This window comes from Kogia breviceps, chromosome 5 (assembly GCF_026419965.1).
Source record: "Kogia breviceps isolate mKogBre1 chromosome 5, mKogBre1 haplotype 1, whole genome shotgun sequence".
NCBI lineage: Eukaryota > Metazoa > Chordata > Mammalia > Artiodactyla > Physeteridae > Kogia > Kogia breviceps.
The window spans coordinates 22,332,898-22,402,807 of NC_081314.1; positions in this window are offsets into that span (position 1 = coordinate 22,332,898).

Consider the following 69,910-nt stretch of genomic DNA (forward strand, 5'->3'; position numbering starts at 1 on the left):
AAGAGATCAAATTCGTACCATGCGGGTAAAGCTTTCCTCCTATGCTGTGCATTCGCAGGCAGCTTCAAGTTGTTGTTTTGTGGTTACACTCTCGTGGAGAGTCCGGCGAAGCTCACTTGAGAAGTTCAAGTGCCAGAGATCATTTCCGGGGCACCTTCAAGACATCAAATTCGTAGCATGCGGGTAAAGCTTTCCTCCTGCACTGTGCATTCGCAGGCAGGTTGAAGGTGATCATTTTGTGGATAGAGTCTCGTGGGGATGCCGGCTAAGCTCACTTGGGAAGAACAAGTGCCAGAGTTCCTTTCCGGGGCACCACCAAGAGATCAAATTCGTAGCATGCGTGTAAAGCTTTCCTCCTAACCTGTGCATTCGAAGGCAGCTTCAAGGCGTTGTTTTGTGGTTACACTCCCGTGGAGAGGCCCGCTAAGCTCACTTGAGAAGTACAAGTGCCAGAGTTACTTTCCGGGGCACCTTCAAGACATCAAATTCGTAGCAGGCGGGTAAGGTTTCCTCCTAAACTGTGCATTCGCAGGCAGGTTCAAGGTGTTCCTTTTGTGGTTAGACTCTCGTGGAAATGCCAGCTAAGCTCACTTGAGAAGTACAAGTGCCAGAGTTCCTTTCCGGGGCACCATCAAGAGATCAAATTCGTAGCATGCGGGTACTGCTTTCCTCCTAAGCTGTGCATTCGCAGCCAGCTTGAAGGTGTTCATTTTTTGGATGGATTCTCGTGGGGATGCCGGCTAAGTTAACTTGGGAACTACAAGTGCCAGAGTTCCTTTCCGGGGCACCATCAAGAGATCAAATTCGTACCATGCGGGTAAAGCTTTCCTCCGAAGCTGTGCATTCGCAGGCAGCTTCAAGTTGTTGTTTTGTGGTTACACTCTCGTGGATAGGCCGGCTAAGCTCACTTGAGAAGTACAAGTGCCAGAGTTCCTTTCCGGGGCACCATCAAGAGATCAAATTCGTAGCATGCGGGTACTGCTTTCCTCCTAAGCTGTGCCTTTGCAGCCAGCTTGAAGGTGTTTATTTTTTGGATAGAGTCTCGTGGGGATGCCGGCTAAGTTAACTTGGGAAGTTCAAGTGCCAGAGTTCCTTTCCGGGGCACCATCAAGAGATCAAATTCGTAGCATGCGGGTACTGCTTTCCTCCTAAGCTGTGCATTCACAAGCAGCTTGAATGTGTTCATTTTGTGGATAGAGACTCGTGGGGATGCCGGCTAAGCTCACTCGGGAAGTACAAGTGCCAGAGTTCCTTTCCGGGGCACCATCAAGAGATCAAATTCGTAGCATGCGGGTAAAGCTTTCCTCGTAAGCTGTGCATTCGCAGGGAGCTTCAAGTTGTTGTTTTGTGGTTACACTCTCGTGGAGAGGCCGGCTAAGCTCACTTGAGAAGTACAAGTGCCAGAGTTCCTTTCCGGGGCACCATCAAGACATCAAATTCGTAGCAGGCGGGTAAGGTTTCCTCCTAAACTGTGCATTCGCAGGCAGGTTCAAGGTGTTCCTTTTGTGGTTAGACTCTCGTGGAAATGCCAGCTAAGCTCACTTGAGAAGTACAAGTGCCAGAGTTCCTTTCCAGGACACCATAAAGAGATCAAATACGTAGCATGAGGGTACTGCTTTCCTCCTAAGCTGTGCATTCACAGGCAGCTTGAAGGTGTTCATTTTGTGCATAGAGTCTCGTGGGGATGCCGGCTAAGCTCCCTCGGGAAGTACAAGTGCCAGAGTTCCTTTCGGGGGCACCATCAAATGATCAAATTCGTAGCATGCGGATACTGCTTTCCTCCTAAGCTGTGCATTCGCAGCCAGCTTGAAGGTGTTCATTTTTTGGATGGAGTCTCGTGGGGATGCCGGCTAAGTTAACTTGGGAAGTACAAGTGTCAGAGTTCTTTTCCGGGGCACCATCAAGAGATCAAATTCGTACCATGCGGGTAAAGCTTTCCTCCGAAGCTGTGCATTCGCAGGCAGCTTCAAGTTGTTGTTTTGTGGTTACACTCTCGTGGAGAGGCCGGCTAAGCTCACTTGAGAAGTACAAGTGCCAGAGTTCCTTTCCGGGGCACCATCAAGAGATCAAATTCGTAGCATGCGGGTACTGCTTTCCTCCTAAGCTGTGCCTTTGCAGCCAGCTTGAAGGTGTTTATTTTTTGGATAGAGTCTCGTGGGGATGCCGGATAAGTTAACTTGGGAAGTTCAAGTGCCAGAGTTCCTTTCCGGGGCACCATCAAGAGATCAAATTCGTAGCATGCGGGTAAAGCTTTCCTCCTATGCTGTGCATTCGCAGGTAGCTTCAAGGTGTTGTTTTGTGGTTACACTCTCGTGGAGAGTCCTGCGAAGCTCACTTGAGAAGTTCAAGTGCCAGGGATCATTTCCGGGGCACCTTCAAGACATCAAATTCGTAGCATGCGGGTAAAGCTTTCCTCCTAACCTGTGCATTCGCAGGCAGCTTCAAGGTGTTGTTTTGTGGTTCCACTCCCGTGGAGAGGCCCGCTAAGCTCACTTGAGAAGTACAAGTGCCAGAGTTACTTTCCGGGGCACCTTCAAGACATCAAATTCGTAGCATGCGGGTAAAGCTTTCCTCCTAACCTGTGCATTCGCAGGCAGCTTCAAGGTGTTGTTTTGTGGTTACACTCCCGTGGAGAGGCCCGCTAAGCTCACTTGAGAAGTACAAGTGCCAGAGTTACTTTCCGGGGCACCTTCAAGACATCAAATTCGTAGCAGGCGGGTAAGGTTTCCTCCTAAACTGTGCATTCGCAGGCAGGTTCAAGGTGTTCCTTTTGTGGTTAGACTCTCGTGGAAATGCCAGCTAAGCTCACTTGAGAAGTACAAGTGCCAGAGTTCCTTTCCAGGGCAGCATAAAGAGATCAAATTCGTAGCATGCGGGTACTGCTTTCCTCCTAAGGTGTGCATTCACAGGCAGCTTGAATGTGTTCATTTTGTGGATACAGACTCGTGGGGATGCCGGCTAAGTTAACTTGGGAACTACAAGTGCCAGAGTTCCTTTCCGGGGCACCATCAAGAGATCAAATTCGTACCATGCGGGTAAAGCTTTCCTCCTAAGCTGTGCATTCGCAGGCAGCTTCAAGTTGTTGTTTTGTGGTTACACTCTCGTGGAGAGGCCGGCTAAGCTCACTTGAGAAGTACAAGTGCCAGAGTTCCTTTCCGGGGCACCATCAAGAGATCAAATTCGTAGCATGCGGGTACTGCTTTCCTCCTAAGCTGTGCCTTTGCAGCCAGCTTGAAGGTGTTTATTTTTTGGATAGAGTCTCGTGGGGATGCCGGCTAAGTTAACTTGGGAAGTTCAAGTGCCAGAGTTCCTTTCCGGGGCACCATCAAGAGATCAAATTCGTAGCATGCGGGTAAAGCTTTCCTCCTATGCTGTGCATTCGCAGGTAGCTTCAAGGTGTTGTTTTGTGGTTACACTCTCGTGGAGAGTCCGGCAAAGCACACTTGAGAAGTTCAAGTGCCAGAGATCATTTCCGGGGCACCTTCAAGACATCAAATTCGTAGCATGCGGGTAAAGCTTTCCTCCTGCACTGTGCATTCGCAGGCAGGTTGAAGGTGATCATTTTGTGGATAGAGTCTCGTGGGGATGCCGGCTAAGCTCACTTGGGAAGAACAAGTGCCAGAGTTCCTTTCCGGGGCACCACCAAGACATCAAATTCGTAGCATGCGTGTAAAGCTTTCCTCCTAACCTGTGCATTCGAAGGCAGCTTCAAGGCGTTGTTTTGTGGTTACACTCCCGTGGAGAGGCCCGCTAAGCTCACTTGAGAAGTACAAGTGCCAGAGTTACTTTCCGGGGCACCTTCAAGACATCAAATTCGTAGCAGGCGGGTAAGGTTTCCTCCTAAACTGTGCATTCGCAGGCAGGTTCAAGGTGTTCCTTTTGTGGTTAGACTCTCGTGGAAATGCCAGCTAAGCTCACTTGAGAAGTACAAGTGCCAGAGTTCCTTTCCGTGGCACCATCAAGAGATCAAATTCGTAGCATGCGGGTACTGCTTTCCTCCTAAGCTGTGCATTCGCAGCCAGCTAGAATGTGTTCATTTTTTGGATGGATTCTCGTGGGGATGCCGGCTAAGTTAACTTGGGAACTACAAGTGCCAGAGTTCCTTTCCGGGGCACCATCAAGAGATCAAATTCGTACCATGCGGGTAAAGCTTTCCTCCTAAGCTGTGCGTTCGCAGGCAGCTTCAAGTTGTTGTTTTGTGGTTACACTCTCGTGGAGAGGCCGGCTAAGCTCACTTGAGAAGTACAAGTGCCAGAGTTCCTTTCCGGGGCACCATCAGGAGATCAAATTCGTAGCATGCGGGTACTGCTTTCCTCCTAAGCTGTGCCTTTGCAGCCAGCTTGAAGGTGTTTATTTTTTGGATAGAGTCTCGTGGGGATGCCAGCTAAGTTAACTTGGGAAGTTCAAGTGCCAGAGTTCCTTTCCGGGGCAGCATAAAGAGATCAAATTTGTAGCATGCGGGTACTGCTTTCCTCCTAAGCTTTGCATTCACAAGCAGCTTGAATGTGTTCATTTTGTGGATAGAGACTCGTGGGGATGCCGGCTAAGCTCACTCGGGAAGTACAAGTGCCAGAGTTCCTTTCCGGGACACCATCAAGAGATCAAATTCGTAGCATGCGGGTAAAGCTTTCCTCCTAAGCTGTGCATTCGCAGGGAGCTTCAAGTTGTTGTTTTGTGGTTACACTCTCGTGGAGAGGCCGGCTAAGCTCACTTGAGAAGTACAAGTGCCAGAGTTCCTTTCCGGGGCACCATCAAGACATCAAATTCGTAGCAGGCGGGTAAGGTTTCCTCCTAAACTGTGCATTCGCAGGCAGGTTCAAGGTGTTCCTTTTGTGGTTAGACTCTCGTGGAAATGCCAGCTAAGCTCACTTGAGAAGTACAAGTGCCAGAGTTCCTTTCCAGGACACCATAAAGAGATCAAATTCGTAGCATGCGGGTACTGCTTTCCTCCTAAGCTGTGCATTCACAGGCAGCTTGAAGGTGTTCATTTTGTGCATAGAGTCTCTTGGGGATGCCGGCTAAGCTCACTCGGGAAGTACAAGTGCCAGAGTTCCTTTCGGGGGCACCATCAAATGATCAAATTCGTAGCATGCGGGTACTGCTTTCCTCCTAAGCTGTGCATTCGCAGCCAGCTTGAAGGTGTTCATTTTGTGGATGGAGTCTCATGGGGATGCCGGCTAAATTAACTTGGGAAGTACAAGTGCCAGAGTTCCTTTCCGGGGCACCATCAAGAGATCAAATTCGTACCATGCGGGTAAAGCTTTCCTCCGAAGCTGTGCATTCGCAGGCAGCTTCAAGTTGTTGTTTTGTGGTTACACTCTCGTGGAGAGGCCGGCTAAGCTCACTTGAGAAGTACAAGTGCCAGAGTTCCTTTCCGGGGCACCATCAAGAGATCAAATTCGTAGCATGCGGGTACTGCTTTCCTCCTAAGCTGTGCCTTTGCAGCCAGCTTGAAGGTGTTTATTTTTTGGATAGAGTCTCGTGGGGATGCCGGCTAAGTTAACTTGGGAAGTTCAAGTGCCAGAGTTCCTTTCCGGGGCACCATCAAGAGATCAAATTCGTAGCATGCGGGTAAAGCTTTCCTCCTATGCTGTGCATTCGCAGGTAGCTTCAAGGTGTTGTTTTGTGGTTACACTCTCGTGGAGAGTCCGGCAAAGCACACTTGAGAAGTTCAAGTGCCAGAGATCATTTCCGGGGCACCTTCAAGACATCAAATTCGTAGCATGCGGGTAAAGCTTTCCTCCTGCACTGTGCATTCGCAGGCAGGTTGAAGGTGATCATTTTGTGGATAGAGTCTCGTGGGGATGCCGGCTAAGCTCACTTGGGAAGAACAAGTGCCAGAGTTCCTTTCCGGGGCACCACCAAGACATCAAATTCGTAGCATGCGTGTAAAGCTTTCCTCCTAACCTGTGCATTCGAAGGCAGCTTCAAGGCGTTGTTTTGTGGTTACACTCCCGTGGAGAGGCCCGCTAAGCTCACTTGAGAAGTACAAGTGCCAGAGTTACTTTCCGGGGCACCTTCAAGACATCAAATTCGTAGCAGGCGGGTAAGGTTTCCTCCTAAACTGTGCATTCGCAGGCAGGTTCAAGGTGTTCCTTTTGTGGTTAGACTCTCGTGGAAATGCCAGCTAAGCTCACTTGAGAAGTACAAGTGCCAGAGTTCCTTTCCGTGGCACCATCAAGAGATCAAATTCGTAGCATGCGGGTACTGCTTTCCTCCTAAGCTGTGCATTCGCAGCCAGCTAGAATGTGTTCATTTTTTGGATGGATTCTCGTGGGGATGCCGGCTAAGTTAACTTGGGAACTACAAGTGCCAGAGTTCCTTTCCGGGGCACCATCAAGAGATCAAATTCGTACCATGCGGGTAAAGCTTTCCTCCTAAGCTGTGCGTTCGCAGGCAGCTTCAAGTTGTTGTTTTGTGGTTACACTCTCGTGGAGAGGCCGGCTAAGCTCACTTGAGAAGTACAAGTGCCAGAGTTCCTTTCCGGGGCACCATCAGGAGATCAAATTCGTAGCATGCGGGTACTGCTTTCCTCCTAAGCTGTGCCTTTGCAGCCAGCTTGAAGGTGTTTATTTTTTGGATAGAGTCTCGTGGGGATGCCAGCTAAGTTAACTTGGGAAGTTCAAGTGCCAGAGTTCCTTTCCGGGGCAGCATAAAGAGATCAAATTTGTAGCATGCGGGTACTGCTTTCCTCCTAAGCTTTGCATTCACAAGCAGCTTGAATGTGTTCATTTTGTGGATAGAGACTCGTGGGGATGCCGGCTAAGCTCACTCGGGAAGTACAAGTGCCAGAGTTCCTTTCCGGGACACCATCAAGAGATCAAATTCGTAGCATGCGGGTAAAGCTTTCCTCCTAAGCTGTGCATTCGCAGGGAGCTTCAAGTTGTTGTTTTGTGGTTACACTCTCGTGGAGAGGCCGGCTAAGCTCACTTGAGAAGTACAAGTGCCAGAGTTCCTTTCCGGGGCACCATCAAGACATCAAATTCGTAGCAGGCGGGTAAGGTTTCCTCCTAAACTGTGCATTCGCAGGCAGGTTCAAGGTGTTCCTTTTGTGGTTAGACTCTCGTGGAAATGCCAGCTAAGCTCACTTGAGAAGTACAAGTGCCAGAGTTCCTTTCCAGGACACCATAAAGAGATCAAATTCGTAGCATGCGGGTACTGCTTTCCTCCTAAGCTGTGCATTCACAGGCAGCTTGAAGGTGTTCATTTTGTGCATAGAGTCTCTTGGGGATGCCGGCTAAGCTCACTCGGGAAGTACAAGTGCCAGAGTTCCTTTCGGGGGCACCATCAAATGATCAAATTCGTAGCATGCGGGTACTGCTTTCCTCCTAAGCTGTGCATTCGCAGCCAGCTTGAAGGTGTTCATTTTGTGGATGGAGTCTCATGGGGATGCCGGCTAAATTAACTTGGGAAGTACAAGTGCCAGAGTTCCTTTCCGGGGCACCATCAAGAGATCAAATTCGTACCATGCGGGTAAAGCTTTCCTCCGAAGCTGTGCATTCGCAGGCAGCTTCAAGTTGTTGTTTTGTGGTTACACTCTCGTGGAGAGGCCGGCTAAGCTCACTTGAGAAGTACAAGTGCCAGAGTTCCTTTCCGGGGCACCATCAAGAGATCAAATTCGTAGCATGCGGGTACTGCTTTCCTCCTAAGCTGTGCCTTTGCAGCCAGCTTGAAGGTGTTTATTTTTTGGATAGAGTCTCGTGGGGATGCCGGCTAAGTTAACTTGGGAAGTTCAAGTGCCAGAGTTCCTTTCCGGGGCACCATCAAGAGATCAAATTCGTAGCATGCGGGTAAAGCTTTCCTCCTATGCTGTGCATTCGCAGGTAGCTTCAAGGTGTTGTTTTGTGGTTACACTCTCGTGGAGAGTCCGGCAAAGCACACTTGAGAAGTTCAAGTGCCAGAGATCATTTCCGGGGCACCTTCAAGACATCAAATTCGTAGCATGCGGGTAAAGCTTTCCTCCTGCACTGTGCATTCGCAGGCAGGTTGAAGGTGATCATTTTGTGGATAGAGTCTCGTGGGGATGCCGGCTAAGCTCACTTGGGAAGAACAAGTGCCAGAGTTCCTTTCCGGGGCACCACCAAGACATCAAATTCGTAGCATGCGTGTAAAGCTTTCCTCCTAACCTGTGCATTCGAAGGCAGCTTCAAGGCGTTGTTTTGTGGTTACACTCCCGTGGAGAGGCCCGCTAAGCTCACTTGAGAAGTACAAGTGCCAGAGTTACTTTCCGGGGCACCTTCAAGACATCAAATTCGTAGCAGGCGGGTAAGGTTTCCTCCTAAACTGTGCATTCGCAGGCAGGTTCAAGGTGTTCCTTTTGTGGTTAGACTCTCGTGGAAATGCCAGCTAAGCTCACTTGAGAAGTACAAGTGCCAGAGTTCCTTTCCGTGGCACCATCAAGAGATCAAATTCGTAGCATGCGGGTACTGCTTTCCTCCTAAGCTGTGCATTCGCAGCCAGCTAGAATGTGTTCATTTTTTGGATGGATTCTCGTGGGGATGCCGGCTAAGTTAACTTGGGAACTACAAGTGCCAGAGTTCCTTTCCGGGGCACCATCAAGAGATCAAATTCGTACCATGCGGGTAAAGCTTTCCTCCGAAGCTGTGCATTCGCAGGCAGCTTCAAGTTGTTGTTTTGTGGTTACACTCTCGTGGAGAGGCCGGCTAAGCTCACTTGAGAAGTACAAGTGCCAGAGTTCCTTTCCGGGGCACCATCAAGAGATCAAATTCGTAGCATGCGGGTACTGCTTTCCTCCTAAGCTGTGCCTTTGCAGCCAGCTTGAAGGTGTTTATTTTTTGGATAGAGTCTCGTGGGGATGCCGGCTAAGTTAACTTGGGAAGTTCAAGTGCCAGAGTTCCTTTCCGGGGCAGCATAAAGAGATCAAATTCGTAGCATGCGGGTACTGCTTTCCTCCTAAGCTGTGCATTCACAAGCAGCTTGAATGTGTTCATTTTGTGGATAGAGACTCGTGGGGATGCCGGCTAAGCTCACTCGGGAAGTACAAGTGCCAGAGTTCCTTTCCGGGGCACCATCAAGAGATCAAATTCGTAGCATGCGTTTAAAGCTTTCCTCGTAAGCTGTGCATTCGCAGGGAGCTTCAAGTTGTTGTTTTGTGGTTACACTCTCGTGGAGAGGCCGGCTAAGCTCACTTGAGAAGTACAAGTGCCAGAGTTCCTTTCCAGGGCACCATCAAGACATCAAATTCGTAGCAGGCGGGTAAGGTTTCCTCCTAAACTGTGCATTCGCAGGCAGGTTCAAGGTGTTCCTTTTGTGGTTAGACTCTCGTGGAAATGCCAGCTAAGCTCACTTGAGAAGTACAAGTGCCAGAGTTCCTTTCCAGGACACCATAAAGAGATCAAATTCGTAGCATGCGGGTACTGCTTTCCTCCTAAGCTGTGCATTCACAGGCAGCTTGAAGGTGCTCATTTTGTGCATAGAGTCTCGTGGGGATGCCGGCTAAGCTCCCTCGGGAAGTACAAGTGCCAGAGTTCCTTTCGGGGGCACCATCAAATGATCAAATTCGTAGCATGCGGATATTGCTTTCCTCCTAAGCTGTGCATTCGCAGCCAGCTTGAAGGTGTTCATTTTTTGGATAGAGTCTCGTGGGGATGCCGGCTAAGTTAACTTGGGAAGTACAAGTGCCAGAGTTCTTTTCCGGGGCACCATCAAGAGATCAAATTCGTACCATGCGGGTAAAGCTTTCCTCCTATGCTGTGCATTCGCAGGCAGCTTCAAGTTGTTGTTTTGTGGTTACACTCTCGTGGAGAGTCCGGCGAAGCTCACTTGAGAAGTTCAAGTGCCAGAGATCATTTCCGGGGCACCTTCAAGACATCAAATTCGTAGCATGCGGGTAAAGCTTTCCTCCTGCACTGTGCATTCGCAGGCAGGTTGAAGGTGATCATTTTGTGGATAGAGTCTCGTGGGGATGCCGGCTAAGCTCACTTGGGAAGAACAAGTGCCAGAGTTCCTTTCCGGGGCACCACCAAGAGATCAAATTCGTAGCATGCGTGTAAAGCTTTCCTCCTAACCTGTGCATTCGAAGGCAGCTTCAAGGCGTTGTTTTGTGGTTACACTCCCGTGGAGAGGCCCGCTAAGCTCACTTGAGAAGTACAAGTGCCAGAGTTACTTTCCGGGGCACCTTCAAGACATCAAATTCGTAGCAGGCGGGTAAGGTTTCCTCCTAAACTGTGCATTCGCAGGCAGGTTCAAGGTGTTCCTTTTGTGGTTAGACTCTCGTGGAAATGCCAGCTAAGCTCACTTGAGAAGTACAAGTGCCAGAGTTCCTTTCCGGGGCACCATCAAGAGATCAAATTCGTAGCATGCGGGTACTGCTTTCCTCCTAAGCTGTGCATTCGCAGCCAGCTAGAATGTGTTCATTTTTTGGATGGATTCTCGTGGGGATGCCGGCTAAGTTAACTTGGGAACTACAAGTGCCAGAGTTCCTTTCCGGGGCACCATCAAGGGATCAAATTCGTACCATGCGGGTAAAGCTTTCCTCCGAAGCTGTGCATTCGCAGGCAGCTTCAAGTTGTTGTTTTGTGGTTACACTCTCGTGGATAGGCCGGCTAAGCTCACTTGAGAAGTACAAGTGCCAGAGTTCCTTTCCGGGGCACCATCAAGAGATCAAATTCGTAGCATGCGGGTACTGCTTTCCTCCTAAGCTGTGCCTTTGCAGCCAGCTTGAAGGTGTTTATTTTTTGGATAGAGTCTCGTGGGGATGCCGGCTAAGTTAACTTGGGAAGTTCAAGTGCCAGAGTTCCTTTCCGGGGCACCATCAAGAGATCAAATTCGTAGCATGCGGGTACTGCTTTCCTCCTAAGCTGTGCATTCACAAGCAGCTTGAATGTGTTCATTTTGTGGATAGAGACTCGTGGGGATGCCGGCTAAGCTCACTCGGGAAGTACAAGTGCCAGAGTTCCTTTCCGGGGCACCATCAAGAGATCAAATTCGTAGCATGCGGGTAAAGATTTCCTCGTAAGCTGTGCATTCGCAGGGAGCTTCAAGTTGTTGTTTTGTGGTTACACTCTCGTGGAGAGGCCGGCTAAGCTCACTTGAGAAGTACAAGTGCCAGAGTTCCTTTCCGGGGCACCATCAAGACATCAAATTCGTAGCAGGCGGGTAAGGTTTCCTCCTAAACTGTGCATTCGCAGGCAGGTTCAAGGTGTTCCTTTTGTGGTTAGACTCTCGTGGAAATGCCAGCTAAGCTCACTTGAGAAGTACAAGTGCCAGAGTTCCTTTCCAGGACACCATAAAGAGATCAAATACGTAGCATGAGGGTACTGCTTTCCTCCTAAGCTGTGCATTCACAGGCAGCTTGAAGGTGTTCATTTTGTGCATAGAGTCTCGTGGGGATGCCGGCTAAGCTCCTTCGGGAAGTACAAGTGCCAGAGTTCCTTTCGGGGGCACCATCAAATGATCAACTTCGTAGCATGCGGATACTGCTTTCCTCCTAAGCTGTGCATTCGCAGCCAGCTTGAAGGTGTTCATTTTTTGGATGGAGTCTCGTGGGGATGCCGGCTAAGTTAACTTGGGAAGTACAAGTGCCAGAGTTCTTTTCCGGGGCACCATCAAGAGATCAAATTCGTACCATGCGGGTAAAGCTTTCCTCCTATGCTGTGCATTCGCAGGCAGCTTCAAGTTGTTGTTTTGTGGTTACACTCTCGTGGAGAGTCCGGCGAAGCTCACTTGAGAAGTTCAAGTGCCAGAGATCATTTCCGGGGCACCTTCAAGACATCAAATTCGTAGCATGCGGGTAAAGCTTTCCTCCTGCACTGTGCATTCGCAGGCAGGTTGAAGGTGATCATTTTGTGGATAGAGTCTCGTGGGGATGCCGGCTAAGCTCACTTGGGAAGAACAAGTGCCAGAGTTCCTTTCCGGGGCACCACCAAGAGATCAAATTCGTAGCATGCGTGTAAAGCTTTCCTCCTAACCTGTGCATTCGAAGGCAGCTTCAAGGCGTTGTTTTGTGGTTACACTCCCGTGGAGAGGCCCGCTAAGCTCACTTGAGAAGTACAAGTGCCAGAGTTACTTTCCGGGGCACCTTCAAGACATCAAATTCGTAGCAGGCGGGTAAGGTTTCCTCCTAAACTGTGCATTCGCAGGCAGGTTCAAGGTGTTCCTTTTGTGGTTAGACTCTCGTGGAAATGCCAGCTAAGCTCACTTGAGAAGTACAAGTGCCAGAGTTCCTTTCCGGGGCACCATCAAGAGATCAAATTCGTAGCATGCGGGTACTGCTTTCCTCCTAAGCTGTGCATTCGCAGCCAGCTTGAAGGTGTTCATTTTTTGGATGGATTCTCGTGGGGATGCCGGCTAAGTTAACTTGGGAACTACAAGTGCCAGAGTTCCTTTCCGGGGCACCATCAAGAGATCAAATTCGTACCATGCGGGTAAAGCTTTCCTCCGAAGCTGTGCATTCGCAGGCAGCTTCAAGTTGTTGTTTTGTGGTTACACTCTCGTGGATAGGCCGGCTAAGCTCACTTGAGAAGTACAAGTGCCAGAGTTCCTTTCCGGGGCACCATCAAGAGATCAAATTCGTAGCATGCGGGTACTGCTTTCCTCCTAAGCTGTGCCTTTGCAGCCAGCTTGAAGGTGTTTATTTTTTGGATAGAGTCTCGTGGGGATGCCGGCTAAGTTAACTTGGGAAGTTCAAGTGCCAGAGTTCCTTTCCGGGGCACCATCAAGAGATCAAATTCGTAGCATGCGGGTACTGCTTTCCTCCTAAGCTGTGCATTCACAAGCAGCTTGAATGTGTTCATTTTGTGGATAGAGACTCGTGGGGATGCCGGCTAAGCTCACTCGGGAAGTACAAGTGCCAGAGTTCCTTTCCGGGGCACCATCAAGAGATCAAATTCGTAGCATGCGGGTAAAGCTTTCCTCGTAAGCTGTGCATTCGCAGGCAGCTTCAAGGTGTTGTTTTGTGGTTACACTCTCGTGGATAGGCCGGCTAAGCTCACTTGAGAAGTACAAGTGCCAGAGTTCCTTTCGGGGGCACCATCAAGTGATCAAATTCGTAGCATGCGGGTACTGCTTTCCTCCTAAGCTGTGCATTCGCAGCCAGCTTGAAGGTGTTCATTTTTTGGATGGATTCTCGTGGGGATGCCGGCTAAGTTAACTTGGGAAGTACAAGTGCCAGAGTTCCTTTCCGGGGCACCATCAAGAGATCAAATTCGTACCATGCGGGTAAAGCTTTCCTCCTAAGCTGTGCATTCGCAGGCAGCTTCAAGTTGTTGTTTTGTGGTTACACTCTCGTGGAGAGGCCGGCTAAGCTCACTTGAGAAGTACAAGTGCCAGAGTTCCTTTCCGGGGCACCATCAGGAGATCAAATTCGTAGCATGCGGGTACTGCTTTCCTCCTAAGCTGTGCCTTTGCAGCCAGCTTGAAGGTGTTTATTTTTTGGATAGAGTCTCGTGGGGATGCCGGCTAAGTTAACTTGGGAAGTTCAAGTGCCAGAGTTCCTTTCCGGGGCAGCATAAAGAGATCAAATTTGTAGCATGCGGGTACTGCTTTCCTCCTAAGCTGTGCATTCACAAGCAGCTTGAATGTGTTCATTTTGTGGATAGAGACTCGTGGGGATGCCGGCTAAGCTCACTCGGGAAGTACAAGTGCCAGAGTTCCTTTCCGGGGCACCATCAAGAGATCAAATTCGTAGCATGCGGGTAAAGCTTTCCTCCTAAGCTGTGCATTCGCAGGGAGCTTCAAGTTGTTGTTTTGTGGTTACACTCTCGTGGAGAGGCCGGCTAAGCTCACTTGAGAAGTACAAGTGCCAGAGATCCTTTCCGGGGCACCATCAAGACATCAAATTCGTAGCAGGCGGGTAAGGTTTCCTCCTAAACTGTGCATTCGCAGGCAGGTTCAAGGTGTTCCTTTTGTGGTTAGACTCTCGTGGAAATGCCAGCTAAGCTCACTTGAGAAGTACAAGTGCCAGAGTTCCTTTCCAGGACACCATAAAGAGATCAAATTCGTAGCATGCGGGTACTGCTTTCCTCCTAAGCTGTGCATTCACAGGCAGCTTGAAGGTGTTCATTTTGTGCATAGAGTCTCTTGGGGATGCCGGCTAAGCTCACTCGGGAAGTACAAGTGCCAGAGTTCCTTTCGGGGGCACCATCAAATGATCAAATTCGTAGCATGCGGGTACTGCTTTCCTCCTAAGTTGTGCATTCGCAGCCAGCTTGAAGGTGTTCATTTTTTGGATGGAGTCTCGTGGGGATGCCGGCTAAATTAACTTGGGAAGTACAAGTGCCAGAGTTCCTTTCCGGGGCACCATCAAGAGATCAAATTCGTACCATGCGGGTAAAGCTTTCCTCCTATGATGTGCATTCGCAGGCAGCTTCAAGTTGTTGTTTTGTGGTTACACTCTCGTGGAGAGGCCGGCTAAGCTCACTTGAGAAGTACAAGTGCCAGAGTTCCTTTCCGGGGCACCATCAAGAGATCAAATTCGTAGCATGCGGGTACTGCTTTCCTCCTAAGCTGTGCCTTTGCAGCCAGCTTGAAGGTGTTTATTTTTTGGATAGAGTCTCGTGGGGATGCCGGCTAAGTTAACTTGGGAAGTTCAAGTGCCAGAGTTCCTTTCCAGGGCACCATCAAGAGATCAAATTCGTAGCATGCGGGTAAAGCTTTCCTCCTATGCTGTGCATTCGCAGGTAGCTTCAAGGTGTTGTTTTGTGGTTACACTCTCGTGGAGAGTCCGGCGAAGCTCACTTGAGAAGTTCAAGTGCCAGAGATCATTTCCGGGGCACCTTCAAGACATCAAATTCGTAGCATGCGGGTAAAGCTTTCCTCCTACACTGTGCATTCGCAGGCAGGTTGAAGGTGATCATTTTGTGGATAGAGTCTCGTGGAGATGCCGGCTAAGCTCACTTGGGAAGAACAAGTGCCAGAGTTCCTTTCCGGGGCACCACCAAGAGATCAAATTCGTAGCATGCGTGTAAAGCTTTCCTCCTAACCTGTGCATTCGAAGGCAGCTTCAAGGCGTTGTTTTGTGGTTACACTCCCGTGGAGAGGCCCGCTAAGCTCACTTGAGAAGTACAAGTGCCAGAGTTACTTTCCGGGGCACCATCAAGACATCAAATTCGTAGCAGGCGGGTAAGGTTTCCTCCTAAACTGTGCATTCGCAGGCAGGTTCAAGGTGTTCCTTTTGTGGTTTGACTCTCGTGGAAATGCCAGCTAAGCTCACTTGAGAAGTACAAGTGCCAGAGTTCCTTTCCGGGGCACCATCAAGAGATCAAATTCGTAGCATGCGGGTACTGCTTTCCTCCTAAGCTGTGCATTCGCAGCCAGCTTGAAGGTGGTCATTTTTTGGATGGATTCTCGTGGGGATGCCGGCTAAGTTAACTTGGGAACTACAAGTGCCAGAGTTCCTTTCCGGGGCACCATCAACATATCAAATTCGTACCATGCGGGTAAAGCTTTCCTCCGAAGCTGTGCATTCGCAGGCAGCTTCAAGTTGTTGTTTTGTGGTTACACTCCCGTGGAGAGGCCCGCTAAGCTCACTTGAGAAGTACAAGTGCCAGAGTTACTTTCCGGGGCACCTTCAAGACATCAAATTCGTAGCAGGCGGGTAAGGTTTCCTCCTAAACTGTGCATTCGCAGGCAGGTTCAAGGTGTTCCTTTTGTGGTTAGACTCTCGTGGAAATGCCAGGTAAGCTCACTTGAGAAGTACAATTGCCAGAGTTCCTTTCCAGGGCAGCATAAAGAGAACAAATTCGTAGCATGCGGGTACTGCTTTCCTCCTAAGCTGTGCATTCACAGGCAGCTTGAATGTGTTCATTTTGTGGATACAGACTCGTGGGGATGCCGGCTAAGCTCACTCGGGAAGTACAAGTGCCAGAGATCCTTTCCGGGGCACCATCAAGAGATCAAATTCGTAGCATGCGGGTAAAGCTTTCCTCCTAACCTGTGTATTCGCAGGGAGCTTCAAGTTGTTGTTTTGTGGTTACACTCTCGTGGAGAGGCCGGCTAAGCTCACTTGAGTAGTACAAGTGCTAGAGTTCCTTTCCGGGGCACCATCAAGACATCAAATTCGTTGAAGGCGGGTAAGGTTTCCTCCTAAACTGTGCATTCGCAGGCAGGTTCAAGGTGTTCCTTTTGTGGATAGACTCTCGTGGAAATGCCAGCTAAGCTCAATTGAGAAGTACAAGTGCCAGAGTTCCTTTCCAGGACACCATAAAGAGATCAAATTCGCAGCATGCGGGTACTGCTTTCCTCCTAAGCTGTGCATTCACAGGCAGCTTGAAGCTGTTCATTTTGTGGATAGAGTCTCGTGGGGATGCCGGCTAAGCTCCCTCGGGAAGTACAAGTGCCAGAGTTCCTTTCGGGGGCACCATCAAGTGATCAAATTCGTAGCATGCGGGTACTGCTTTCCTCCTAAGCTGTGCATTCGCAGCCAGCTTGAAGGTGTTCATTTTTTGGATGGATTCTCGTGGGGATGCCGGCTAAGTTAACTTGGGAAGTACAAGTGCCAGAGTTCCTTTCCGGGGCACCATCAAGAGATCAAATTCGTACCATGCGGGTAAAGCTTTCCTCCTAAGCTGTGCATTCGCAGGCAGCTTCAAGTTGTTGTTTTGTGGTTACAGTCTCGTGGAGAGGCCGGCTAAGCTCACTTGAGAAGTAGAAGTGCCAGAGTTCCTTTCCGGGGCACCATCAGGAGATCAAATTCGTAGCATGCGGGTACTGCTTTCCTCCTAAGCTGTGCCTTTGCAGCCAGCTTGAAGGTGTTTATTTTTTGGATAGAGTTTCGTGGGGATGCCGGCTAAGTTAACTTGGGAAGTTCAAGTGCCAGAGTTCCTTTCCAGGGCAGCATAAAGAGATCAAATTTGTAGCATGCGGGTACTGCTTTCCTCCTAAGCTGTGCATTCACAAGCAGCTTGAATGTGTTCATTTTGTGGATAGAGACTCGTGGGGATGCCGGCTAAGTTAACTTGGGAAGTACAAGTGCCAGAGTTCTTTTCCGGGGCACCATCAAGAGATCAAATTCGTACCATGCGGGTAAAGCTTTCCTCCTATGCTGTGCATTCGCAGGCAGCTTCAAGTTGTTGTTTTGTGGTTACACTCTCGTGGAGAGGCCGGCTAAGCTCACTTGAGAAGTACAAGTGCCAGAGTTCCTTTCCGGGGCACCATCAAGAGATCAAATTCGTAGCATGCGGGTACTGCTTTCCTCCTAAGCTGTGCCTTTGCAGCCAGCTTGAAGGTGTTTATTTTTTGGATAGAGTCTCGTGGGGATGCCGGATAAGTTAACTTGGGAAGTTCAAGTGCCAGAGTTCCTTTCCGGGGCACCATCAAGAGATCAAATTCGTAGCATGCGGGTAAAGCTTTCCTCCTATGCTGTGCATTCGCAGGTAGCTTCAAGGTGTTGTTTTGTGGTTACACTCTCGTGGAGAGTCCTGCGAAGCTCACTTGAGAAGTTCAAGTGCCAGGGATCATTTCCGGGGCACCTTCAAGACATCAAATTCGTAGCATGCGGGTAAAGCTTTCCTCCTAACCTGTGCATTCGCAGGCAGCTTCAAGGTGTTGTTTTGTGGTTACACTCCCGTGGAGAGGCCCGCTAAGCTCACTTGAGAAGTACAAGTGCCAGAGTTACTTTCCGGGGCACCTTCAGGACATCAAATTCGTAGCATGCGGGTAAAGCTTTCCTCCTAACCTGTGCATTCGCAGGCAGCTTCAAGGTGTTGTTTTGTGGTTACACTCGCGTGGAGAGGCCCGCTAAGCTCACTTGAGAAGTACAAGTGCCAGAGTTACTTTCCGTGGCACCTTCAAGACATCAAATTCGTAGCAGGCGGGTAAGGTTTCCTCCTAAACTGTGCATTCGCAGGCAGGTTCAAGGTGTTCCTTTTGTGGTTAGACTCTCGTGGAAATGCCAGCTAAGCTCACTTGAGAAGTACAAGTGCCAGAGTTCCTTTCCAGGGCAGCATAAAGAGAACAAATTCGTAGCATGCGGGTTCTGCTTTCCTCCTAAGCTGTGCATTCACAGGCAGCTTGAATGTGTTCATTTTGTGGATACAGACTCGTGGGCATGCCGGCTAAGCTCACTCGGGAAGTACAAGTGCCAGAGATCCTTTCCGGGGCACCATCAAGAGATCAAATTCGTAGCATGCGGGTAAAGCTTTCCTCCTAACCTGTGTATTCGCAGGGAGCTTCAAGTTGTTGTTTTGTGGTTTCACTCTCGTGGAGAGGCCGGCTAAGCTCACTTGAGTAGTACAAGTGCTAGAGTTCCTTTCCGGGGCACCATCAAGACATCAAATTCGTTGAAGGCGGGTAAGGTTTCCTCCTAAACTGTGCATTCGCAGGCAGGTTCAAGGTGTTCCTTTTGTGGATAGACTCTCGTGGAAATGCCAGCTAAGCTCAATTGAGAAGTACAAGTGCCAGAGTTCCTTTCCAGGACACCATAAAGAGATCAAATTCGCAGCATGCGGGTACTGCTTTCCTCCTAAGCTGTGCATTCACAGGCAGCTTGAAGCTGTTCATTTTGTGGATAGAGTCTCGTGGGGATGCCGGCTAAGCTCACTCGGGAAGTACAAGTGCCAGAGTTCCTTTCGGGGGCACCATCAAGTGATCAAATTCGTAGCATGCGGGTACTGCTTTCCTCCTAAGCTGTGCATTCGCAGCCAGCTTGAAGGTGTTCATTTTTTGGATGGATTCTCGTGGGGATGCCGGCTAAGTTAACTTGGGAAGTACAAGTGCCAGAGTTCCTTTCCGGGGCACCATCAAGAGATCAAATTCGTACCATGCGGGTAAAGCTTTCCTCCTAAGCTGTGCATTCGCAGGCAGCTTCAAGTTGTTGTTTTGTGGTTACAGTCTCGTGGAGAGGCCGGCTAAGCTCACTTGAGAAGTACAAGTGCCAGAGTTCCTTTCCGGGGCACCATCAGGAGATCAAATTCGTAGCATGCGGGTACTGCTTTCCTCCTAAGCTGTGCCTTTGCAGCCAGCTTGAAGGTGTTTATTTTTTGGATAGAGTCTCGTGGGGATGCCGGCTAAGTTAACTTGGGAAGTTCAAGTGCCAGAGTTCCTTTCCGGGGCAGCATAAAGAGATCAAATTTGTAGCATGCGGGTACTGCTTTCCTCCTAAGCTGTGCATTCACAAGCAGCTTGAATGTGTTCATTTTGTGGATAGAGACTCGTGGGGATGCCGGCTAAGCTCACTCGGGAAGTACAAGTGCCAGAGTTCCTTTCCGGGGCACCATCAAGAGATCAAATTCGTAGCATGCGGGTAAAGCTTTCCTCCTAAGCTGTGCATTCGCAGGGAGCTTCAAGTTGTTGTTTTGTGGTTACACTCTCGTGGAGAGGCCGGCTAAGCTCACTTGAGAAGTACAAGTGCCAGAGTTCCTTTCCGGGGCACCATCAAGACATCAAATTCGTAGCAGGCGGGTAAGGTTTCCTCCTAAACTGTGCATTCGCAGGCAGGTTCAAGGTGTTCCTTTTGTGGTTAGACTCTCGTGGAAATGCCAGCTAAGCTCACTTGAGAAGTACAAGTGCCAGAGTTCCTTTCCAGGACACCATAAAGAGATCAAATTCGTAGCATGCGGGTACTGCTTTCCTCCTAAGCTGTGCATTCACAGGCAGCTTGAAGGTGTTCATTTTGTGCATAGAGTCTCGTGGGGATGCCGGCTAAGCTCCCTCGGGAAGTACAAGTGCCAGAGTTCCTTTCGGGGGCACCATCAAATGATCAAATTCGTAGCATGCGGGTACTGCTTTCCTCCTAAGCTGTGCATTCGCAGCCAGCTTGAAGGTGTTCATTTTTTGGATGGAGTCTCGTGGGGATGCCGGCTAAGTTAACTTGGGAAGTACAAGTGCCAGAGTTCTTTTCCGGGGCACCATCAAGAGATCAAATTCGTACCATGCGGGTAAAGCTTTCCTCCTATGCTGTGCATTCGCAGGCAGCTTCAAGTTGTTGTTTTGTGGTTACACTCTCGTGGAGAGGCCGGCTAAGCTCACTTGAGAAGTACAAGTGCCAGAGTTCCTTTCCGGGGCACCATCAAGAGATCAAATTCGTAGCATGCGGGTACTGCTTTCCTCCTAAGCTGTGCCTTTGCAGCCAGCTTGAAGGTGTTTATTTTTTGGATAGAGTCTCGTGGGGATGCCGGATAAGTTAACTTGGGAAGTTCAAGTGCCAGAGTTCCTTTCCGGGGCACCATCAAGAGATCAAATTCGTAGCATGCGGGTAAAGCTTTCCTCCTATGCTGTGCATTCGCAGGTAGCTTCAAGGTGTTGTTTTCTGGTTACACTCTCGTGGAGAGTCCTGCGAAGCTCACTTGAGAAGTTCAAGTGCCAGGGATCATTTCCGGGGCACCTTCAAGACATCAAATTCGTAGCATGCGGGTAAAGCTTTCCTCCTAACCTGTGCATTCGCAGGCAGCTTCAAGGTGTTGTTTTGTGGTTACACTCCCGTGGAGAGGCCCGCTAAGCTCACTTGAGAAGTACAAGTGCCAGAGTTACTTTCCGGGGCACCTTCAGGACATCAAATTCGTAGCATGCGGGTAAAGCTTTCCTCCTAACCTGTGCATTCGAAGGCAGCTTCAAGGCGTTGTTTTGTGGTTACACTCCCGTGGAGAGGCCCGCTAAGCTCACTTGAGAAGTACAAGTGCCAGAGTTACTTTCCGGGGCACCATCAAGACATCAAATTCGTAGCAGGCGGGTAAGGTTTCCTCCTAAACTGTGCATTCGCAGGCAGGTTCAAGGTGTTCCTTTTGTGGTTTGACTCTCGTGGAAATGCCAGCTAAGCTCACTTGAGAAGTACAAGTGCCAGAGTTCCTTTCCGGGGCACCATCAAGAGATCAAATTCGTAGCATGCGGGTACTGCTTTCCTCCTAAGCTGTGCATTCGCAGCCAGCTTGAAGGTGTTCATTTTTTGGATGGATTCTCGTGGGGATGCCGGCTAAGTTAACTTGGGAACTACAAGTGCCAGAGTTCCTTTCCGGGGCACCATCAACATATCAAATTCGTACCATGCGGGTAAAGCTTTCCTCCGAAGCTGTGCATTCGCAGGCAGCTTCAAGTTGTTGTTTTGTGGTTACACTCCCGTGGAGAGGCCCGCTAAGCTCACTTGAGAAGTACAAGTGCCAGAGTTACTTTCCGGGGCACCTCCAAGACATCAAATTCGTAGCAGGCGGGTAAGGTTTCCTCCTAAACTGTGCATTCGCAGGCAGGTTCAAGGTGTTCCTTTTGTGGTTAGACTCTCGTGGAAATGCCAGCTAAGCTCACTTGAGAAGTACAAGTGCCAGAGTTCCTTTCCAGGGCAGCATAAAGAGAACAAATTCGTAGCATGCGGGTACTGCTTTCCTCCTAAGCTGTGCATTCACAGGCAGCTTGAATGTGTTCATTTTGTGGATACAGACTCGTGGGGATGACGGCTAAGCTCACTCGGGAAGTACAAGTGCCAGAGATCCTTTCCGGGGCACCATCAAGAGATCAAATTCGTAGCATGCGGGTAAAGCTTTCCTCCTAACCTGTGTATTCGCAGGGAGCTTCAAGTTGTTGTTTTGTGGTTACACTCTCGTGGAGAGGCCGGCTAAGCTCACTTGAGTAGTACAAGTGCTAGAGTTCCTTTCCGGGGCACCATCAAGACATCAAATTCGTTGAAGGCGGGTAAGGTTTCCTCCTAAACTGTGCATTCGCAGGCAGGTTCAAGGTGTTCCTTTTGTGGATAGACTCTCGTGGAAATGCCAGCTAAGCTCAATTGAGAAGTACAAGTGCCAGAGTTCCTTTCCAGGACACCATAAAGAGATCAAATTCGCAGCATGCGGGTACTGCTTTCCTCCTAAGCTGTGCATTCACAGGCAGCTTGAAGCTGTTCATTTTGTGGATAGAGTCTCGTGGGGAGGCCGGCTAAGCTCACTCGGGAAGTACAAGTGCCAGAGTTCCTTTCGGGGGCACCATCAAGTGATCAAATTCGTAGCATGCGGGTACTGCTTTCCTCCTAAGCTGTGCATTCGCAGCCAGCTTGAAGGTGTTCATTTTTTGGATGGATTCTCGTGGGGATGCCGGCTAAGTTAACTTGGGAAGTACAAGTGCCAGAGTTCCTTTCCGGGGCACCATCAAGAGATCAAATTCGTACCATGCGGGTAAAGCTTTCCTCCTAAGCTGTGCATTCGCAGGGAGCTTCAAGTTGTTGTTTTGTGGTTACACTCTCGTGGAGAGGCCGGCTAAGCTCACTTGAGAAGTACAAGTGCCAGAGTTCCTTTCCGGGGCACCATCAAGACATCAAATTCGTAGCAGGCGGGTAAGGTTTCCTCCTAAACTGTGCATTCGCAGGCAGGTTCAAGGTGTTCCTTTTGTGGTTAGACTCTCGTGGAAATGCCAGCTAAGCTCACTTGAGAAGTACAAGTGCCAGAGTTCCTTTCCAGGACACCATAAAGAGATCAAATTCGTAGCATGCGGGTACTGCTTTCCTCCTAAGCTGTGCATTCACAGGCAGCTTGAAGGTGTTCATTTTGTGCATAGAGTCTCGTGGGGATGCCGGCTAAGTTCCCTCGGGAAGTACAAGTGCCAGAGTTCCTTTCGGGGGCACCATCAAATGATCAAATTCGTAGCATGCGGATACTGCTTTTCTCCTAAGCTGTGCATTCGCAGCCAGCTTGAAGGTGTTCATTTTTTGGATGGAGTCTCGTGGGGATGCCGGCTAAGTTAACTTGGGAAGTACAAGTGCCAGAGTTCTTTTCCGGGGCACCAACAAGAGATCAAATTCGTACCATGCGGGTAAAGCTTTCCTCCTATGCTGTGCATTCGCAGGCAGCTTCAAGTTGTTGTTTTGTGGTTACACTCTCGTGGAGAGGCCGGCTAAGCTCACTTGAGAAGTACAAGTGCCAGAGTTCCTTTCCGGGGCACCATCAAGAGATCAAATTCGTAGCATGCGGGTACTGCTTTCCTCCTAAGCTGTGCCTTTGCAGCCAGGTTGAAGGTGTTTATTTTTTGGATAGAGTCTCGTGGGGATGCCGGATAAGTTAACTTGGGAAGTTCAAGTGCCAGAGTTCCTTTCCGGGGCACCATCAAGAGATCAAATTCGTAGCATGCGGGTAAAGCTTTCCTCCTATGCTGTGCATTCGCAGGTAGCTTCAAGGTGTTGTTTTGTGGTTACACTCTCGTGGAGAGTCCTGCGAAGCTCACTTGAGAAGTTCAAGTGCCAGGGATCATTTCCGGGGCACCTTCAAGACATCAAATTCGTAGCATGCGGGTAAAGCTTTCCTCCTAACCTGTGCATTCGCAGGCAGCTTCAAGGTGTTGTTTTGTGGTTACACTCCCGTGGAGAGGCCCGCTAAGCTCACTTGAGAAGTACAAGTGCCAGAGTTACTTTCCGGGGCACCTTCAGGACATCAAATTCGTAGCATGCGGGTAAAGCTTTCCTCCTAACCTGTGCATTCGCAGGCAGCTTCAAGGTGTTGTTTTGTGGTTACACTCGCGTGGAGAGGCCCGCTAAGCTCACTTGAGAAGTACAAGTGCCAGAGTTACTTTCCGTGGCACCTTCAAGACATCAAATTCGTAGCAGGCGGGTAAGGTTTCCTCCTAAACTGTGCATTCGCAGGCAGGTTCAAGGTGTTCCTTTTGTGGTTAGACTCTCGTGGAAATGCCAGCTAAGCTCACTTGAGAAGTACAAGTGCCAGAGTTCCTTTCCAGGGCAGCATAAAGAGAACAAATTCGTAGCATGCGGGTACTGCTTTCCTCCTAAGCTGTGCATTCACAGGCAGCTTGAATGTGTTCATTTTGTGGATACAGACTCGTGGGGATGCCGGCTAAGCTCACTCGGGAAGTACAAGTGCCAGAGATCCTTTCCGGGGCACCATCAAGAGATCAAATTCGTAGCATGCGGGTAAAGCTTTCCTCCTAACCTGTGTATTCGCAGGGAGCTTCAAGTTGTTGTTTTGTGGTTACACTCTCGTTGAGAGGCCGGCTAAGCTCACTTGAGTAGTACAAGTGCTAGAGTTCCTTTCCGGGGCACCATCAAGACATCAAATTCGTTGAAGGCGGGTAAGGTTTCCTCCTAAACTGTGCATTCGCAGGCAGGTTCAAGGTGTTCCTTTTGTGGATAGACTCTCGTGGAAATGCCAGCTAAGCTCACTTGAGAAGTACAAGTGCCAGAGTTCCTTTCCAGGACACCATAAAGAGATCAAATTCGTAGCATGCGGGTACTGCTTTCCTCCTAAGCTGTGCATTCACAGGCAGCTTGAAGCTGTTCATTTTGTGGATAGAGTCTCGTGGGGATGCCGGCTAAGCTCACTCGGGAAGTACAAGTGCCAGAGTTCCTTTCGGGGGCACCATCAAGTGATCAAATTCGTAGCATGCGGGTACTGCTTTCCTCCTAAGCTGTGCATTCGCAGCCAGCTTGAAGGTGTTCATTTTTTGGATGGATTCTCGTGGGGATGCCGGCTAAGTTAACTTGGGAAGTACAAGTGCCAGAGTTCCTTTCCGGGGCACCATCAAGAGATCAAATTCGTACCATGCGGGTAAAGCTTTCCTCCTAAGCTGTGCATTCGCAGGCAGCTTCAAGTTGTTGTTTTGTGGTTACACTCTCGTGGAGAGGCCGGCTAAGCTCACTTGAGAAGTACAAGTGCCAGAGTTCCTTTCCGGGGCACCATCAGGAGATCAAATTCGTAGCATGCGGGTACTGCTTTCCTCCTAAGCTGTGCCTTTGCAGCCAGCTTGAAGGTGTTTATTTTTTGGATAGAGTCTCGTGGGGATGCCGGCTAAGTTAACTTGGGAAGTTCAAGTGCCAGAGTTCCTTTCCGGGGCAGCATAAAGAGATCAAATTTGTAGCATGCGGGTACTGCTTTCCTCCTAAGCTGTGCATTCACAAGCAGCTTGAATGTGTTGATTTTGTGGATAGAGACTCGTGGGGATGCCGGCTAAGCTCACTCGGGAAGTACAAGTGCCAGAGTTCCTTTCCGGGGCACCATCAAGAGATCAAATTCGTAGCATGCGGGTAAAGCTTTCCTCCTAAGCTGTGCATTCGCAGGGAGCTTCAAGTTGTTGTTTTGTGGTTACACTCTCGTGGAGAGGCCGGCTAAGCTCACTTGAGAAGTACAAGTGCCAGAGTTCCTTTCCGGGGCACCATCAAGACATCAAATTCGTAGCAGGCGGGTAAGGTTTCCTCCTAAACTGTGCATTCGCAGGCAGGTTCAAGGTGTTCCTTTTGTGGTTAGACTCTCGTGGAAATGCCAGCTAAGCTCACTTGAGAAGTACAAGTGCCAGAGTTCCTTTCCAGGACACCATAAAGAGATCAAATTCGTAGCATGCGGGTACTGCTTTCCTCCTAAGCTGTGCATTCACAGGCAGCTTGAAGGTGTTCATTTTGTGCATAGAGTCTCTTGGGGATGCCGGCTAAGCTCACTCGGGAAGTACAAGTGCCAGAGTTCCTTTCGGGGGCACCATCAAATGATCAAATTCGTAGCATGCGGGTACTGCTTTCCTCCTAAGTTGTGCATTCGCAGCCAGCTTGAAGGTGTTCATTTTTTGGATGGAGTCTCGTGGGGATGCCAGCTAAATTAACTTGGGAAGTACAAGTGCCAGAGTTCCTTTCCGGGGCACCATCAAGAGATCAAATTCGTACCATGCGGGTAAAGCTTTCCTCCTATGATGTGCATTCGCAGGCAGCCTCAAGTTGTTGTTTTGTGGTTACACTCTCGTGGAGAGGCCGGCTAAGCTCACTTGAGAAGTACAAGTGCCAGAGTTCCTTTCCGGGGCACCATCAAGAGATCAAATTCGTAGCATGCGGGTACTGCTTTCCTCCTAAGCTGTGCCTTTGCAGCCAGCTTGAAGGTGTTTATTTTTTGGATAGAGTCTCGTGGGGATGCCGGCTAAGTTAACTTGGGAAGTTCAAGTGCCAGAGTTCCTTTCCGGGGCACCATCAAGAGATCAAATTCGTAGCATGCGGGTAAAGCTTTCCTCCTATGCTGTGCATTCGCAGGTAGCTTCAAGGTGTTGTTTTGTGGTTACACTCTCGTGGAGAGTCCGGCGAAGCTCACTTGAGAAGTTCAAGTGCCAGAGATCATTTCCGGGGCACCTTCAAGACATCAAATTCGTAGCATGCGGGTAAAGCTTTCCTCCTACACTGTGCATTCGCAGGCAGGTTGAAGGTGATCATTTTGTGGATAGAGTCTCGTGGGGATGCCGGCTAAGCTCACTTGGGAAGAACAAGTGCCAGAGTTCCTTTCTGGGGCACCATCAAGACATCAAATTCGTAGCAGGCGGGTAAGGTTTCCTCCTAAACTGTGCATTCGCAGGCAGGTTCAAGGTGTTCCTTTTGTGGTTAGACTCTCGTGGAAATGCCAGCTAAGCTCACTTGAGAAGTACAAGTGCCAGAGTTCCTTTCCGGGGCACCATCAAGAGATCAAATTCGTAGCATGCGGGTACTGCTTTCCTCCTAAGCTGTGCATTCGCAGCCAGCTTGAAGGTGTTCATTTTTTGGATGGATTCTCGTGGGGATGCCGGCTAAGTTAACTTGGGAACTACAAGTGCCAGAGTTCCTTTCCGGGGCACCATCAACATATCAAATTCGTACCATGCGGGTAAAGCTTTCCTCCGAATCTGTGCATTTGCAGGCAGCTTCAAGTTGTTGTTTTGTGGTTACACTCTCGTGGAGAGGCCGGCTAAGCTCACTTGAGAAGTACAAGTGCCAGAGTTCCTTTCCGGGGCACCATCAAGAGATCAAATTCGTAGCATGCGGGTACTGCTTTCCTCCTAAGCTGTGCCTTTGCAGCCAGCTTGAAGGTGTTTATTTTTTGGATAGAGTCTCGTGGGGATGCCGGCTAAGTTAACTTGGGAAGTTCAAGTGCCAGAGTTCCTTTCCGGGGCAGCATAAAGAGATCAAATTCGTAGCATGCGGGTACTGCTTTCCTCCTAAGCTGTGCATTCACAAGCAGCTTGAATGTGTTCATTTTGTGGATAGAGACTCGTGGGGATGCCGGCTAAGCTCACTCGGGAAGTACAAGTGCCAGAGTTCCTTTCCGGGGCACCATCAAGAGATCAAATTCGTAGCATGCGGGTAAAGCTTTCCTCGTAAGCTGTGCATTCGCAGGGAGCTTCAAGTTGTTGTTTTGTGGTTACACTCTCATGGAGAGGCCGGCTAAGCTCACTTGAGAAGTACAAGTGCCAGAGTTCCTTTCCGGGGCACCATCAAGACATCAAATTCGTAGCAGGCGGGTAAGGTTTCCTCCTAAACTGTGCATTCGCAGGCAGGTTCAAGGTGTTCCTTTTGTGGTTAGACTCTCGTGGAAATGCCAGCTAAGCTCACTTGAGAAGTACAAGTGCCAGAGTTCCTTTCCAGGACACCATAAAGAGATCAAATTCGTAGCATGCGGGTACTGCTTTCCTCCTAAGCTGTGCATTCACAGGCAGCTTGAAGCTGTTCATTTTGTGCATAGAGTCTCGTGGGGATGCCGGCTAAGCTCACTCGGGAAGTACAAGTGCCAGAGTTCCTTTCGGGGGCACCATCAAATGATCAAATTCGTAGCATGCGGATACTGCTTTTCTCCTAAGCTGTGCATTCGCAGCCAGCTTGAAGGTGTTCATTTTTTGGATGGAGTCTCGTGGGGATGCCGGCTAAGTTAACTTGGGAAGTACAAGTGCCAGAGTTCTTTTCCGGGGCACCATCAAGAGATCAAATTCGTACCATGCGGGTAAAGCTTTCCTCCTATGCTGTGCATTCGCAGGCAGCTTCAAGTTGTTGTTTTGTGGTTACACTCTCGTGGAGAGGCCGGCTAAGCTCACTTGAGAAGTACAAGTGCCAGAGTTCCTTTCCGGGGCACCATCAAGAGATCAAATTCGTAGCATGCGGGTACTGCTTTCCTCCTAAGCTGTGCCTTTGCAGCCAGGTTGAAGGTGTTTATTTTTTGGATAGAGTCTCGTGGGGATGCCGGATAAGTTAACTTGGGAAGTTCAAGTGCCAGAGTTCCTTTCCGGGGCACCATCAAGAGATCAAATTCGTAGCATGCGGGTAAAGCTTTCCTCCTATGCTGTGCATTCGCAGGTAGCTTCAAGGTGTTGTTTTGTGGTTACACTCTCGTGGAGAGTCCTGCGAAGCTCACTTGAGAAGTTCAAGTGCCAGGGATCATTTCCGGGGCACCTTCAAGACATCAAATTCGTAGCATGCGGGTAAAGCTTTCCTCCAAACCTGTGCATTCGCAAGCAGCTTCAAGGTGTTGTTTTGTGGTTACACTCCCGTGGAGAGGCCCGCTAAGCTCACTTGAGAAGTACAAGTGCCAGAGTTACTTTCCGGGGCACCTTCAAGACATCAAATTCGTAGCATGCGGGTAAAGATTTCCTCCTAACCTGTGCATTCGCAGGCAGCTTCAAGGTGTTGTTTTGTGGTTACACTCGCGTGGAGAGGCCCGCTAAGCTCACTTGAGAAGTACAAGTGCCAGAGTTACTTTCCGGGGCACCTTCAAGACATCAAATTCGTAGCAGGCGGGTAAGGTTTCCTCCTAAACTGTGCATTCGCAGGCAGGTTCAAGGTGTTCCTTTTGTGGTTAGACTCTCGTGGAAATGCCAGCTAAGCTCACTTGAGAAGTACAAGTGCCAGAGTTCCTTTCCAGGGCAGCATAAAGAGAACAAATTCGTAGCATGCGGGTACTGCTTTCCTCCTAAGCTGTGCATTCACAGGCAGCTTGAATGTGTTCATTTTGTGGATACAGACTCGTGGGGATGCCGGCTAAGCTCACTCGGGAAGTACAAGTGCCAGAGTTCCTTTCCGGGGCACCATCAACATATCAAATTCGTACCATGCGGGTAAAGCTTTCCTCCGAAGCTGTGCATTCGCAGGCAGCTTCAAGTTGTTGTTTTGTGGTTACACTCTCGTGGAGAGGCCGGCTAAGCTCACTTGAGAAGTACAAGTGCCAGAGTTCCTTTCCGGGGCACCATCAAGAGATCAAATTCGTAGCATGCGGGTACTGCTTTCCTCCTAAGCTGTGCCTTTGCAGCCAGCTTGAAGGTGTTTATTTTTTGGATAGAGTCTCGTGGGGATGCCGGCTAAGTTAACTTGGGAAGTTCAAGTGCCAGAGTTCCTTTCCGGGGCAGCATAAAGAGATCAAATTCGTAGCATGCGGGTACTGCTTTCCTCCTAAGCTGTGCATTCACAAGCAGCTTGAATGTGTTCATTTTGTGGATAGAGACTCGTGGGGATGCCGGCTAAGCTCACTCGGGAAGTACAAGTGCCAGAGTTCCTTTCCGGGGCACCATCAAGTGATCAAATTCGTAGCATGCGGGTAAAGCTTTCCTCCTAAGCTGTGTATTCGCAGGGAGCTTCAAGTTGTTGTTTTGTGGTTACACTCTCGTGGAGAGGCCGGCTAAGCTCACTTGAGAAGTACAAGTGCCAGAGTTCCTTTCCGGGGCACCATCAAGACATCAAATTCGTAGCAGGCGGGTAAGGTTTCCTCCTAAACTGTGCATTCGCAGGCAGGTTCAAGGTGTTCCTTTTGTGGTTAGACTCTCGTGGAAATGCCAGCTAAGCTCACTTGAGAAGTACAAGTGCCAGAGTTCCTTTCCAGGACACCATAAAGAGATCAAATTCGTAGCATGCGGGTACTGCTTTCCTCCTAAGCTGTGCATTCACAGGCAGCTTGAAGGTGTTCATTTTGTGCATAGAGTCTCGTGGGGATGCCGGCTAAGCTCCTTCGGGAAGTACAAGTGCCAGAGTTCCTTTCGGGGGCAGCATCAAATGATCAAATTCGTAGCATGCGGATACTGCTTTCCTCCTAAGCTGTGCATTCGCAGCCAGCTTGAAGGTGTTCATTTTTTGGATGGAGTCTCGTGGGGATGCCGGCTAAGTTAACTTGGGAAGTACAAGTGCCAGAGTTCTTTTCCGGGGCACCATCAATAGATCAAATTCGTACCATGCGGGTAAAGCTTTCCTCCTATGCTGTGCATTCGCAGGCAGCTTCAAGTTGTTGTTTTGTGGTTACACTCTCGTGGAGAGGCCGGCTAAGCTCACTTGAGAAGTACAAGTGCCAGAGTTCCTTTCCGGGGCACCATCAAGAGATCAAATTCGTAGCATGCGGGTACTGCTTTCCTCCTAAGCTGTGCCTTTGCAGCCAGGTTGAAGGTGTTTATTTTTTGGATAGAGTCTCGTGGGGATGCCGGATAAGTTAACTTGGGAAGTTCAAGTGCCAGAGTTCCTTTCCGGGGCACCATCAAGAGATCAAATTCGTAGCATGCGGGTAAAGCTTTCCTCCTATGCTGTGCATTCGCAGGTAGCTTCAAGGTGTTGTTTTGTGGTTACACTCTCGTGGAGAGTCCTGCGAAGCTCACTTGAGAAGTTCAAGTGCCAGGGATCATTTCCGGGGCACCTTCAAGACATCAAATTCGTAGCATGCGGGTAAAGCTTTCCTCCTAACCTGTGCATTCGCAGGCAGCTTCAAGGTGTTGTTTTGTGGTTACACTCCCGTGGAGAGGCCCGCTAAGCTCACTTGAGAAGTACAAGTGCCAGAGTTACTTTCCGGGGCACCTTCAAGACATCAAATTCGTAGCATGCGGGTAAAGCTTTCCTCCTAACCTGTGCATTCGCAGGCAGCTTCAAGGTGTTGTTTTGTGGTTACACTCGCGTGGAGAGGCCCGCTAAGCTCACTTGAGAAGTACAAGTGCCAGAGTTACTTTCCGGGGCACCTTCAAGACATCAAATTCGTAGCAGGCGGGTAAGGTTTCCTCCTAAACTGTGCATTCGCAGGCAGGTTCAAGGTGTTCCTTTTGTGGTTAGACTCTCGTGGAAATGCCAGCTAAGCTCACTTGAGAAGTACAAGTGCCAGAGTTCCTTTCCAGGGCAGCATAAAGAGAACAAATTCGTAGCATGCGGGTACTGCTTTCCTCCTAAGCTGTGCATTCACAGGCAGCTTGAATGTGTTCATTTTGTGGATACAGACTCGTGGGGATGCCGGCTAAGCTCACTCGGGAAGTACAAGTGCCAGAGATCCTTTCCGGGGCACCATCAAGAGATCAAATTCGTAGCATGCGGGTAAAGCTTTCCTCCTAACCTGTGTATTCGCAGGGAGCTTCAAGTTGTTGTTTTGTGGTTACACTCTCGTGGAGAGGCCGGCTAAGCTCACTTGAGTAGTACAAGTGCTAGAGTTCCTTTCCGGGGCACCATCAAGACATCAAATTCGTTGAAGGCGGGTAAGGTTTCCTCCTAAACTGTGCATTCGCACGCAGGTTCAAGGTGTTCCTTTTGTGGATAGACTCTCGTGGAAATGCCAGCTAAGCTCACTTGAGAAGTACAAGTGCCAGAGGTCCTTTCCAGGACACCATAAAGAGATCAAATTCGTAGCATGCGGGTACTGCTTTCCTCCTAAGCTGTGCATTCACAGGCAGCTTGAAGCTGTTCATTTTGTGGATAGAGTCTCGTGGGGATGCCGGCTAAGCTCACTCGGGAAATACAAGTGCCAGAGTTCCTTTCGGGGGCACCATCAAGTGATCAAATTCGTAGCATGTGGGTACTGCTTTCCTCCTAAGCTGTGCATTCGCAGCCAGCTTGAAGGTGTTCATTTTGTGGATAGAGACTCGTGGGGATGCCGGCTAAGCTCACTCGGGAAGTACAAGTGCCAGAGTTCCTTTCCGGGGCACCATCAAGACATCAAATTCGTAGCATGCGGGTAAAGCTTTCCTCCTAAGCTGTGCATTCGCAGGGAGCTTCAAGTTGTTGTTTTGTGGTTACACTCTCGTGGAGAGGCCGGCTAAGCTCACTTGAGAAGTACAAGTGCCAGAGTTCCTTTCCGGGGCACCATCAAGACATCAAATTCGTAGCAGGCGGGTAAGGTTTCCTCCTAAACTGTGCATTCGCAGGCAGGTTCAAGGTGTTCCTTTTGTGGTTAGACTCTCGTGGAAATGCCAGCTAAGCTCACGTGAGAAGTACAAGTGCCAGAGTTCCTTTCCAGGACACCATAAAGAGATCAAATTCGTAGCATGCGGGTACTGCTTTCCTCCTAAGCTGTGCATTCACAGGCAGCTTGAAGGTGTTCATTTTGTGCATAGAGTCTCTTGGGGATGCCGGCTAAGCTCACTCGGGAAGTACAAGTGCCAGAGTTCCTTTCGGGGGCACCATCAAATGATCAAATTCGTAGCATGCGGGTACTGCTTTCCTCCTAAGTTGTGCATTCGCAGCCAGCTTGAAGGTGTTCATTTTTTGGATGGAGTCTCGTGGGGATGCCGGCTAAATTAACTTGGGAAGTTCAAGTGCCAGAGTTCCTTTCCGGGGCACCATCAAGAGATCAAATTCGTAGCATGCGGGTAAAGCTTTCCTCCTATGCTGTGCATTCGCAGGTAGCTTCAAGGTGTTGTTTTGTGGTTACACTCTTGTGGAGAGTCCGGCGAAGCTCACTTGAGAAGTTCAAGTGCCAGAGATCATTTCCGGGGCACCTTCAAGACATCAAATTCGTAGCATGCGGGTAAAGCTTTCCTCCTACACTGTGCATTCGCAGGCAGGTTGAAGGTGATCATTTTGTGGATAGAGTCTCGTGGGGATGCCGGCTAAGCTCACTTGGGAAGAACAAATGCCAGAGTTCCTTTCCGGGGCACCAACAAGAGATCAAATTCGTAGCATGCGTGTAAAGCTTTCCTCCTAACCTGTGCATTCGAAGGCAGCTTCAAGGCGTTGTTTTGTGGTTACAGTCCCGTGGAGAGGCCCGCTAAGCTCACTTGAGAAGTACAAGTGCCAGAGTTACTTTCCGGGGCACCATCAAGACATCAAATTCGTAGCAGGCGGGTAAGGTTTCCTCCTAAACTGTGCATTCGCAGGCAGGTTCAAGGTGTTCCTTTTGTGGTTTGACTCTCGTGGAAATGCCAGCTAAGCTCACTTGAGAAGTACAAGTGCCAGAGTTCCTTTCCGGGGCACCATCAAGAGATCAAATTCGTAGCATGCGGGTACTGCTTTCCTCCTAAGCTGTGCATTCGGAGCCAGCTTGAAGGTGTTCATTTTTTGGATGGATTCTCGTGGGGATGCCGGCTAAGTTAACTTGGGAACTACAAGTGCCAGAGTTCCTTTCCGGGGCACCATCAACATATCAAATTCGTACCATGCGGGTAAAGCTTTCCTCCAAAGCTGTGCATTCGCAGGCAGCTTCAAGTTGTTGTTTTGTGGTTACACTCCCGTGGAGAGGCCCGCTAAGCTCACTTGAGAAGTACAAGTGCCAGAGTTACTTTCCGGGGCACCTTCAAGACATCAAATTCGTAGCAGGCGGGTAAGGTTTCCTCCTAAACTGTGCATTCGCAGGCAGGTTCAAGGTGTTCCTTTTGTGGTTAGACTCTCGTGGAAATGCCAGCTAAGCTCACTTGAGAAGTACAAGTGCCAGAGTTCCTTTCCAGGGCAGCATAAAGAGAACAAATTCGTAGCATGCGGGTACTGCTTTCCTCCTAAGCTGTGCATTCACAGGCAGCTTGAATGTGTTCATTTTGTGGATACAGACTCGTGGGGATGCCGGCTAAGCTCCCTCGGGAAGTACAAGTGCCAGAGATCCTTTCCGGGGCACCATCAAGAGATCAAATTCGTAGCATGCGGGTAAAGCTTTCCTCCTAACCTGTGTATTCGCAGGGAGCTTCAAGTTGTTGTTTTGTGGTTACACTCTCGTGGAGAGGCCGGCTAAGCTCACTTGAGTAGTACAAGTGCTAGAGTTCCTTTCCGGGGCACCATCAAGACATCAAATTCGTTGAAGGCGGGTAAGGTTTCCTCCTAAACTGTGCATTCGCACGCAGGTTCAAGGTGTTCCTTTTGTGGATAGACTCTCGTGGAAATGCCAGCTAAGCTCACTTGAGAAGTACAAGTGCCAGAGTTCCTTTCCAGGACACCATAAAGAGATCAAATTCGCAGCATGCGGGTACTGCTTTCCTCCTAAGCTGTGCATTCACAGGCAGCTTGAAGCTGTTCATTTTGTGGATAGAGTCTCGTGGGGATGCCGGCTAAGCTCACTCGGGAAGTACAAGTGCCAGAGTTCCTTTCGGGGGCACCATCAAGTGATCAAATTCGTAGCATGCGGGTACTGCTTTCCTCCTAAGCTGTGCATTCGCAGCCAGCTTGAAGGTGTTCATTTTTTGGATGGAGTCTCGTGGGGATGCCGGCTAAATTAACTTGGGAAGTACAAGTGCCAGAGTTCCTTTCCGGGGCACCATCAAGAGATCAAATTCGTACCATGCTGGTAAAGCTTTCCTCCTATGATGTGCATTCGCAGGCAGCTTCAAGTTGTTGTTTTGTGGTTACACTCTCGTGGAGAGGCCGGCTAAGCTCACTTGAGAAGTACAAGTGCCAGAGTTCCTTTCCGGGGCACCATCAAGAGATCAAATTCGTAGCATGCGGGTACTGCTTTCCTCCTAAGCTGTGCCTTTGCAGCCAGCTTGAAGGTGTTTATTTTTTGGATAGAGTCTCGTGGGGATGCCGGCTAAGTTAACTTGGGAAGTTCAAGTGCCAGAGTTCCTTTCCGGGGCACCATCAAGAGATCAAATTCGTAGCATGCGGGTAAAGCTTTCCTCCTATGCTGTGCATTCGCAGGTAGCTTCAAGGTGTTGTTTTGTGGTTACACTCTCGTGGAGAGTCCGGCGAAGCTCACTTGAGAAGTTCAAGTGCCAGAGATCATTTCCGGGGCACCTTCAAGACATCAAATTCGTAGCATGCGGGTAAAGCTTTCCTCCTACACTGTGCATTCGCAGGCAGGTTGAAGGTGATCATTTTGTGGATAGAGTCTCGTGGGGATGCCGGCTAAGCTCACTTGGGAAGAACAAGTGCCAGAGTTCCTTTCCGGGGCACCATCAAGAGATCAAATTCGTAGCATGCGGGTACTGCTTTCCTCCTAAGCTGTGCATTCGCAGCCAGCTTGAAGGTGTTCATTTTTTGGATGGATTCTCGTGGGGATGCCGGCTAAGTTAACTTGGGAACTACAAGTGCCAGAGTTCCTTTCCGGGGCACCATCAACATATCAAATTCGTACCATGCGGGTAAAGCTTTCCTCCGAAGCTGTGCATTCGCAGGCAGCTTCAAGTTGTTGTTTTGTGGTTACACTCTCGTGGAGAGGCCGGCTAAGCTCACTTGAGAAGTACAAGTGCCAGAGTTCCTTTCCGGGGCACCATCAAGAGATCAAATTCGTAGCATGCGGGTACTGCTTTCCTCCTAAGCTGTGCCTTTGCAGCCAGCTTGAAGGTGTTTATTTTTTGGATAGAGTCTCGTGGGGATGCCGGCTAAGTTAACTTGGGAAGTTCAAGTGCCAGAGTTCCTTTCCGGGGCACCATCAAGAGATCAAATTCGTAGCATGCGGGTACTGCTTTCCTCCTAAGCTGTGCATTCACAAGCAGCTTGAATGTGTTCATTTTGTGGATAGAGACTCGTGGGGATGCCGGCTAAGCTCACTCGGGAAGTACAAGTGCCAGAGTTCCTTTCCGGGGCACCATCAAGAGATCAAATTCGTAGCATGCGGGTAAAGCTTTCCTCGTAAGCTGTGCATTCGCAGGGAGCTTCAAGTTGTTGTTTTGTGGTTACACTCTCGTGGAGAGGCCGGCTAAGCTCACTTGAGAAGTACAAGTGCCAGAGTTCCTTTCCGGGGCACCATCAAGACATCAAATTCGTAGCAGGCGGGTAAGGTTTCCTCCTAAACTGTGCATTCGCAGGCAGGTTCAAGGTGTTCCTTTTGTGGTTAGACTCTCGTGGAAATGCCAGCTAAGCTCACTTGAGAAGTACAAGTGCCAGAGTTCCTTTCCAGGACACCATAAAGAGATCAAATTCGTAGCATGCGGGTACTGCTTTCCTCCTAAGCTGTGCATTCACAGGCAGCTTGAAGGTGTTCATTTTGTGCATAGAGTCTCGTGGGGATGCCGGCTAAGCTCCTTCGGGAAGTACAAGTGCCAGAGTTCCTTTCGGGGGCACCATCAAATGATCAAATTCGTAGCATGCGGATACTGCTTTTCTCCTAAGCTGTGCATTCGCAGCCAGCTTGAAGGTGTTCATTTTTTGGATGGAGTCTCGTGGGGATGCCGGCTAAGTTAACTTGGGAAGTACAAGTGCCAGAGTTCTTTTCCGGGGCACCATCAAGAGATCAAATTCGTACCATGCGGGTAAAGCTTTCCTCCTATGCTGTGCATTCGCAGGCAGCTTCAAGTTGTTGTTTTGTGGTTACACTCTCGTGGAGAGGCCGGCTAAGCTCACTTGAGAAGTACAAGTGCCAGAGTTCCTTTCCGGGGCACCATCAAGAGATCAAATTCGTAGCATGCGGGTACTGCTTTCCTCCTAAGCTGTGCCTTTGCAGCCAGCTTGAAGGTGTTTATTTTTTGGATAGAGTCTCGTGGGGATGCCGGATAAGTTAACTTGGGAAGTTCAAGTGCCAGAGTTCCTTTCCGGGGCACCATCAAGAGATCAAATTCGTAGCATGCGGGTAAAGCTTTCCTCCTATGCTGTGCATTCGCAGGTAGCTTCAAGGTGTTGTTTTGTGGTTACACTCTCGTGGAGAGTCCTGCGAAGCTCACTTGAGAAGTTCAAGTGCCAGGGATCATTTCCGGGGCACCTTCAAGACATCAAATTCGTAGCATGCGGGTAAAGCTTTCCTCCTAACCTGTGCATTCGCAGGCAGCTTCAAGGTCTTGTTTTGTGGTTACACTCCCGTGGAGAAGCCCGCTAAGCTCACTTGAGAAGTACAAGTGCCAGAGTTACTTTCCGGGGCACCTTCAAGACATCAAATTCGTAGCATGCGGGTAAAGCTTTCCTCCTAACCTGTGCATTCGCAGGCAGCTTCAAGGTGTTGTTTTGTGGTTACACTCGCGTGGAGAGGCCCGCTAAGCTCAATTGAGAAGTACAAGTGCCAGAGTTACTTTCCGGGGCACCTTCAAGACATCAAATTCGTAGCAGGCGGGTAAGGTTTCCTCCTAAACTGTGCATTCGCAGGCAGGTTCAAGTTGTTCCTTTTGTGGTTAGACTCTCGTGGAAATGCCAGCTAAGCTCACTTGAGAAGTACAAGTGCCAGAGTTCCTTTCCAGGGCAGCATAAAGAGAACAAATTCGTAGCATGCGGGTACTGCTTTCCTCCTAAGCTGTGCATTCACAGGTAGCTTGAATGTGTTCATTTTGTGGATACAGACTCGTGGGGATGCCGGCTAAGCTCACTCGGGAAGTACAAGTGCCAGAGTTCCTTTCCGGGGCACCATCAAGAGATCAAATTCGTAGCATGCGGGTACTGCTTTCCTCCTAAGCTGTGCCTTTGCAGCCAGCTTGAAGGTGTTTATTTTTTGGATAGAGTCTCGTGGGGATGCCGGCTAAGTTAACTTGGGAAGTTCAAGTGCCAGAGTTCCTTTCCGGGGCAGCATAAAGAGATCAAATTCGTAGCATGCGGGTACTGCTTTCCTCCTAAGCTGTGCATTCACAAGCAGCTTGAATGTGTTCATTTTGTGGATAGAGACTCGTGGGGATGCCGGCTAAGCTCACTCGGGAAGTACAAGTGCCAGAGTTCCTTTCCGGGGCACCATCAAGAGATCAAATTCGTAGCATGCGGGTAAAGCTTTCCTCGTAAGCTGTGCATTCGCAGGGAGCTTCAAGTTGTTGTTTTGTGGTTACACTCTCGTGGAGAGGCCGGCTAAGCTCACTTGAGAAGTACAAGTGCCAGAGTTCCTTTCCGGGGCACCATCAAGACATCAAATTCGTAGCAGGCGGGTAAGGTTTCCTCCTAAACTGTGCATTCGCAGGCAGTTTCAAGGTGTTCCTTTTGTGGTTAGACTCTCGTGGAAATGCCAGCTAAGCTCACTTGAGAAGTACAAGTGCCAGAGTTCCTTTCCAGGACACCATAAAGAGATCAAATTCGTAGCATGCGGGTACTGCTTTCCTCCTAAGCTGTGCCTTCACAGGCAGCTTGAAGGTGTTCATTTTGTGCATAGAGTCTCGTGGGGATGCCGGCTAAGCTCCTTCGGGAAGTACAAGTGCCAGAGTTCCTTTCGGGGGCACCATCAAATGATCAAATTCGTAGCATGCGGATACTGCTTTCCTCCTAAGCTGTGCATTCGCAGCCAGCTTGAAGGTGTTCATTTTTTGGATGGAGTCTCGTGGGGATGCCGGCTAAGTTAACTTGGGAAGTACAAGTGCCAGAGTTCTTTTCCGGGGCACCATCAAGAGATCAAATTCGTACCATGCGGGTAAAGCTTTCCTCCTATGCTGTGCATTCGCAGGCAGCTTCAAGTTGTTGTTTTGTGGTTACACTCTCGTGGAGAGGCCGGCTAAGCTCACTTGAGAAGTACAAGTGCCAGAGTTCCTTTCCGGGGCACCATCAAGAGATCAAATTCGTAGCATGCGGGTACTGCTTTCCTCCTAAGCTGTGCCTTTGCAGCCAGGTTGAAGGTGTTTATTTTTTGGATAGAGTCTCGTGGGGATGCCGGATAAGTTAACTTGGGAAGTTCAAGTGCCAGAGTTCCTTTCCGGGGCACCATAAAGAGATCAAATTCGTAGCATGCGGGTAAAGCTTTCCTCCTATGCTGTGCATTCGCAGGTAGCTTCAAGGTGTTGTTTTGTGGTTACACTCTCGTGGAGAGTCCTGCGAAGCTCACTTGAGAAGTTGAAGTGCCAGGGATCATTTCCGGGGCACCTTCAAGACATCAAATTCGTAGCATGCGGGTAAAGCTTTCCTCCTAACCTGTGCATTCGCAGGCAGCTTCAAGGTGTTGTTTTGTGGTTACACTCCCGTGGAGAGCCCCGCTAAGCTCACTTGAGAAGTACAAGTGCCAGAGTTCCTTTCCGGGGCACCATCAAGAGATCAAATTCGTACCATGCGGGTAAAGCTTTCCTCCTAAGCTGTGCATTCGCAGGCAGCTTCAAGTTGTTGTTTTGTGGTTACACTCTCGTGGAGAGGCCGGCTAAGCTCACTTGAGAAGTACAAGTGCCAGAGTTCCTTTCCGGGGCACCATCAGGAGATCAAATTCGTAGCATGCGGGTACTGCTTTCCTCCTAAGCTGTGCCTTTGCAGCCAGCTTGAAGGTGTTTATTTTTTGGATAGAGTCTCGTGGGGATGCCGGCTAAGTTAACTTGGGAAGTTCAAGTGCCAGAGTTCCTTTCCGGGGCAGCATAAAGAGATCAAATTTGTAGCATGCGGGTACTGCTTTCCTCCTAAGCTGTGCATTCACAAGCAGCTTGAATGTGTTCATTTTGTGGATAGAGACTCGTGGGGATGCCGGCTAAGCTCACTCGGGAAGTACAAGTGCCAGAGTTCCTTTCCGGGGCACCATCAAGAGATCAAATTCGTAGCATGCGTGTAAAGCTTTCCTCCTAACCTGTGCATTCGAAGGCAGCTTCAAGGCGTTGTTTTGTGGTTACACTCCCGTGGAGAGGCCCGCTAAGCTCACTTGAGAAGTACAAGTGCCAGAGTTACTTTCCGGGGCACCATCAAGACATCAAATTCGTAGCAGGCGGGTAAGGTTTCCTCCTAAACTGTGCATTCGCAGGCAGGTTCAAGGTGTTCCTTTTGTGGTTAGACTCTCGTGGAAATGCCAGCTAAGCTCACTTGAGAAGTACAAGTGCCAGAGTTCCTTTCCGGGGCACCATCAAGAGATCAAATTCGTAGCATGCGGGTACTGCTTTCCTCCTAAGCTGTGCATTCGCAGCCAGCTTGAAGGTGTTCATTTTTTGGATGGATTCTCGTGGGGATGCCGGCTAAGTTAACTTGGGAACTACAAGTCCCAGAGTTCCTTTCCGGGGCACCATCAACATATCAAATTCGTACCATGCGGGTAAAGCTTTCCTCCGAAGCTGTGCATTCGCAGGCAGCTTCAAGTTGTTCTTTTGTGGTTACACTCTCGTGGAGAGGCCGGCTAAGCTCACTTGAGAAGTACAAGTGCCAGAGTTCCTTTCCGGGGCACCATCAAGAGATCAAATTCGTAGCATGCGGGTACTGCTTTCCTCCTAAGCTGTGCCTTTGCAGCCAGCTTGAAGGTGTTTATTTTTTGGATAGAGTCTCGTGGGGATGCCGGCTAAGTTAACTTGGGAAGTTCAAGTGCCAGAGTTCCTTTCCGGGGCAGCATAAAGAGATCAAATTCGTAGCATGCGGGTACTGCTTTCCTCCTAAGCTGTGCATTCACAAGCAGCTTGAATGTGTTCATTTTGTGGATAGAGACTCGTGGGGATGCCGGCTAAGCTCACTCGGGAAGTACAAGTGCCAGAGTTCCTTTCCGGGGCACCATCAAGAGATCAAATTCGTACCATGCGGGTAAAGCTTTCCTCCTAAGCTGTGCATTCGCAGGCAGCTTCAAGTTGTTGTTTTGTGGTTACACTCTCGTGGAGAGGCCGGCTAAGCTCACTTGAGAAGTACAAGTGCCAGAGTTCCTTTCCGGGGCACCATCAGGAGATCAAATTCGTAGCATGCGGGTACTGCTTTCCTCCTAAGCTGTGCCTTTGCAGCCAGCTTGAAGGTGTTTATTTTTTGGATAGAGTCTCGTGGGGATGCCGGCTAAGTTAACTTGGGAAGTTCAAGTGCCAGAGTTCCTTTCCGGGGCAGCATAAAGAGATCAAATTCGTAGCATGCGGGTACTGCTTTCCTCCTAAGCTGTGCATTCACAAGCAGCTTGAATGTGTTCATTTTGTGGATAGAGACTCGTGGGGATGCCGGCTAAGCTCACTCGGGAAGTACAAGTGCCAGAGTTCCTTTCCGGGGCACCATCAAGAGATCAAATTCGTAGCATGCGTGTAAAGCTTTCCTCCTAACCTGTGCATTCGAAGGCAGCTTCAAGGCGTTGTTTTGTGGTTACACTCCCGTGGAGAGGCCCGCTAAGCTCACTTGAGAAGTACAAGTGCCAGAGTTACTTTCCGGGGCACCATCAAGACATCAAATTCGTAGCAGGCGGGTAAGGTTTCCTCCTAAACTGTGCATTCGCAGGCAGGTTCAAGGTGTTCCTTTTGTGGTTAGACTCTCGTGGAAATGCCAGCTAAGCTCACTTGAGAAGTACAAGTGCCAGAGTTCCTTTCCGGGGCACCATCAAGAGATCAAATTCGTAGCATGCGGGTACTGCTTTCCTCCTAAGCTGTGCATTCGCAGCCAGCTTGAAGGTGTTCATTTTTTGGATGGATTCTCGTGGGGATGCCGGCTAAGTTAACTTGGGAACTACAAGTGCCAGAGTTCCTTTCCGGGGCACCATCAACATATCAAATTCGTACCATGCGGGTAAAGCTTTCCTCCGAAGCTGTGCATTCGCAGGCAGCTTCAAGTTGTTGTTTTGTGGTTACACTCTCGTGGAGAGGCCGGCTAAGCTCACTTGAGAAGTACAAGTGCCAGAGTTCCTTTCCGGGGCACCATCAAGAGATCAAATTCGTAGCATGCGGGTACTGCTTTCCTCCTAAGCTGTGCCTTTGCAGCCAGCTTGAAGGTGTTTATTTTTTGGATAGAGTCTCGTGGGGATGCCGGCTAAGTTAACTTGGGAAGTTCAAGTGCCAGAGTTCCTTTCCGGGGCAGCATAAAGAGATCAAATTCGTAGCATGCGGGTACTGCTTTCCTCCTAAGCTGTGCATTCACAAGCAGCTTGAATGTGTTCATTTTGTGGATAGAGACTCGTGGGGATGCCGGCTAAGCTCACTCGGGAAGTACAAGTGCCAGAGTTCCTTTCCGGGGCACCATCAAGAGATCAAATTCGTAGCATGCGGGTAAAGCTTTCCTCCTAAGCTGTGCATTCGCAGGGAGCTTCAAGTTGTTGTTTTGTGGTTACACTCTCGTGGAGAGGCCGGCTAAGCTCACTTGAGAAGTACAAGTGCCAGAGTTCCTTTCCGGGGCACCATCAAGACATCAAATTCGTAGCAGGCGGGTAAGGTTTCCTCCTAAACTGTGCATTCTCAGGCAGGTTCAAGGTGTTCCTTTTGTGGTTAGACTCTCGTGGAAATGCCAGCTAAGCTCACTTGAGAAGTACAAGTGCCAGAGTTCCTTTCCAGGACACCATAAAGAGATCAAATTCGTAGCATGCGGGTACTGCTTTCCTCCTACGCTGTGCATTCACAGGCAGCTTGAAGGTGTTCATTTTGTGCATAGAGTCTCTTGGGGATGCCGGCTAAGCTCACTCGGGAAGTACAAGTGCCAGAGTTCCTTTCGGGGGCACCATCAAATGATCAAATTCGTAGCATGCGGGTACTGCTTTCCTCCTAAGTTGTGCATTCGCAGCCAGCTTGAAGGTGTTCATTTTTTGGATGGAGTCTCGTGGGGATTCCGGCTAAATTAACTTGGGAAGTACAAGTGCCAGAGTTCCTTTCCGGGGCACCATCAAGAGATCAAATTCGTACCATGCGGGTAAAGCTTTCCTCCTAAGCTGTGCATTCGCAGGCAGCTTCAAGTTGTTGTTTTGTGGTTACACTCTCGTGGAGAGGCCGGCTAAGCTCACTTGAGAAGTACAAGTGCCAGAGTTCCTTTCCGGGGCACCATCAGGAGATCAAATTCGTAGCATGCGGGTACTGCTTTCCTCCTAAGCTGTGCCTTTGCAGCCAGCTTGAAGGTGTTTATTTTTTGGATAGAGTCTCGTGGGGATGCCGGCTAAGTTAACTTGGGAAGTTCAAGTGCCAGAGTTCCTTTCCGGGGCAGCATAAAGAGATCAAATTTGTAGCATGCGGGTACTGCTTTCCTCCTAAGCTGTGCATTCACAAGCAGCTTGAATGTGTTCATTTTGTGGATAGAGACTCGTGGGGATGCCGGCTAAGCTCACTCGGGAAGTACAAGTGCCAGAGTTCCTTTCCGGGGCACCATCAAGAGATCAAATTCGTAGCATGCGTGTAAAGCTTTCCTCCTAACCTGTGCATTCGAAGGCAGCTTCAAGGCGTTGTTTTGTGGTTACACTCCCGTGGAGAGGCCCGCTAAGCTCACTTGAGAAGTACAAGTGCCAGAGTTACTTTCCGGGGCACCATCAAGACATCAAATTCGTAGCAGGCGGGTAAGGTTTCCTCCTAAACTGTGCATTCGCAGGCAGGTTCAAGGTGTTCCTTTTGTGGTTAGACTCTCGTGGAAATGCCAGCTAAGCTCACTTGAGAAGTACAAGTGCCAGAGTTCCTTTCCGGGGCACCATCAAGAGATCAAATTCGTAGCATGCGGGTACTGCTTTCCTCCTAAGCTGTGCATTCGCAGCCAGCTTGAAGGTGTTCATTTTTTGGATGGATTCTCGTGGGGATGCCGGCTAAGTTAACTTGGGAACTACAAGTCCCAGAGTTCCTTTCCGGGGCACCATCAACATATCAAATTCGTACCATGCGGGTAAAGCTTTCCTCCGAAGCTGTGCATTCGCAGGCAGCTTCAAGTTGTTCTTTTGTGGTTACACTCTCGTGGAGAGGCCGGCTAAGCTCACTTGAGAAGTACAAGTGCCAGAGTTCCTTTCCGGGGCACCATCAAGAGATCAAATTCGTAGCATGCGGGTACTGCTTTCCTCCTAAGCTGTGCCTTTGCAGCCAGCTTGAAGGTGTTTATTTTTTGGATAGAGTCTCGTGGGGATGCCGGCTAAGTTAACTTGGGAAGTTCAAGTGCCAGAGTTCCTTTCCGGGGCAGCATAAAGAGATCAAATTCGTAGCATGCGGGTACTGCTTTCCTCCTAAGCTGTGCATTCACAAGCAGCTTGAATGTGTTCATTTTGTGGATAGAGACTCGTGGGGATGCCGGCTAAGCTCACTCGGGAAGTACAAGTGCCAGAGTTCCTTTCCGGGGCACCATCAAGAGATCAAATTCGTACCATGCGGGTAAAGCTTTCCTCCTAAGCTGTGCATTCGCAGGCAGCTTCAAGTTGTTGTTTTGTGGTTACACTCTCGTGGAGAGGCCGGCTAAGCTCACTTGAGAAGTACAAGTGCCAGAGTTCCTTTCCGGGGCACCATCAGGAGATCAAATTCGTAGCATGCGGGTACTGCTTTCCTCCTAAGCTGTGCCTTTGCAGCCAGCTTGAAGGTGTTTATTTTTTGGATAGAGTCTCGTGGGGATGCCGGCTAAGTTAACTTGGGAAGTTCAAGTGCCAGAGTTCCTTTCCGGGGCAGCATAAAGAGATCAAATTTGTAGCATGCGGGTACTGCTTTCCTCCTAAGCTGTGCATTCACAAGCAGCTTGAATGTGTTCATTTTGTGGATAGAGACTCGTGGGGATGCCGGCTAAGCTCACTCGGGAAGTACAAGTGCCAGAGTTCCTTTCCGGGGCACCATCAAGAGATCAAATTCGTAGCATGCGTGTAAAGCTTTCCTCCTAACCTGTGCATTCGAAGGCAGCTTCAAGGCGTTGTTTTGTGGTTACACTCCCGTGGAGAGGCCCGCTAAGCTCACTTGAGAAGTACAAGTGCCAGAGTTACTTTCCGGGGCACCATCAAGACATCAAATTCGTAGCAGGCGGGTAAGGTTTCCTCCTAAACTGTGCATTCGCAGGCAGGTTCAAGGTGTTCCTTTTGTGGTTAGACTCTCGTGGAAATGCCAGCTAAGCTCACTTGAGAAGTACAAGTGCCAGAGTTCCTTTCCGGGGCACCATCAAGAGATCAAATTCGTAGCATGCGGGTACTGCTTTCCTCCTAAGCTGTGCATTCGCAGCCAGCTTGAAGGTGTTCATTTTTTGGATGGATTCTCGTGGGGATGCCGGCTAAGTTAACTTGGGAACTACAAGTGCCAGAGTTCCTTTCCGGGGCACCATCAACATATCAAATTCGTACCATGCGGGTAAAGCTTTCCTCCGAAGCTGTGCATTCGCAGGCAGCTTCAAGTTGTTGTTTTGTGGTTACACTCTCGTGGAGAGGCCGGCTAAGCTCACTTGAGAAGTACAAGTGCCAGAGTTCCTTTCCGGGGCACCATCAAGAGATCAAATTCGTAGCATGCGGGTACTGCTTTCCTCCTAAGCTGTGCCTTTGCAGCCAGCTTGAAGGTGTTTATTTTTTGGATAGAGTCTCGTGGGGATGCCGGCTAAGTTAACTTGGGAAGTTCAAGTGCCAGAGTTCCTTTCCGGGGCAGCATAAAGAGATCAAATTCGTAGCATGCGGGTACTGCTTTCCTCCTAAGCTGTGCATTCACAAGCAGCTTGAATGTGTTCATTTTGTGGATAGAGACTCGTGGGGATGCCGGCTAAGCTCACTCGGGAAGTACAAGTGCCAGAGTTCCTTTCCGGGGCACCATCAAGAGATCAAATTCGTAGCATGCGGGTAAAGCTTTCCTCCTAAGCTGTGCATTCGCAGGGAGCTTCAAGTTGTTGTTTTGTGGTTACACTCTCGTGGAGAGGCCGGCTAAGCTCACTTGAGAAGTACAAGTGCCAGAGTTCCTTTCCGGGGCACCATCAAGACATCAAATTCGTAGCAGGCGGGTAAGGTTTCCTCCTAAACTGTGCATTCTCAGGCAGGTTCAAGGTGTTCCTTTTGTGGTTAGACTCTCGTGGAAATGCCAGCTAAGCTCACTTGAGAAGTACAAGTGCCAGAGTTCCTTTCCAGGACACCATAAAGAGATCAAATTCGTAGCATGCGGGTACTGCTTTCCTCCTACGCTGTGCATTCACAGGCAGCTTGAAGGTGTTCATTTTGTGCATAGAGTCTCTTGGGGATGCCGGCTAAGCTCACTCGGGAAGTACAAGTGCCAGAGTTCCTTTCGGGGGCACCATCAAATGATCAAATTCGTAGCATGCGGGTACTGCTTTCCTCCTAAGTTGTGCATTCGCAGCCAGCTTGAAGGTGTTCATTTTTTGGATGGAGTCTCGTGGGGATTCCGGCTAAATTAACTTGGGAAGTACAAGTGCCAGAGTTCCTTTCCGGGGCACCATCAAGAGATCAAATTCGTACCATGCGGGTAAAGCTTTCCTCCTATGCTGTGCATTCGCAGGCAGCTTCAAGTTGTTGTTTTGTGGTTACACTCTCGTGGAGAGGCCAGCTAAGCTCACTTGAGAAGTACAAGTGCCAGAGTTCCTTTCCGGGGCACCATCAAGAGATCAAATTCGTAGCATGCGGGTACTGCTTTCCTCCTAAGCTGTGCCTTTGCAGCCAGCTTGAAGGTGTTTATTTTTTGGATAGAGTCTCGTGGGGATGCCGGCTAAGTTAACTTGGGAAGTTCAAGTGCCAGAGTTCCTTTCCGGGGCAGCATAAAGAGATCAAATTCGTAGCATGCGGGTACTGCTTTCCTCCTAAGCTGTGCATTCACAAGCAGCTTGAATGTGTTCATTTTGTGGATAGAGACTCGTGGGGATGCCGGCTAAGCTCACTCGGGAAGTACAAGTGCCAGAGTTCCTTTCCGGGGCACCATCAAGAGATCAAATTCGTAGCATGCGGGTAAAGCTTTCCTCCTAAGCTGTGCATTCGCAGGGAGCTTCAAGTTGTTGTTTTGTGGTTACACTCTCGTGGAGAGGCCGGCTAAGCTCACTTGAGAAGTACAAGTGCCAGAGTTCCTTTCCGGGGCACCATCAAGACATCAAATTCGTAGCAGGCGGGTAAGGTTTCCTCCTAAACTGTGCATTCTCAGGCAGGTTCAAGGTGTTCCTTTTGTGGTTAGACTCTCGTGGAAATGCCAGCTAAGCTCACTTGAGAAGTACAAGTGCCAGAGTTCCTTTCCAGGACACCATAAAGAGATCAAATTCGTAGCATGCGGGTACTGCTTTCCTCCTACGCTGTGCATTCACAGGCAGCTTGAAGGTGTTCATTTTGTGCATAGAGTCTCTTGGGGATGCCGGCTAAGCTCACTCGGGAAGTACAAGTGCCAGAGTTCCTTTCGGGGGCACCATCAAATGATCAAATTCGTAGCATGCGGGTACTGCTTTCCTCCTAAGTTGTGCATTCGCAGCCAGCTTGAAGGTGTTCATTTTTTGGATGGAGTCTCGTGGGGATTCCGGCTAAATTAACTTGGGAAGTACAAGTGCCAGAGTTCCTTTCCGGGGCACCATCAAGAGATCAAATTCGTACCATGCGGGTAAAGCTTTCCTCCTAAGCTGTGCATTCGCAGGCAGCTTCAAGTTGTTGTTTTGTGGTTACACTCTCGTGGAGAGGCCGGCTAAGCTCACTTGAGAAGTACAAGTGCCAGAGTTCCTTTCCGGGGCACCATCAGGAGATCAAATTCGTAGCATGCGGGTACTGCTTTCCTCCTAAGCTGTGCCTTTGCAGCCAGCTTGAAGGTGTTTATTTTTTGGATAGAGTCTCGTGGGGATGCCGGCTAAGTTAACTTGGGAAGTTCAAGTGCCAGAGTTCCTTTCCGGGGCAGCATAAAGAGATCAAATTTGTAGCATGCGGGTACTGCTTTCCTCCTAAGCTGTGCATTCACAAGCAGCTTGAATGTGTTCATTTTGTGGATAGAGACTCGTGGGGATGCCGGCTAAGCTCACTCGGGAAGTACAAGTGCCAGAGTTCCTTTCCGGGGCACCATCAAGAGATCAAATTCGTAGCATGCGTGTAAAGCTTTCCTCCTAACCTGTGCATTCGAAGGCAGCTTCAAGGCGTTGTTTTGTGGTTACACTCCCGTGGAGAGGCCCGCTAAGCTCACTTGAGAAGTACAAGTGCCAGAGTTACTTTCCGGGGCACCATCAAGACATCAAATTCGTAGCAGGCGGGTAAGGTTTCCTCCTAAACTGTGCATTCGCAGGCAGGTTCAAGGTGTTCCTTTTGTGGTTAGACTCTCGTGGAAATGCCAGCTAAGCTCACTTGAGAAGTACAAGTGCCAGAGTTCCTTTCCGGGGCACCATCAAGAGATCAAATTCGTAGCATGCGGGTACTGCTTTCCTCCTAAGCTGTGCATTCGCAGCCAGCTTGAAGGTGTTCATTTTTTGGATGGATTCTCGTGGGGATGCCGGCTAAGTTAACTTGGGAACTACAAGTCCCAGAGTTCCTTTCCGGGGCACCATCAACATATCAAATTCGTACCATGCGGGTAAAGCTTTCCTCCGAAGCTGTGCATTCGCAGGCAGCTTCAAGTTGTTCTTTTGTGGTTACACTCTCGTGGAGAGGCCGGCTAAGCTCACTTGAGAAGTACAAGTGCCAGAGTTCCTTTCCGGGGCACCATCAAGAGATCAAATTCGTAGCATGCGGGTACTGCTTTCCTCCTAAGCTGTGCCTTTGCAGCCAGCTTGAAGGTGTTTATTTTTTGGATAGAGTCTCGTGGGGATGCCGGCTAAGTTAACTTGGGAAGTTCAAGTGCCAGAGTTCCTTTCCGGGGCAGCATAAAGAGATCAAATTCGTAGCATGCGGGTACTGCTTTCCTCCTAAGCTGTGCATTCACAAGCAGCTTGAATGTGTTCATTTTGTGGATAGAGACTCGTGGGGATGCCGGCTAAGCTCACTCGGGAAGTACAAGTGCCAGAGTTCCTTTCCGGGGCACCATCAAGAGATCAAATTCGTACCATGCGGGTAAAGCTTTCCTCCTAAGCTGTGCATTCGCAGGCAGCTTCAAGTTGTTGTTTTGTGGTTACACTCTCGTGGAGAGGCCGGCTAAGCTCACTTGAGAAGTACAAGTGCCAGAGTTCCTTTCCGGGGCACCATCAGGAGATCAAATTCGTAGCATGCGGGTACTGCTTTCCTCCTAAGCTGTGCCTTTGCAGCCAGCTTGAAGGTGTTTATTTTTTGGATAGAGTCTCGTGGGGATGCCGGCTAAGTTAACTTGGGAAGTTCAAGTGCCAGAGTTCCTTTCCGGGGCAGCATAAAGAGATCAAATTTGTAGCATGCGGGTACTGCTTTCCTCCTAAGCTGTGCATTCACAAGCAGCTTGAATGTGTTCATTTTGTGGATAGAGACTCGTGGGGATGCCGGCTAAGCTCACTCGGGAAGTACAAGTGCCAGAGTTCCTTTCCGGGGCACCATCAAGAGATCAAATTCGTAGCATGCGTGTAAAGCTTTCCTCCTAACCTGTGCATTCGAAGGCAGCTTCAAGGCGTTGTTTTGTGGTTACACTCCCGTGGAGAGGCCCGCTAAGCTCACTTGAGAAGTACAAGTGCCAGAGTTACTTTCCGGGGCACCATCAAGACATCAAATTCGTAGCAGGCGGGTAAGGTTTCCTCCTAAACTGTGCATTCGCAGGCAGGTTCAAGGTGTTCCTTTTGTGGTTAGACTCTCGTGGAAATGCCAGCTAAGCTCACTTGAGAAGTACAAGTGCCAGAGTTCCTTTCCGGGGCACCATCAAGAGATCAAATTCGTAGCATGCGGGTACTGCTTTCCTCCTAAGCTGTGCATTCGCAGCCAGCTTGAAGGTGTTCATTTTTTGGATGGATTCTCGTGGGGATGCCGGCTAAGTTAACTTGGGAACTACAAGTGCCAGAGTTCCTTTCCGGGGCACCATCAACATATCAAATTCGTACCATGCGGGTAAAGCTTTCCTCCGAAGCTGTGCATTCGCAGGCAGCTTCAAGTTGTTGTTTTGTGGTTACACTCTCGTGGAGAGGCCGGCTAAGCTCACTTGAGAAGTACAAGTGCCAGAGTTCCTTTCCGGGGCACCATCAAGAGATCAAATTCGTAGCATGCGGGTACTGCTTTCCTCCTAAGCTGTGCCTTTGCAGCCAGCTTGAAGGTGTTTATTTTTTGGATAGAGTCTCGTGGGGATGCCGGCTAAGTTAACTTGGGAAGTTCAAGTGCCAGAGTTCCTTTCCGGGGCAGCATAAAGAGATCAAATTCGTAGCATGCGGGTACTGCTTTCCTCCTAAGCTGTGCATTCACAAGCAGCTTGAATGTGTTCATTTTGTGGATAGAGACTCGTGGGGATGCCGGCTAAGCTCACTCGGGAAGTACAAGTGCCAGAGTTCCTTTCCGGGGCACCATCAAGAGATCAAATTCGTAGCATGCGGGTAAAGCTTTCCTCCTAAGCTGTGCATTCGCAGGGAGCTTCAAGTTGTTGTTTTGTGGTTACACTCTCGTGGAGAGGCCGGCTAAGCTCACTTGAGAAGTACAAGTGCCAGAGTTCCTTTCCGGGGCACCATCAAGACATCAAATTCGTAGCAGGCGGGTAAGGTTTCCTCCTAAACTGTGCATTCTCAGGCAGGTTCAAGGTGTTCCTTTTGTGGTTAGACTCTCGTGGAAATGCCAGCTAAGCTCACTTGAGAAGTACAAGTGCCAGAGTTCCTTTCCAGGACACCATAAAGAGATCAAATTCGTAGCATGCGGGTACTGCTTTCCTCCTACGCTGTGCATTCACAGGCAGCTTGAAGGTGTTCATTTTGTGCATAGAGTCTCTTGGGGATGCCGGCTAAGCTCACTCGGGAAGTACAAGTGCCAGAGTTCCTTTCGGGGGCACCATCAAATGATCAAATTCGTAGCATGCGGGTACTGCTTTCCTCCTAAGTTGTGCATTCGCAGCCAGCTTGAAGGTGTTCATTTTTTGGATGGAGTATCGTGGGGATTCCGGCTAAATTAACTTGGGAAGTACAAGTGCCAGAGTTCCTTTCCGGGGCACCATCAAGAGATCAAATTCGTACCATGCGGGTAAAGCTTTCCTCCTATGCTGTGCATTCGCAGGCAGCTTCAAGTTGTTGTTTTGTGGTTACACTCTCGTGGAGAGGCCAGCTAAGCTCACTTGAGAAGTACAAGTGCCAGAGTTCCTTTCCGGGGCACCATCAAGAGATCAAATTCGTAGCATGCGGGTACTGCTTTCCTCCTAAGCTGTGCCTTTGCAGCCAGCTTGAAGGTGTTTATTTTTTGGATAGAGTCTCGTGGGGATGCCGGCTAAGTTAACTTGGGAAGTTCAAGTGCCAGAGTTCCTTTCCGGGGCACCATCAAGAGATCAAATTCGTAGCATGCGGGTAAAGCTTTCCTCCTATGCTGTGCATTCGCAGGTAGCTTCAAGGTGTTGTTTTGTGGTTACACTCTCGTGGAGAGTCCGGCGAAGCTCACTTGAGAAGTTCAAGTGCCAGAGATCATTTCCGGGGCACCTTCAAGACATCAAATTCGTAGCATGCGGGTAAAGCTTTCCTCCTACACTGTGCATTCGCAGGCAGGTTGAAGGTGATCATTTTGTGGATAGAGTCTCGTGGGGATGCCGGCTAAGCTCACTTGGGAAGAACAAGTGCCAGAGTTCCTTTCCGGGGCACCACCAAGAGATCAAATTCGTAGCATGTGTGTAAAGCTTTCCTCCTAACCTGTGCATTCGCAGGCAGCTTCAAGGTGTTGTTTTGTGGTTACACTCCCGTGGAGAGGCCCGCTAAGCTCACTTGAGAAGTACAAGTGCCAGAGTTACTTTCCGGGGCACCTTCAAAACATCAAATTCGTAGCATGCGGGTAAAGCTTTCCTCCTAACCTGTGCATTCGCAGGCAGCTTCAAGGTGTTGTTTTGTGGTTACACTCGCGTGGAGAGGCCCGCTAAGCTCACTTGAGAAGTACAAGTGCCAGAGTTACTTTCCGGGGCACCTTCAAGACATCAAATTCGTAGCAGGCGGGTAAGGTTTCCTCCTAAACTGTGCATTCGCAGGCAGGTTCAAGGTGTTCCTTTTGTGGTTAGACTCTCGTGGAAATGCCAGCTAAGCTCACTTGAGAAGTACAAGTGCCAGAGTTCCTTTCCAGGGCAGCATAAAGAGAACAAATTCGTAGCATGCGGGTACTGCTTTCCTCCTAAGCTGTGCATTCACAGGCAGCTTGAATGTGTTCATTTTGTGGATACAGACTCGTGGGGATGCCGGCTAAGCTCACTCGGGAAGTACAAGTGCCAGAGATCCTTTCCGGGGCACCATCAAGAGATCAAATTTGTAGCATGCGGGTAAAGCTTTCCTCCTAACCTGTGTATTCGCAGGGAGCTCCAAGTTGTTGTTTTGTGGTTACACTCTCGTGGAGAGGCCGGCTAAGCTCACTTGAGTAGTACAAGTGCTAGAGTTCCTTTCCGGGGCACCATCAAGACATCAAATTCGTTGAAGGCGGGTAAGGTTTCCTCCTAAACTGTGCATTCGCAGGCAGGTTCAAGGTGTTCCTTTTGTGGATAGACTCTCGTGGAAATGCCAGCTAAGCTCACTTGAGAAGTACAAGTGCCAGAGTTCCTTTCCAGGACACCATAAAGAGATCAAATTCGTAGCATGCGGGTACTGCTTTCCTCCTAAGCAGTGCATTCACAGGCAGCTTGAAGCTGTTCATTTTGTGGATAGAGTCTCGTGGGGATGCCGGCTAAGCTCACTCGGGAAGTACAAGTGCCAGAGTTCCTTTCGGGGGCACCATCAAGTGATCAAATTCGTAGCATGCGGGTACTGCTTTCCTCCTAAGCTGTGCATTCGCAGCCAGCTTGAAGGTGTTCATTTTTTGGATGGATTCTCGTGGGGATGCCGGCTAAGTTAACTTGGGAAGTACAAGTGCCAGAGTTCCTTTCCGGGGCACCATCAAGAGATCAAATTCGTAGCATGCGAGTAAAGCTTTCCTCCTAAGCTGTGCATTCGCAGGGAGCTTCAAGTTGTTGTTTTGTGGTTACACTCTCGTGGAGAGGCTGGCTAAGCTCACATGAGAAGTACAAGTGCCAGAGTTCCTTTCCGGGGCACCATCAAGACATCAAATTCGTAGCAGGCGGGTAAGGTTTCCTCCTAAACTGTGCATTCGCAGGCAGGTTCAAGGTGTTCCTTTTGTGGTTAGACTCTCGTGGAAATGCCAGCTAAGCTCACTTGAGAAGTACAAGTGCCAGAGTTCCTTTCCAGGACACCATAAAGAGATCAAATTCGTAGCATGCGGGTACTGCTTTCCTCCTAAGCTGTGCATTCACAGGCAGCTTGAAGGTGTTCATTTTGTGCATAGAGTCTCTTGGGGATGCCGGCTAAGCTCACTCGGGAAGTACAAGTGCCAGAGTTCCTTTCGGGGGCACCATCAAATGATCAAATTCGTAGCATGTGGGTACTGCTTTCCTCCTAAGTTGTGCATTCGCAGCCAGCTTGAAGGTGTTCATTTTTTGGATGGAGTCTCGTGGGGATGCCGGCTAAATTAACTTGGGAAGTACAAGTGCCAGAGTTCCTTTCCGGGGCACCATCAAGAGATCAAATTCGTAGCATGCGGGTACTGCTTTCCTCCTAAGCTGTGCCTTTGCAGCCAGCTTGAAGGTGTTTATTTTTTGGATAGAGTCTCGTGGGGATGCCGGCTAAGTTAACTTGGGAAGTTCAAGTGCCAGAGTTCCTTTCCGGGGCACCATCAAGAGATCAAATTCGTAGCATGCGGGTAAAGCTTTCCTCCTATGCTGTGCATTCGCAGGTAGCTTCAAGGTGTTGTTTTGTGGTTACACTATCGTGGATAGTCCGGCGAAGCTCACTTGAGAAGTTCAAGTGCCAGAGATCATTTCCGGGGCACCTTCAAGACATCAAATTCGTAGCATGCGGGTAAAGCTTTCCTCCTACACTGTGCATTCGCAGGCAGGTTGAAGGTGATCATTTTGTGGATAGAGTCTCGTGGGGATGCCGGCTAAGCTCACTTGGGAAGAACAAGTGCCAGAGTTCCTTTCCGGGGCACCACCAAGAGATCAAATTCGTAGCATGCGTGTAAAGCTTTCCTCCTAACCTGTGCATTCGAAGGCAGTTTCAAGGCGTTGTTTTGTGGTTACACTCCCGTGGAGAGGCCCGCTAAGCTCACTTGAGAAGTACAAGTGCCAGAGTTCCTTTCCGGGGCACCATCAAGACATCAAATTCGTAGCAGGCGGGTAAGGTTTCCTCCTAAACTGTGCATTCGCAGGCAGGTTCAAGGTGTTCCTTTTGTGGTTAGACTCTCGTGGAAATGCCAGCTAAGCTCACTTGAGAAGTACAAGTGCCAGAGTTCCTTTCCGGGGCACCATCAAGAGATCAAATTCGTAGCATGCGGGTACTGCTTTCCTCCTAAGCTGTGCATTCGCAGCCAGCTTGAAGGTGTTCATTTTTTGGATGGATTCTCGTGGGGATGCCGGCTAAGTTAACTTGGGAACTACAAGTGCCAGAGTTCCTTTCCGGGGCACCATCAACATATCAAATTCGTACCATGCGGGTAAAGCTTTCCTCCGAAGCTGTGCATTCGCAGGCAGCTTCAAGTTGTTGTTTTGTGGTTACACTCTCGTGGAGAGGCTGGCTAAGCTCACTTGAGAAGTACAAGTGCCAGAGTTCCTTTCCGGGGCACCATCAAGAGATCAAATTCGTAGCATGCGGGTACTGCTTTCCTCCTAAGCTGTGCCTTTGCAGCCAGCTTGAAGGTGTTTATTTTTTGGATAGAGTCTCGTGGGGATGCCGGCTAAGTTAACTTGGGAAGTTCAAGTGCCAGAGTTCCTTTCCGGGGCAGCATAAAGAGATCAAACTCGTAGCATGCGGGTACTGCTTTCCTCCTAAGCTGTGCATTCACAAGCAGCTTGAATGTGTTCATTTTGTGGATAGAGACTCGTGGGGATGCCGGCTAAGCTCACTCGGGAAGTCCAAGTGCCAGAGTTCCTTTCCGGGGCACCATCAAGAGATCAAATTCGTAGCATGCGGGTAAAGCTTTCCTCCTAAGCTGTGCATTCGCAGGCAGCTTCAAGGTGTTGTTTTGTGGTTACACTCCCGTGGAGAGGCCCGCTAAGCTCACTTGAGAAGTACAAGTGCCAGAGTTACTTTCCGGGGCACCTTCAAGACATCAAATTCGTAGCATGCGGATAAAGCTTTCCTCCTAACCTGTGCATTCGCAGGCAGCTTCAAGGTGTTGTTTTGTGGTTACACTCGCGTGGAGAGGCCCGCTAAGCTCACTTGAGAAGTACAAGTGCCAGAGTTACTTTCCGGGGCACCTTCAAGACATCAAATTCGTAGCAGGCGGGTAAGGTTTCCTCCTAAACTGTGCATTCGCAGGCAGGTTCAAGGTGTTCCTTTTGTGGTTAGACTCTCGTGGAAATGCCAGCTAAGCTCACTTGAGAAGTACAAGTGCCAGAGTTCCTTTCCCGGGCAGCATAAAGAGAACAAATTCGTAGCATGCGGGTACTGCTTTCCTCCTAAGCTGTGCATTCACAGGCAGCTTGAATGTGTTCATTTTGTGGATACAGACTCGTGGGGATGCCGGCTAAGCTCACTCGGGAAGTACAAGTGCCAGAGATCCTTTCCGGGGCACCATCAAGAGATCAAATTCGTAGCATGCGGGTAAAGCTTTCCTCCTAACCTGTGCATTCGCAGGGAGCTTCAAGTTGTTGTTTTGTGGTTACACTCTCGTGGAGAGGCCGGCTAAGCTCACTTGAGTAGTACAAGTGCTAGAGTTCCTTTCCGGGGCACCATCAAGACATCAAATTCGTTGCAGGCGGGTAAGGTTTCCTCCTAAACTGTGCATTCGCAGGCAGGTTCAAGGTGTTCCTTTTGTGGATAGACTCTCGTGGAAATGCCAGCTAAGCTCACTTGAGAAATACAAGTGCCAGAGTTCCTTTCCAGGACACCATAAAGAGATCAAATTCGTAGCATGCGGGTACTGCTTTCCTCCTAAGCTGTGCATTCACAGGCAGCTTGAAGCTGTTCATTTTGTGGATAGAGTCTCGTGGGGATGCCAGCTAAGCTCACTCGGGAAGTACAAGTGCCAGAGTTCCTTTCAGGGGCACAATCAAGTGATCAAATTCGTAGCATGCGGGTACTGCTTTCCTCCTAAGCTGTGCATTCGCAGCCAGCTTGAAGGTGTTCATTTTTTGGATGGATTCTCGTGGGGATGCCGGCTAAGTTAACTTGGGAAGTACAAGTGCCAGAGTTCCTTTCCGGGGCACCATCAAGAGATCAAATTCGTACCATGCGGGTAAAGCTTTCCTCCTAAGCTGTGCATTCGCAGGCAGCTTCAAGTTGTTGTTTTGTGGTTACACTCTCGTGGAGAGGCCGGCTAAGCTCACTTGAGAAGTACAAGTGCCAGAGTTCCTTTCCGGGGCACCATCAGGAGATCAAATTCGTAGCATGAGGGTACTGCTTTCCTCCTAAGCTGTGCCTTTGCAGCCAGCTTGAAGGTGTTTATTTTTTGGATAGAGTCTCGTGGGGATGCCGGCTAAGTTAACTTGGGAAGTTCAAGTGCCAGAGTTCCTTTCCGGGGCAGCATAAAGAGATCAAATTTGTAGCATGCGGGTACTGCTTTCCTCCTAAGCTGTGCATTCACAAGCAGCTTGAATGTGTTCATTTTGTGGATAGAGACTCGTGGGGATGCCGGCTAAGCTCACTCGGGAAGTACAAGTGCCAGAGTTCCTTTCCGGGGCACCATCAAGAGATCAAATTCGTAGCATGCGGGTAAAGCTTTCCTCCTAAGCTGTGCATTCGCAGGCAGCTTCAAGGTGTTGTTTTGTGGTTACACTCCCGTGGAGAGGCCCGCTAAGCTCACTTGAGAAGTACAAGTGCCAGAGTTACTTTCCGGGGCACCTTCAAGACATCAAATTCGTAGCATGCGGATAAAGCTTTCCTCCTAACCTGTGCATTCGCAGGCAGCTTCAAGGTGTTGTTTTGTGGTTACACTCGCGTGGAGAGGCCCGCTAAGCTCACTTGAGAAGTACAAGTGCCAGAGTTACTTTCCGGGGCACCTTCAAGACATCAAATTCGTAGCAGGCGGGTAAGGTTTCCTCCTAAACTGTGCATTCGCAGGCAGGTTCAAGGTGTTCCTTTTGTGGTTAGACTCTCGTGGAAATGCCAGCTAAGCTCACTTGAGAAGTACAAGTGCCAGAGTTCCTTTCCAGGGCAGCATAAAGAGAACAAATTCGTAGCATGCGGGTACTGCTTTCCTCCTAAGCTGTGCATTCACAGGCAGCTTGAATGTGTTCATTTTGTGGATCCAGACTCGTGGGGATGCCGGCTAAGCTCACTCGGGAAGTACAAGTGCCAGAGATCCTTTCCGGGGCACCATCAAGAGATCAAATTCGTAGCATGCGGGTAAAGCTTTCCTCCTAACCTGTGAATTCGCAGGGAGCTTCAAGTTGTTGTTTTGTGGTTACACTCTCGTGGAGAGGCCGGCTAAGCTCACTTGAGTAGTACAAGTGCTAGAGTTCCTTTCCGGGGCACCATCAAGACATCAAATTCGTTGAAGGCGGGTAAGGTTTCCTCCTAAACTGTGCATTCGCAGGCAGGTTCAAGGTGTTCCTTTTGTGGATAGACTCTCGTGGAAATGCCAGCTAAGCTCACTTGAGAAGTACAAGTGCCAGAGTTCCTTTCCAGGACACCATAAAGAGATCAAATTCGTAGCATGCGGGTACTGCTTTCCTCCTAAGCTGTGCATTCACAGGCAGCTTGAAGCTGTTCATTTTGTGGATAGAGTCTCGTGGGGATGCCAGCTAAGCTCACTCGGGAAGTACAAGTGCCAGAGTTCCTTTCGGGGGCACCATCAAGTGATCAAATTCGTAGCATGCGGGTACTGCTTTCCTCCTAAGCTGTGCATTCGCAGCCAGCTTGAAGGTGTTCATTTTTTGGATGGATTCTCGTGGGGATGCCGGCTAAGTTAACTTGGGAAGTACAAGTGCCAGAGTTCCTTTCCGGGGCACCATCAAGAGATCAAATTCGTACCATGCGGGTAAAGCTTTCCTCCTAAGCTGTGCATTCGCAGGCAGCTTCAAGTTGTTGTTTTGTGGTTACACTCTCGTGGAGAGGCCGGCTAAGCTCACTTGAGAAGTACAAGTGCCAGAGTTCCTTTCCGGGGCACCATCAGGAGATCAAATTCGTAGCATGAGGGTACTGCTTTCCTCCTAAGCTGTGCCTTTGCAGCCAGCTTGAAGGTGTTTATTTTTTGGATAGAGTCTCGTGGGGATGCCGGCTAAGTTAACTTGGGAAGTTCAAGTGCCAGAGTTCCTTTCCGGGGCAGCATAAAGAGATCAAATTTGTAGCATGCGGGTACTGCTTTCCTCCTAAGCTGTGCATTCACAAGCAGCTTGAATGTGTTCATTTTGTGGATAGAGACTCGTGGGGATGCCGGCTAAGCTCACTCGGGAAGTACAAGTGCCAGAGTTCCTTTCCGGGGCACCATCAAGAGATCAAATTCGTAGCATGCGGGTAAAGCTTTCCTCCTAAGCTGTGCATTCGCAGGGAGCTTCAAGTTGTTGTTTTGTGGTTACACTCTCGTGGAGAGGCCGGCTAAGCTCACTTGAGAAGTACAAGTGCCAGAGTTCCTTTCCGGGGCACCATCAAGACATCAAATTCGTAGCAGGCGGGTAAGGTTTCCTCCTAAACTGTGCATTCGCAGGCAGGTTCAAGGTGTTCCTTTTGTGGTTAGACTCTCGTGGAAATGCCAGCTAAGCTCACTTGAGAAGTACAAGTGCCAGAGTTCCTTTCCAGGACACCATAAAGAGATCAAATTCGTAGCATGCGGGTACTGCTTTCCTCCTAAGCTGTGCATTCACAGGCAGCTTGAAGGTGTTCATTTTGTGCATAGAGTCTCTTGGGGATGCCGGCTAAGCTCACTCGGGAAGTACAAGTGCCAGAGTTCCTTTCGGGGGCACCATCAAATGATCAAATTCGTAGCATGTGGGTACTGCTTTCCTCCTAAGTTGTGCACTCGCAGCCAGCTTGAAGGTGTTCATTTTTTGGATGGAGTCTCGTGGGTATGCCGGCTAAATTAACTTGGGAAGTACAAGTGCCAGAGTTCCTTTCCGGGGCACCATCAAGAGATCAAATTCGTACCATGCGGGTAAAGCTTTCCTCCTATGCTGTGCATTCGCAGGCAGCTTCAAGTTGTTGTTTTGTGGTTACACTCTCGTGGAGAGGCTGGCTAAGCTCACTTGAGAAGTACAAGTGACAGAGTTCCTTTCCGGGGCACCATCAAGAGATCAAATTCGTAGCATGCGGGTACTGCTTTCCTCCTAAGCTGTGCCTTTGCAGCCAGCTTGAAGGTGTTTATTTTTTGGATAGAGTCTCGTGGGGATGCCGGCTAAGCTCACTCGGGAAGTACAAGTGCCAGAGTTCCTTTCCGGGGCACCATAAAGAGATCAAATTCGTAGCATGCGGGTAAAGCTTTCCTCCTATGCTGTGCATTCGCAGGTAGCTTCAAGGTGTTGTTTTGTGGTTACACTCTCGTGGAGAGTCCGGCGAAGCTCACTTGAGAAGTTCAAGTGCCAGAGATCATTTCCGGGGAACCTTCAAGACATCAAATTCGTAGCATGCGGGTAAAGCTTTCCTCCTACACTGTGCATTCGCAGGCAGGTTGAAGGTGATCATTTTGTGGATAGAGTCTCGTGGGGATGCCGGCTAAGCTCACTTGGGAAGAACAAGTGCCAGAGTTCCTTTCCGGGGCACCACCAAGAGATCAAATTCGTATCATGCGTGTAAAGCTTTCCTCCTAACCTGTGCATTCGAAGGCAGCTTCAAGGCATTGTTTTGTGGTTACACTCCCGTGGAGAGGCCCGCTAAGCTCACTTGAGAAGTACAAGTGCCAGAGTTACTTTCCGGGGCACCTTCAAGACATCAAATTCGTAGCAGGCGGGTAAGGTTTCCTCCTAAACTGTGCATTCGCAGGCAGGTTCAAGGTGTTCCTTTAGTGGTTAGACTCTCGTGGAAATGCCAGCTAAGCTCACTTGAGAAGTACAAGTGCCAGAGTTCCTTTCCGGGGCACCATCAAGAGATCAAATTCGTAGCATGCGGGTACTGCATTCCTCCTAAGCTGTGCATTCGCAGACAGCTTGAAGGTGTTCATTTTTTGGATGGATTCTCGTGGGGATGCCGGCTAAGTTAACTTGGGAACTACAAGTGCCAGAGTTCCTTTCCGGGGCACCATCAACAGATCAAATTCGTACCATGCGGGTAAAGCTTTCCTCCGAAGCTGTGCATTCGCAGGCAGCTTCAAGTTGTTGTTTTGTGGTTACACTCTCGTGGAGAGGCTGGCTAAGCTCACTTGAGAAATACAAGTGCCAGAGTTCCTTTCCGGGGCACCATCAAGAGATCAAATTCGTAGCATGCGGGTACTGCTTTCCTCCTAAGCTGTGCCTTTGCAGCCAGCTTGAAGGTGTTTATTTTTTGGATAGAGTCTCGTGGGGATGCCGGCTAAGTTAACTTGGGAATTTCAAGTGCCAGAGTTCCTTTCCGGGGCAGCATAAAGGGATCAAATTCGTAGCATGCGGGTACTGCTTTCCTCCTAAGCTGTGCATTCACAAGCAGGTTGAATGTGTTCATTTTGTGGATAGAGACTCGTGGGGATGCCGGCTAAGCTCACTCGGGAAGTACAAGTGCCAGAGTTCCTTTCCGGGGCACCATCAAGAGATCAAATTCGTAGCATGCGGGTAAAGCTTTCCTCCTAAGCTGTGCATTCGCAGGGAGCTTCAAGTTGTTGTTTTGTGGTTACACTCTCGTGGAGAGGCCGGCTAAGCTCACTTAAGAAGTACAAGTGCCAGAGTTCCTTTCCGGGGCACCATCAAGACATCAAATTCGTAGCAGGCGGGTAAGGTTTCCTCCTAAACTGTGCATTCGCAGGCAGGTTCAAGGTGTTCCTTTTGTGGTTAGACTCTCGTGGAAATGCCAGCTAAGCTCACTTGAGAAGTACAAGTGCCAGAGTTCCTTTCCAGGACACCATAAAGAGATCAAATTCGTAGCATGCGGGTACTGCTTTCCTCCTAAGCTGTGCATTCACAGGCAGCTTGAAGGTGTTCATTTTGTGCACAGAGTCTCGTGGGGATGCCGGCTAAGCTCCCTCGGGAAGTACAAGTGCCAGAGTTCCTTTCGGGGGCACCATCAAATGATCAAATTCGTAGCATGCGGATACTGCTTTCCTCCTAAGCTGTGCATTCGCAGCCAGCTTGAAGGTGTTCATTTTTTGGATGGATTCTCGTGGGGATGCCGGCTAAGTTAACTTGGGAAGTACAAGTGCCAGAGTTCTTTTCCGGGGCACCATCAAGAGATCAAATTCGTACCATGCGGGTAAAGCTTTCCTCCTATGCTGTGCATTCGCAGGCAGCTTCAAGGTGTTGTTTTGTGGTTACACTCTCGTGGAGAGTCCTGCGAAGCTCACTTGAGAAGTTCAAGTGCCAGGGATCATTTCCGGGGCACCTTCAAGACATCAAATTCGTAGCATGCGGGTAAAGCTTTCCTCCTAACCTGTGCATTCGCAGGCAGCTTCAAGGTGTTGTTTTGTGGTTACACTCCCGTGGAGAGGCCCGCTAAGCTCACTTGAGAAGTACAAGTGCCAGAGTTACTTTCCGGGGCACCTTCAAGACATCAAATTCGTAGCATGGGGGTAAAGCTTTCCTCCTAACCTGTGCATTCGCAGGCAGCTTCAAGGTGTTGTTTTGTGGTTACACTCGCGTGGAGAGGCCCGCAAAGCTCACTTGAGAAGTACAAGTGCCAGAGTTACTTTCCGGGGCACCTTCAAGACATCAAATTCGTAGCAGGCGGGTAAGGTTTCCTCCTAAACTGTGCATTCGCAGGCAGGTTCAAGGTGTTCCTTTTGTGGTTAGACTCTCGTGGAAATGCCAGCTAAGCTCACTTGAGAAGTACAAGTGCCAGAGTTCCTTTCCAGGGCAGCATAAAGAGATCAAATTCGTAGCATGCGGGTACTGCTTTCCTCCTAAGCTGTGCATTCACAGGCAGCTTGAATGTGTTCATTTTGTGGATACAGACTCGTGGGGATGCCGGCTAAGCTCACTCGGGAAGTACAAGTGCCAGAGTTCCTTTCCGGGGCACCATCAAGAGATCAAATTCGTAGCATGCGGGTAAAGATTTCCTCCTAACCTGTGCATTCGCAGGGAGCTTCAAGTTGTTGTTTTGTGGTTACACTCTCGTGGAGAGGCCGGCTAAGCTCACTTGAGTAGTACAAGTGCTAGAGTTCCTTTCCGGGCCACCATCAAGACATCAAATTCGTTGCAGGCGGGTAAGGTTTCCTCCTAAACTGTGCATTCGCAGGCAGGTTCAAGGTGTTCCTTTTGTGGATAGACTCTCGTGGAAATGTCAGCTAAGCTCACTTGAGAAGTACAAGTGCCAGAGTTCCTTTCCAGGACACCATAAAGAGATCAAATTCGTAGCATGCGGGTACTGCTTTCCTCCTAAGCTGTGCATTCACAGGCAGGTTGAAGCTGTTCATTTTGTGGATAGAGTCTCGTGGGGATGCCGGCTAAGCTCACTCGGGAAGTACAAGTGCCAGAGTTCCTTTCGGGGGCACCATCAGGTGATCAAATTCGTAGCATGCGGGTACTGCTTTCCTCCTAAGCTGTGCATTCGCAGCCAGCTTGAAGGTGTTCATTTTTTGGATGGATTCTCGTGGGGATGCCGGCTAAGTTAACTTGGGAACTACAAGTGCCAGAGTTCCTTTCCGGGGCACCATCAAGAGATCAAATTCGTTACCATGCGGGTAAAGCTTTCCTCCGAAGCTGTGCATTCGCAGGCAGCTTCAAGTTGTTGTTTTGTGGTTACACTCTCGTGGAGAGGCTGGCTAAGCTCACTTGAGAAGTACAAGTGCCAGAGTTCCTTTCCGTGGCACCATCAAGAGATCAAATTCGTAGCATGCGGGTACTGCTTTCCTCCTAAGCTGTGCCTTTGCAGCCAGCTTGAAGGTGTTTATTTTTTGGATAGAGTCTCGTGGGGATGCCGGCTAAGTTAACTTGGGAAGTTCAAGTGCCAGAGTTCCTTTCCGCGGCAGCATAAAGAGATCAAATTCGTAGCATGCGGGTACTGTTTCCTCCTAAGCTGTGCATTCACAAGCAGCTTGAATGTGTTCATTTTGTGGATAGAGACTCGTGGGGATGTCGGCTAAGCTCACTCGGGAAGTACAAGTGCCAGAGTTCCTTTCCGGGGCACCATCAAGAGATCAAATTCGTAGCATGCGGGTAAAGCTTTCCTCCTAAGCTGTGCATTCGCAGGGAGCTTCAAGTTGTTGTTTTGTGGTTACACTCTCGTGGAGAGGCCGGCTAAGCTCACTTGAGAAGTACAAGTGCCAGAGTTCCTTTCCAGGACACCATAAAGAGATCAAATTCGTAGCATGCGGGTACTGCTTTCCTCCTAACCTGTGCATTCACAGGCAGCTTAAAGGTGTTCATTTTGTGCATAGAGTCTCGTGGGGATGCCGGCTAAGCTCCCTCGGGAAGTACAAGTGCCAGAGTTCCTTTCGGGGGCACAATCAAATGATCAAATTCGTAGCATGCGGATACTGCTTTCCTCCTAAGCTGTGCATTTGCAGCCAGCTTGAAGGTGTTCATTTTTTGGATGGAGTCTCGTGGGGATGCCGGCTAAGTTAACTTGGGAAGTACAAGTGCCAGAGTTCTTTTCCGGGGCACCATCAAGAGATCAAATTCATACCATGCGGGTAAAGCTTTCCTCCTATGCTGTGCATTCGCAGGCAGCTTCAAGTTGTTGTTTTGTGGTTACACTCTCGTGGAGAGGCCGGCTAAGCTCACTTGAGAAGTACAAGTGCCAGAGTTCCTTTCCGGGGCACCATCAAGAGATCAAATTCGTAGCATGCGGGTACTGCTTTCCTCCTAAGCTGTGCCTTTGCAGCCAGCTTGAAGGTATTTATTTTTTGGATAGAGTCTCGTGGGGATGCCGGATAAGTTAACTTGGGAAGTTCAAGTGCCAGAGTTCCTTTCCGGGGCACCATCAAGTGATCAAATTCGTAGCATGCGGGTAAAGCTTTCCTCCTATGCTGTGCATTCGCAGGTAGCTTCAAGGTGTTGTTTTGTGGTTACACTCTCGTGGAGAGTCCTGCGAAGCTCACTTGAGAAGTTCAAGTGCCAGGGATCATTTCCGGGGCACCTTCAAGACATCAAATTCGTAGCATGCGGGTAAAGCTTTCCTCCTAACCTGTGCATTCACAGGCAGCTTCAAGGTGTTGTTTTGTGGTTACACTCCCGTGGAGAGGCCCGCTAAGCTCACTTGAGAAGTACAAGTGCCAGAGTTACTTTCCGGGGCACCTTCAAGACATCAAATTCATAGCATGCGGGTAAAGCTTTCCTCTTAACCTGTGCATTCGCAGGCAGCTTCAAGGTGTTGTTTTGTGGTTACACTCGCGTGGAGAGGCCCGCTAAGCTCACTTGAGAAGTACAAGTGCCAGAGTTACTTTCCGGGGCACCTTCAAGACATCAAATTCGTAGCAGGCGGGTAAGGTTTCCTCCTAAACTGTGCATTCGCAGGCAGGTTCAAGGTGTTCCTTTTGTGGATAGACTCTCGTGGAAATGCCAGCTAAGCTCACTTGAGAAGTACAAGTGCCAGAGTTCCTTTCCAGGACACCATAAAGAGATCAAATTCGTAGCATGCGGGTACTGCTTTCCTCCTAAGCTGTGCATTCACAGGCAGCTTGAAGCTGTTCATTTTGTGGATACAGTCTCGTGGGGATGCCGGCTAAGCTCACTCGGGAAGTACAAGTGCCAGAGTTCCTTTCGGGGGCACCATCAAGTGATCAAATTCGTAGCATGCGGGTACTGCTTTCCTCCTAAGCTGTGCATTCGCAGCCAGCTTGAAGGTGTTCATTTTTTGGATGGATTCTCGTGGGGATGCCGGCTAAGTTAACTTGGGAAGTACAAGTGCCAGAGTTCCTTTCCGGGGCACCATCAAGAGGTCAAATTCGTACCATGCGGGTAAAGCTTTCCTCCTAAGCTGTGCCTTTGCAGCCAGCTTGAAGGTGTTTATTTTTTGGATAGAGTCTCGTGGGGATGCCGGCAAAGTTAACTTGGGAAGTTCAAGTGCCAGAGTTCCTTTCCGGGGCAGCATAAAGAGATCAAATTTGTAGCATGCGGGTACTGCTTTCCTCCTAAGCTGTGCATTCACAAGCAGCTTGAATGTGTTCATTTTGTGGATAGAGACTCGTGGGGATGCCGGCTAAGCTCACTCGGGAAGTACAAGTGCCAGAGTTCCTTTCCGGGGCACCATCAAGAGATCATATTCGTAGAATGCGGGTAAAGCTTTCCTCCTAAGCTGTGCATTCGCAGGGAGCTTCAAGTTGTTGTTTTGTGGTTACACTCTCGTGGAGAGGCCGGCTAAGCTCACTTGAGAAGTACAAGTGCCAGAGTTCCTTTCCGGGGCACCATCAAGACATCAAATTCGTAGCAGGCGGGTAAGGTTTCCTCCTAAACTGTGCATTCGCAGGCAGGTTCAAGGTGTTCCTTTTGTGGTTAGACTCTCGTGGAAATGCCAGCTAAGCTCACTTGAGAAGTACAAGTGCCAGAGTTCCTTTCCAGGACACCATAAAGAGATCAAATTCGTAGCATGCGGGTACTGCTTTCCTCCTAAGCTGTGCATTCACAGGCAGCTTGAAGGTGTTAATTTTGTGCATAGAGTCTCTTGGGGATGCCGGCTAAGCTCACTCGGGAAGTACAAGTGCCAGAGTTCCTTTCGGGGGCACCATCAAATGATCAAATTCGTAGCATGTGGGTACTGCTTTCCTCCTAAGTTGTGCATTCGCAGCCAGCTTGAAGGTGTTCATTTTTTGGATGGAGTCTCGTGGGGATGCCGGCTAAATTAACTTGGGAAGTACAAGTGCCAGAGTTCCTTTCCGGGGCACCATCAAGAGATCAAATTCGTACCATGCGGGTAAAGCTTTCCTCCTATGCTGTGCATTCGCAGGCAGCTTCAAGTTGTTGTTTTGTGGTTACACTCTCGTGGAGAGGCCAGCTAAGCTCACTTGAGAAGTACAAGTGCCAGAGTTCCTTTCCGGGGCACCATCAAGAGATCAAATTCGTAGCATGCGGGTACTGCTTTCCTCCTAAGCTGTGCCTTTGCAGCCAGCTTGAAGGTGTTTATTTTTTGGATAGAGTCTCGTGGGGATGCCGGCTAAGTTAACTTGGGAAGTTCAAGTGCCAGAGTTCCTTTCCGGGGCACCATCAAGAGATCAAATTCGTAGCATGCGGGTAAAGCTTTCCTCCTATGCTGTGCATTCGCAGGTAGCTTCAAGGTGTTATTTTGTGGTTACACTCTCGTGGAGAGTCCGGCGAAGCTCACTTGAGAAGTTCAAGTGCCAGAGATCATTTCCGGGGCACCTTCAAGACATCAAATTCGTAGCATGCGGGTAAAGCTTTCCTCCTACACTGTGCATTCGCAGGCAGGTTGAAGGTGATCATTTTGTGGATAGAGTCTCGTGGGGATGCCGGCTAAGCTCACTTGGGAAGAACAAGTGCCAGAGTTCCTTTCCGGGGCACCACCAAGAGATCAAATTCGTAGCATGCGTGTAAAGCTTTCCTCCTAACCTGTGCATTCGAAGGCAGCTTCAAGGCATTGTTTTGTGGTTACACTCCCGTGGAGAGGCCCGCTAAGCTCACTTGAGAAGTACAAGTGCCAGAGTTACTTTCCGGGGCACCTTCAAGACATCAAATTCGTAGCAGGCGGGTAAGGTTTCCTCCTAAACTGTGCATTCGCAGGCAGGTTCAAGGTGTTCCTTTAGTGGTTAGACTCTCGTGGAAATGCCAGCTAAGCTCACTTGAGAAGTACAAGTGCCAGAGTTCCTTTCCGGGGCACCATCAAGAGATCAAATTCGTAGCATGCGGGTACTGCTTTCCTCCTAAGCTGTGCATTCGCAGCCAGCTTGAAGGTGTTCATTTTTTCGATGGATTCTCGTGGGGATGCCGGCTAAGTTAACTTGGGAACTACAAGTGCCAGAGTTCCTTTCCGGGGCACCATCAACAGATCAAATTCGTACCATGCGGGTAAAGCTTTCCTCCGAAGCTGTGCATTCGCAGGCAGCTTCAAGTTGTTGTTTTGTGGTTACACTCTCGTGGAGAGGCTGGCTAAGCTCACTTGAGAAATACAAGTGCCAGAGTTCCTTTCCGGGGCACCATCAAGAGATCAAATTCGTAGCATGCGGGTACTGCTTTCCTCCTAAGCTGTGCCTTTGCAGCCAGCTTGAAGGTGTTTATTTTTTGGATAGAGTCTCGTGGGGATGCCGGCTAAGTTAACTTGGGAATTTCAAGTGCCAGAGTTCCTTTCCGGGGCAGCATAAAGAGATCAAATTCGTAGCATGCGGGTACTGCTTTCCTCCTAAGCTGTGCATTCACAAGCAGCTTGAATGTGTTCATTTTGTGGATAGAGACTCGTGGGGATGCCGGCTAAGCTCACTCGGGAAGTACAAGTGCCAGAGTTCCTTTCCGGGGCACCATCAAGAGATCAAATTCGTAGCATGCGGGTAAAGCTTTCCTCCTAAGCTGTGCATTCGCAGGGAGCTTCAAGTTGTTGTTTTGTGGTTACACTCTCCTGGAGAGGCCGGCTAAGCTCACTTAAGAAGTACAAGTGCCAGAGTTCCTTTCCGGGGCACCATCAAGACATCAAATTCGTAGCAGGCGGGTAAGGTTTCCTCCTAAACTGTGCATTCGCAGGCAGGTTCAAGGTGTTCCTTTTGTGGTTAGACTCACGTGGAAATGCCAGCTAAGCTCACTTGAGAAGTACAAGTGCCAGAGTTCCTTTCCAGGACACCATAAAGAGATCAAATTCGTAGCATGCGGGTACTGCTTTCCTCCTAAGCTGTGCATTCACAGGCAGCTTGAAGGTGTTCATTTTGTGCACAGAGTCTCGTGGGGATGCCGGCTAAGCTCCCTCGGGAAGTACAAGTGCCAGAGTTCCTTTCGGGGGCACCATCAGATGATCAAATTCGTAGCATGCGGATACTGCTTTCCTCCTAAGCTGTGCATTCGCAGCCAGCTTGAAGGTGTTCATTTTTTGGATGGAGTCTCGTGGGGATGCCGGCTAAGTTAACTTGGGAAGTACAAGTGCCAGAGTTCTTTTTCGGGGCACCATCAAGAGATCAAATTCGTACCATGCGGGTAAAGCTTTCCTCCTATGCTGTGCATTCGCAGGCAGCTTCAAGTTGTTGTTTTGTGGTTACACTCTCGTGGAGAGGCCGGCTAAGCTCACTTGAGAAGTACAAGTGCCAGAGTTCCTTTCCGGGGCACCATCAAGAGATCAAATTCGTAGCATGCGGGTACTGCGTTCCTCCTAAGCTGTGCTTTGCAGACAGCTTGAAGGTGTTTATTTTTTGGATAGAGTCTCGTGGGGATGCCGGATAAGTTAACTTGGGAAGTTCAAGTGCCAGAGTTCCTTTCCGGGGCACCATCAAGTGATCAAATTCGTAGCATGCGGGTTAAGCTTTCCTCCTATGCTGTGCATTCGCAGGTAGCTTCAAGGTGTTGTTTTGTGGTTACACTCTCGTGGAGAGTCCTGCGAAGCTCACTTGAGAAGTTCAAGTGCCAGGGATCATTTCCGGGGCACCTTCAAGACATCAAATTCGTAGCATGCGGGTAAAGCTTTCCTCCTAACCTGTGCATTCGCAGGCAGCTTCAAGGTGTTGTTTTGTGGTTACACTCCCGTGGAGAGGCCCGCTAAGCTCACTTGAGAAGTACAAGTGCCAGAGTTACTTTCCGGGGCACCTTCAAGACATCAAATTCATAGCATGCGGGTAAAGCTTTCCTCTTAACCTGTGCATTCGCAGGCAGCTTCAAGGTGTTGTTTTGTGGTTACACTCGCGTGGAGAGGCCCGCTAAGCTCACTTGAGAAGTACAAGTGCCAGAGTTACTTTCCGGGGCACCTTCAAGACATCAAATTCGTAGCAGGCGGGTAAGGTTTCCTCCTAAACTGTGCATTCGCAGGCAGGTTCAAGGTGTTCCTTTTGTGGTTAGACTCTCGTGGAAATGCCAGCTAAGCTCACTTGAGAAGTACAAGTGCCAGAGTTCCTTTCCAGGGCAGCATAAAGAGATCAAATTCGTAGCATGCGGGTACTGCTTTCCTCCTAAGCTGTGCATTCACAGGCAGCTTGAATGTGTTCATTTTGTGGATACAGACTCGTGGGGATGCCGGCTAAGCTCACTCGGGAAGTACAAGTGCCAGAGTTCCTTTCCGGGGCACCATCAAGAGATCAAATTCGTAGCATGCGGGTAAAGATTTCCTCCTAACCTGTGCATTCGCAGGGAGCTTCAAGTTGTTGTTTTGTGGTTACACTCTCGTGGAGAGGCCGGCTAAGCTCACTTGAGGAGTACAAGTGCTAGAGTTCCTTTCCAGGACACCATAAAGTGATCAAATTCGTAGCATGCGGGTACTGCTTTCCTCCTAAGCTGTGCATTCACAGGCAGCTTGAAGCTGTTCATTTTGTGGATACAGTCTCGTGGGGATGCCGGCTAAGCTCACTCGGGAAGTACAAGTGCCAGAGTTCCTTTCGGGGGCACCATCAAGTGATCAAATTCGTAGCATGCGGGTACTGCTTTCCTCCTAAGCTGTGCATTCGCAGCCAGCTTGAAGGTGTTCATTTTTTGGATGGATTCTCGTGGGGATGCCGGCTAAGTTAACTTGGGAAGTACAAGTGCCAGAGTTCCTTTCCGGGGCACCATCAAGAGATCAAATTCGTACCATGCGGGTAAAGCTTTCCTCCTAAGCTGTGCATTCGCAGGCAGCTTCAAGTTGTTGTTTTGTGGTTACACTCTCGTGGAGAGGCTGGCTAAGCTCACTTGAGAAGTACAAGTGCCAGAGTTCCTTTCCGGGGCACCATCAGGAGATCAAATTCGTAGCATGCGGGTACTGCTTTCCTCCTAAGCTGTGCCTTTGCAGCCAGCTTGAAGGTGTTTATTTTTTGGATAGAGTCTCGTGGGGATGCCGGCTAAGCTAACTTGGGAAGTTCAAATGCCATAGTTCCTTTCCGGGGCAGCATAAAGAGATCAAATTTGTAGCATGCGGGTACTGCTTTCCTCCTAAGCTGTGCATTCACAAGCAGCTTGAATGTGTTCATTTTGTGGATAGAGACTCGTGGGGATGCCGGCTAAGCTCACTCGGGAAGTACAAGTGCCAGAGTTCCTTTCCGGGGCACCATCAAGAGATCAAATTCGTAGCATGCGGGTAAAGCTTTCCTCCTAAGCTGTGCATTCGCAGGGAGCTTCAAGTTGTTGTTTTGTGGTTACACTCTCGTGGAGAGGCCGGCTAAGCTCACTTGAGAAGTACAAGTGCCAGAGTTCCTTTCCGGGGCACCATCAAGACATCAAATTCGTAGCAGGCAGGTAAGGTTTCCTCCTAAACTGTGCATTCGCAGGCAGTTTCAAGGTGTTCCTTTTGTGGTTAGACTCTCGTGGAAATGCCAGCTAAGCTCACTTGAGAAGTACAAGTGCCAGAGTTCCTTTCCAGGACACCATAAATAGATCAAATTCGTAGCATGCGGGTAAAGCTTTCCTCCTAAGCTGTGCATTCACAGGCATCTTGAAGGTGTTCATTTTGTGCATAGAGTCTCGTGGGGATGCCGGCTAAGCTCACTCGGGAAGTACAAGTGCCAGAGTTCCTTTCGGGGGCACCATCAAATGATCAAATTCATAGCAT